This window comes from Strongylocentrotus purpuratus, unplaced genomic scaffold (genome assembly GCF_000002235.5).
Source record: "Strongylocentrotus purpuratus isolate Spur 01 unplaced genomic scaffold, Spur_5.0 spur5_scaffold_2, whole genome shotgun sequence".
Taxonomy (NCBI): domain Eukaryota; kingdom Metazoa; phylum Echinodermata; class Echinoidea; order Camarodonta; family Strongylocentrotidae; genus Strongylocentrotus; species Strongylocentrotus purpuratus.
Window position 1 is genome coordinate 20,543,773 of NW_022145605.1, and position 70,184 is coordinate 20,613,956.

The following is a 70,184-nucleotide window of genomic DNA, read 5'->3' on the forward strand; positions in this document are numbered from 1 at the left end:
GCAAGGCTAGATCAATAGTCGATAAGAAAATACTTTTTTAGCAAGGAGCTGTGGATCGGTCTCCCAGAAAACGTGGCAGCTGGGTCGGTCAACTCATTTAAGAATAGACTTGATAGTCACTGGTCAAAGAATGCAAGCCTTCTGTATGAGCCGGTCTAGACTCTAAAAGCTCCTCTTAAGAGATTAGCACTGGAAATAACCTTTACCGGTATGTTTAATTATGTAATTGTTAGCAGTTTTCTACTCCAATAAATCATTCTGATGTTTCAGACCCTAGTACTGCATACTTGCATAGTCTTACATTTTGTGCTGAGCAAAGAAAAAATCATTTTAATTTTGTTCTTTACATGAAGTGGGTCACTGTTGTGTTGTGTACAAATGATACCCTTCACAGATCATTTTATGTAAGCTTTTAACATAGAAAATTGAAGTCAGTCAGTCACTCCAAAGTGTCTAAATGTTAAGTCTACAAAGTAAAGAGATTTCATTGCTTCATTTTAATTCTAGGTCACTGCTAACTTCTGCATTTCACAGACAGGACATTCATGTACGTATGTGACAATCAAATACTCGTGAATAATTCCTGCAAAATTCTACAGCAGTTATAACCTGCAAAAGGGATACTCTACCATGGCATGGGTACAAGTAGAATCCAGATTGCTAGTTAATAAGGAAAATGCTATAAGACCAGATATAAATGTAGCTTACTGTATTTGATAATTTGAATTGAACTTAACAGGTCTACAGACCCCTGGAAATACTGTCACAGCTAGAGCTTGAAAGTGATGCTGATGAGGATGCCCAGCCTTTTTCTGCCAGTAACTCAGGTATGTGTTATTCCATGAATGGCTCTAAAAAGGAGAGTGAATGCACAATGTACCCCCCTCCCCATTTTGATTGTGTTGCATTAACATACACTAAATGACATCGAGGCCAAGCTGGAATTTTTTTGCAGAAAGTAAATTTGGTGATTTTAAAATAGCAGTAGTGTTATAGAAATTTATATGAAAACATGTTCTGTTAATTTTGAAAAGGAGAAATGAAAGAGTCTGATTGAAGAATATGAAATTTAGATATCTTTGATTACCAGTAGAATATATAAAGGTAAAGCCCCTCTGAAGTGTTGGGAGCCCCAAATATGCCAAAAATTTGATGGCCAAATTTCACTTAAATTGTAACATATTAATGTGAAAGGAGATATTATTATTATTATATCAGCCAAAATTATTCTGTGCACCTTTTATTTAGTCAAAACTGGTGGTGAGACTTTATTGTCTGTTTTCGGTGGAAGATGCTGCTCTTTCGATTGCCTGGTGATAGTGACACGAGCAGATGCAGCTGCAGCCCGCTCAGCCTTCAAGGAGAAATCTTTGTATGATCAGCGGATATAGCTTCTGAAGTACTTCAGGACTCATTCTTCTCAAGCTGAAGATGCGAGCTTTCAGTTCTCATTCAGCATTAGTCTAGAGCCGGTGTGTGCTACAGCCTGGTACCAGGTGATTGGAATTGTGAGATCAAGATTCTACTACTAGCAAAAACGGTTCATAGGTGAGTTTTATTATTACAGGTAGTGATTACAAATCGATAGTAGGATGCCATCCTACGAAAGTACTTTTTTGATATTTTTAATTGTTGACCTACAATTTAGCATCATGGAATTAAGTCTTTGATGTAAAAACACAAGATGTTGCGGTATTTCTATTCCGTTTCATTCCTTCATGCAAATTTTGTTTCCTTTTTTTTCAACACACAATTTTGCTACCATACAAATGATCATGTAGATTGATTTCAGTTCCATCTCTTGTTCTTGTTGTCTCGATCAGTATTTTCTTCGCACCTGCAGACGTGAAGGATCAACCTAAGCAGAAAAATGTGGGTTGGGGAAGGCTAAAGTATTCAAAGGTAGAGCTTAGCGGAAATTGGCGTGGGGCCTACGGCAAAGCCCAAAAATTGTCAAGGGGCAGGATCTCAGGGGTATGGGCATTTAATTATGGTCGATGAGCATATTTTGATACCTTATTCATGACTCTGGCAGGTCACTAATTGGCCTAGGGTCCAGGGGGCAGAGCCCCCAGAAACTGAGAGGGTTTTAGGCTTTAAATTACCACCAAATAGGGCCCCATCAAACTCAGGGATCTTGGGGCATTTTATAATGGTCAGATAAGTATTTACGGGCCCGCATTGGGGCCCCTGGTGGGGACAAGGGAGCAGAGCCCCCGGGCACTCAGGGATTTTAGGGATTTAATTCAGAAGAGCATATTTTGATACCTTATTTGTGACACTGTTAGGACACTAAATAACGTGGGGTCCAGGGGGCGATGCCCTCAGAAACTCAGGGGTTTTAGGCTTTAAATATGACCACCAGATGAGCATCCAGGGGCTCGCCTTAGGGCCCTAGGTGGGGCCAAGGGGGAGCTCATGGGTTTTAGGCATTTAATAACAGTAAGATGAGCTTATTTGATACCTTATTTGTGACACTGGCAGGACACTAATTGGCATGGGGTCCAGAGGGTTAAGCCCCCAGAAGCACGTAGGCCTCTATTCATGCTTTGTTGTGTACTAAGAAATAAAATCTAGGAATTTCAGAGCGGTTCGCATGTTACTGAACCTCTTTATGATGACCACCTGTCCACAAAGGCCACTTTTGCCAGCTTCCTCAGGAAGGTTGTTTGACAAGTTTGACTGTACTGTGAATCCTCAACAATATGTACTGAATATATCCTCAATAGTGCTTTTCTTTTCCCTAATTTATTGTTTCAGCAGCAGTGAGAGACAGAAATACTACAAGCACATTCAAAAAGCGAAGGCAAGCCCAGACAAATATATGAGCATCATCATCGATGGGATATGGATCAACACTGCACAGCAATACCGCAACTACACCCAGCACCCAAAGCCCTAAGCCACACGGACCAACTCAACACACACATCACTGGTGCAATTGTAGATGGAAGTGGTCAACACACTCATATCGACATCAAAGAATACCTTCATGACAGCAACCTCACCATCAACATCATCCTCAACATTCTCATCCACTGCACCGACTCCCTTCCACCAACTTTGTATCTCCGATTAGACAAGACAGCAAGGGAGAACAAGAATCGACACGTCTTTGCCTTTCTCTCTCTCTTAATGGAGCTCATTATCTTCAAAAAGGTGAATAAATCCCTTTAAATAATCTCTATATTCTATAAACCTAGGCTAATTGCAATTTCCTATTTCATGTTACCTATTGAAAAAAATCTTGGCAATAATGGCAATACTTTGACAATGTCATTAAATTGAAAGGAAACCAAAAGCTAGCTGCCTTCTCTTTGTTTTTAAAGCAATAGGGTACTTGAAAAAAGGGTGTTTTTCTTTTCCCGTTCTTTAAGATTTTTTTTTACCAACCTGTGTGTGTGTGTGAATCTCACACACAAAACCAAAATTGAATAATTATACTACTTATTAGCTGGACCTAAAAGATTTCACAAAAGAATCAATATTTTAATGCCTCTGCTACAAAAACTGATTGAGAGATTCCCGCCAAACCTGGGTCATGTTGTGGGGCTAATTATGTATGCCTATAATTAGCATGTGAACGCATTATCATAAGAACTGACAGATGGATTACTATCAAACTCAGGACATGTATTTGTCTTGCAGAGCCATGTATATGAAAAATAGCTTGTAATCACGATATTCTGAGAACCTGTTAATGGATTGCAAACAAACTTGAATTAAAAAAATTCTTCTGGTTTGGTTTGTAAAATCACTCTATGGCGGAGGCTTTGCGCAGTCTTTGTCCCTCCTTTGAACATAAGGAAGACACCAAAATCGCTGCCTCTGCCAGCGGATGCATTTCCATTGGGCGGCAACACAGATTGCGAAATCTCTAGTTGTTGTGTATTTTGTATAATACTCAATTTATTTGCTTAATTTTTATGGATTTATATCTGATATTTGTACACGCACTATATAGTGAACAGAAAACTATGTTATTAAGTTCCTTGAATACAAGATGAGTTCTGTGCACTTCTTTATTCATCTACAGAAGACGATGCAACAGTGAGGTGGCCCATTTGCGACTTAATGCTAGCAGGCACTCAAACAGTGAATGCTCACAGCAGCAAGTGTATGCTGACATCACAGAGGAAAAACCATACAGACAGGTATTTTCTATCATGCAGATCTAAGCAAGGATATTATCACATCAATCATAGACTACCATTATACTATAGAAGTGCTCAACTTCATTATTACATTCTTTCTGATGCAACCTAAAACACATTTCACTTTTGCAACCTCAAATTTTGATTTGTCGCCCCCTGAACCCCTGAAAATGTAAGAAGGAACACATTAGGAACCATACTTATCTTAGTTCCATAAATTACAGTTCCCTAATGTAAATACAGTATGAAAACAAAAACCTCTATATTTGGCACTGTTGAAGGCTTTATGTCATTGTTAACGCAATAACTTCAGACCAGATTAGGAGAGCATACACAAATTTGGCATGTATGGCTATGTCAGGATGATATGATCAAGTTTTGGGGTAGAAAGATCATTGGTCAAAGTTCATGAAACAATTAGATGCTAATACAACCAGAACTGAAAGATATATTTCTATCAAATTGGGTATCTTTAAATGCGATTACTGTTTAAAGGGAACTGGTAGCATTATTGAAGTTTGATGACAAAAAATGCTTAATTTTAATATGAAATGTTACTTATTATATTCCTACTACTGTACAAACCCTCTAAAATGCAAATTTCCTGAAAAAACCCCACAAACCACAACTATAAGCTTTTCTTTGAAAGTGGTATGTGTAAAATCTCCCTGCCAATTTTTGAATTCTCCCAACTGTTTTTCCTTGTAAGTATGACATAAAACATTGCTTTCAAAATCATTAATGACTCAAATGTTTAAAATGGTATAAAGAGTCTATACATGTATACCTTGCTTTGTAACAATTTAAATTAACCTTGAATTCAATTTAATTAATATAATGTAGTTGGGAGAATTTATAAATGAATCAGATCAGTTTTTCCCCATTTTAATTGTTGGTAATGTTCTGTTTTCACTCGAACTTTCAGATTGTCTTTAATTGTACAGCTAGCATTGAAGTCCTATCTTAGCAGTATTTTTATTTATCTAAACAATTTACCAGGTCCCTTTAAAGTTAATAAGTCTGAGGCAATTGTGTCATATGGGAAGCCATATATCTCAACTGTATGCAGTTAATTTTTTCTACAACTTGTAATTAACTTCCAATTATTCAAAGATACATGTATGGATAGTTAATACATGCGCACATATTACACATTAATAATAATAATAATAATAATAATAATAATAATAATAAATTCATATAGTGCAGCTTTTATACATTTCATTTGTTCAATCACCTGGTTTATGCTTGTCTGTTTGCTCAGGTTCATCTTGGACCCAATGCGAGGAAGGCTCAAGAGGACAGAAATACTGGAGGGAGATATGGTGGCCACCTACCGCGAGGCGTATAGCACACAATGACCACAGATAGGACAAGGACAAGATGTGGACAAGGTCAGGGAGGATGTCCTTGTACTAGAATGGTTTACAGGGACATTGACAACAAAATGGAAGAAGATGATGGTTGCTATCACAGGACAGCGGGACTGGAAGCAGGTTTGGGTTGAGACCATTCCAAGGGATAGTGTAATTCTCCTTCCTTTCACTCTGACAGCAAGAGACAAACTGCCACCTCAGTTAGTGATTCGATTGAAGGAGAAATATATGGATTATTTGAAGTAGGTATTCAGGCCTAGTTAAAGCCCTTCTATAGTGTTGGGACCCCCCCCCCCCCAATTTGATGGCAATATTCCACATAGAGTGCGTACTGACATATGGTTTTCGATGAACACACAATTCTGCAAGGATTTTCATGACGCTAGTGATTGAAGACAAATTTTGGTAATAGAAATAAAGGAATTTCAATTTTTCTCTTTTAAGCATACAACTCAATTTTTAAAAAGATTTGTTTTTAAATCATCACTAAGATAACAAATGAACTTTCGAACATTAAGTTTTAAGTAACATGTATATGTGATAAATTGTTCGCCCTGAAACTGCACTGAAATATTTTATTCGGCTCAAGTTCTTATCTAGAAAATATCAGAGGATATCAGAGGAGGAGAGACAGACTAATTCCATGTCAACTGTAAATGTAAAACATTTTTTTCCCGTATGAGTATAAATTTATCTCAAAATTGTTTGCATATGGGATGTAGTCTTAACCCCCTCCCCCCCCCCCCCCCATCCCCCACCCCTGCTTATTCACAGGCTGGCTGAGTCGTTGCGAAATTTTCGGCGCGATTTTCAGATTTTAAAACCCCACCTTGGAAAAAGTCCTGCGTACGCCCCTGTAAGTTGGTATAAAGCTTATACCATTTAGTGCCCTGTTGGTTGGTATAATGCTTATACCATTTAGTGCTCTGTAGATTGGTATAACGCTTATACCATTTAGTGCTCCTTGGATTGGTATAACGCTTATACCATTTAGTGCTCTGTAGTATACAAATAATACGCTGCCTTTGGAAGTTCTGGTTAAACCTATGCGCAAGAGGTGACTCCAATAGTACTATTTGCTGAGGGGTATATTTGTTTTATATCATGCATTAAAAATCTATTTAATTTTTTTTTTTTTAATCGCATTTTTGTGAAAAAAAATTAAATTTAGAATTTAAAAAAAATGTCAATTTTTATCAAATTTAAAAAAAAATATTTTGAGTCGTTGCAAAATTTTTGGCGCGATTTTCAGAATTTAAACCCCCCCCCCCCTTTGGATAAAATCCTGCGTACGCCTCTGTAGGTTGGTATAACACTTATACCATTTAGTGCTCTGTAGATTGGTATAACGCTTATACCAATTACCTAGTGCTCTTTAGATTGGTATAACGCTTATACCATTTAGTGTCTGTAGATTGGTATAACGCTTATACCATTTAGTGTCTGTAGATTGGTATAACGCTTATACCATTTAGTGCCCTGTAGATTGGTATAACGCTTATACCATTTAGTGCTCTTTAGATTGGTATAACGCTTATACCATTTAGTGTCTGTAGATAGGTATAACGCTTATACCATTTAGTGTCTGTAGATTGGTATAACGCTTATACCATTTAGTGTCTGTAGATAGGTATAACGCTTATACCATTTAGTGCTCTGTAGTATACAAATATACACTGTCTAGAGAGGTTCTGGTTAAAACTATCACAAGAGGTGACTCCAATAGTACTATTTGCTGAGGGGTATATTTGTTTTATATCATGCATTAAAAATTAATTAAATTTTTTTTTTTTTTTAATTTTTTGGAAAAAATTAAAATTTAGAATTAAAAAAAAATGTCTAATTTTATCAAAAAAGATTTTTAATATTTTGAGTTGTTGCGAAATTTTTGGCGCGATTTTCAGATTTTAAAACCACCCTTTGAAAAAAATCCTGCGTACGCCTCTGTAGGTTGGTATAACGCTTATACCATTTAGTGCCCTGTAGGTTGGTATAACGCTTATACCATTTAGTGCTCTGTAGATTGGTATAACGCTTATACCATTTAGTGCCCTGTAGATTGGTATAACGCTTATACCATTTAGTGCTCTCTAGATTGGTATAACGCTTATACCATTTAGTGCTCTGTAGATTGGTATAACGCTTATACCATTTAGTGCTCTGTAGTATACAAATATACACTGTCTTGAGAGGTTCTGGTTAAGACTATGCACAAGAGGTGACTCCAATAGTGCTATTTGCTGAGGGATATATTTGTTTGATATCATGCATCAATTTTTTTTTTTTTTTTTTTTTTTTTTTTAAATCCTATTTTTTGGAAAAAAATAAAATTTAGAATTTTAAAAAAATGTCAATTTTTATCAAAAAAGATTTAAAGTATTTTGAGTCGTTGCTAAATTTTCGCCCTGTAGGTTGGTATAACGCTTATACCATTTAGTGCCCTATAGGTTGGTATAACGCTTTTACCATTTAGTGCTCTGTAGATTGGTATAACGCTTATACCATCTAGTGCTCTGTAGATTGGTATAACGCTTATACCATTTAGTGCTCTGTAGATTGGTATAACGCTTATACCATTTAGTGCCCTGTAGATTGGTATAACGCTTATACCATTTAGTGCTCTGTAGATTGGTATAACGCTTATACCATTTAGTGCCCTGTAGGTTGGTATAACGCTTATACCATTTAGTTCTCTGTTGTTTGGTATAACGCTTATACCATTTAGTGCTCAGTTAATAAATGTAGCATTTATCATATCCCATCAATGTTACTGTATTAATAAGTGTCATATATCTTGTAATTTTCTTTTTGTGTTTGTATTTCTGAAATTATCATGTTATTTGTACTAAGCATTTTTTTAAATACTGAATGTCTTGCCTTACAAATAAAAATAAAATTACCAAAACAAATGAATGAGTGGCTGTTTTATTATTTGTGGCTTCTGTAATGCATTAACAACTCATGTGTAATTTATTAATTGATGATTTTATAATTCATGAACTTATTTAAGATTAAGCAGAACCATCATTAAAAGGGTAACAATAATTTGATTCTGGCTACTGGTATCTTTCACATAGCCTTGAAGAAAAGTAAAAGAGAAACCCAGAACCTGAAAATTAAACAATTTTGGTGTAAATCTGGATTTCAGCTGTCCAGATTGAAATAATTTGTTGTTTTTTGTCCATTATTTTTCAGACTATACTCCAGTGTATACTTTAATGTGCTCCATCAAACCTTGTAAAGTGACGTTTTTTTACAAATAAAAAGATAAATTTGTCTAAAATGAACTAGTTTATACCCAATGGAATATCTAAATTTACACAACAATACACAGTCAACTTATCTGTGAACTGTGTCAATTTTTGCGTAATGCAGTATAAACTACACCAGATAACATTTATGCTACTGTATTTTCTCCTCCTTTTTTCCTCCTTTTCTACAACAATAACACTTCTCGGCTATGAGTCCTAAATGATATGTTCTCCAACACTTGGTATATAGTAATTAAAGTGAATTTGGTTAGTTTATTTTGTTCTGTTCTAAAGCAAGCTGTGGATTTATAATTACCGGTAGTCTCAACTATAACATACTTGGTTCTAAAATGGTGTCCCATACAGGCGCGTATGGCAACACGCATGCGGTCATTCCGACCTCTGAGTGGGGGGGGGGGGGTATTGCTCACTATTAAACGGAATTCTTAACTTTAACCCTGGACCAAATACCCTACCCTAACTGGTCATCTTTGACGGAAGAAACCGGGGCAAATGTCGCTGTGGGATAATTTTGTCTGAGAACCCTCTTTCGGTTTATAATGTTTATGTTGGGTTTCAAACAGGGTTGATAGTTTGCTAAACAGCAACAATTGCTCTGCGATTAGGGATGTTCACTACAATTACCTCACCCTAACCCTAACCGGTTATTTTTGACGAGATAAATATCCGGAGCAATTGTCGCATGAGAATATGTTCGGAAAAATAGACGTATGTTTGGAGCCAGAAGGCCCGTCTAGCTCCAAACAAATTAAGGTTAAATGTTAGCTAGAAATACTTTTCAGAGTAGCTTTTACCCCTCCTTCTTTCCCTCCCCCTCCCCCTGTTACTGTCTCTCTCATTTCTTTCTTTCACTTTCTCTCCCTTCCCTTCTCTTTCTCCCTCCCCCTTCTCTCTCTCTCTATCTCTCTCTTCTTAACGTTCTCTATCCCTCTCTCTCCTCCCCTCTTCTCTCTCTCTCTCTCCCTCTCTCTCACTCTCTCTCTCTCTCTCTCCCCTTCTCTCTCTCTCTCTCTCTCTCTCTCATAGGATGAATCACCAGGAAGGAGAAGTGGACGACATCTATATACACGTAATACAGGGCGAAGGAAAAGAGAGCAAATGGTACATGAGAACAAATTAGACCAAATAACTATCGTTTATTGTGGGAAAATTGTAAAGCCCAAATAGTACAAGAAAAATTGACTTAATCTCACTGTAAATCGTATAGATAAATGAAATTTTTAAAAGCACTGCACACATCAGATTCAACACCATACGGCGTCAAAAGAGGGATATGTAATATATATATATATATATATATATATATATATATATGTTTATATATATCTATTCGAGCTGTAACGGGACATTTCAAGATAAATCTGTTTAACGTTTTGCTGCAAATGTGGTCTTCTTCTATACGTGGGAATAAGAGAAACCAGAAATATTACTCCTTGTTATTATTTCAAGTACCAGAAGCCATATACATGTACATAGTGAAAGCACTGTGATATAAATTGATAAAGGCTCTTGACTCTCATGCGAGAGGCCCCGGGTTCGATCCTTCCTCTGGCAAACCGTTTTGCCTACATTTTCCCTATCGAACCACGCGGGCGTTAATGCAATATGTTATGTGTAACGTCAAACAACATGATCTTAAATATTTTCCAAATACCAAACAGTTAGCCAAAAGAAAAATTCGTAATATAATCAAATTTAATGCGCAAATCTTTGTTAAGTGCCATGGTTGCAATATATCTTATTCACCTGTTGCAAATAATTTTATTTCAATAGTCAGAATTCGAATATCAGACATATTGTTCGGTTGGACAAGGCTAGCAAAAATTAATTAATACAATTTGCATCATGACTATTGTATGCGATATACAACATTCAGAGACATGTCTACAAACTAAGCTAATTTAATCAGACACGTTTTGACCCGTTGTGTGTATGGAATTACGGTATATTAAAAGCATGGCAAGAACTGAAAACTGTGCCAAGTTATATGAAATATGAAATAGTATTTATTGAAATGAATTCAGATAGTACAGACAGCGCAAGTAATTTCGTAACCATCGATGTAGGGTCCACAATCCAAGCCCCCACCCGCCAGACACCGGACTTCTGTCAGGTACAACAGCGCACCATCCTGATTCCCCAGGGTACCCGCTTTAGGAACCATCTCTCGGTCCACACACACAAATTCCGATGTCTTGTGTGTGTATTTCTCTGCCATAAGATAACCAGCGTACTCTAAACGCCACTCTTGAGAAGGACATACGTTTCGGGCAGGAATCATAAGTTTGCTGGTGCGACCAGAGGGCGCCCTGCAAACTGCACAGGTCGGAGTGTGGTCATGCATTGGTTGCATGCGTGAAGGAGCAGTATTGACTTGGTATTCAGAGGAGTATAATAGGGCTCGTTCACCGTGTAGGGAAGTTTCTACTTCGTCATAGATAGGCTCGTCTGGCATGCAGAGATGATTTGAGCCGCTACCGGCATGGCTGTAGTGTGAACCTCCAATAGAACCTGAATAAATCACATAGCGATGTAACACAAACAAAGGTCAACCCACTTAAGTTCTAATTCATCAGAATCTAATTTCAGACTGATATGGGACCACTGCAGGCAACTCCGAAACGCAAACCATGTGATCTACTGCCTCATGACATAATCTACGACACGTCTACGACCCATGACGGCATCTGAATTTTGCATTTAATGAGCTAATCTTCATGGGTGGAAATGGGATTACATACTTATATAGATCATTAATTTGTTTAAACAATTAGCACAGCCGGTACGTCACCGGAATGTGGATGACATGGTTTGTGTTTCGAGTCCCTCCATTAGAATGCCTTGGCTATACATTAATCTACATTTGTCACTCTCTACCCAGGTGAAGTAAACGGGTACCTGGTAAGAATTAATTATTTAAACATTCTTAAATGCTTTAAGAGACTTATGGCAGCAAATATAGATGACTTCAGGAAAATTATATTACTTGTAGACTCCTTGAGCATCCCATAGGGTTGATATTTGCGCAATATAATTGTATATATTATTATCTTAGCTGTTATAGCTATTGTAGCTATTGCAATCTTAACATTAGTGATTGTTAATGATCTCTTTGTTATTGCATGACATTCACTTTGCCTTTTTTTTTAAATCTTGCATAAACTGTATAAAGAAAGGTGTCATACATTACAATAACTCAAATAATTTTGCGTACTTTTTGCAATCACTTAATCCCCACCGTTCTTGTGTACTTAAGTTTCCGCCAGTGAGGCTATTAAAGGCATGTGTTTCGTTTGTCGCGATGAAGAAATTTTGTTGCACAAAATAAGATGAATTATAGGTTACATCATACAATTAAACAAGATTGCAAAGACTTTCGAAAAATGAACTCCAGGACATTTCATATCCTATTGTGTATTCAATCATGTTTAAATAATTATGTTAGAGTATTTGCACTATTGAAGTTGCTTGTGCTGGATTTATGGAAAGTCCTTGCAATCATGGTAAAAACATGTTCAGAGTTTTTTTCCCATGTGATATTGCCCATCTGTACCAACCTGAATAGATGAGTTCTGCATCTTCGGGACATACGTCGTTGCCCCAGCGAATATAGATGACACCAGGGAGACTTGTCATGTTACCTACTGGACGCACTACCGTATCACCGTGGGATTTAGTTGGGTTTGTTTCGTCCCTGGGTGAAGTGGGTGTTTCCTCTGCTAAAATATTAAACGTTTAGCAATTTTATACATCGGAATCCATAGACAGAATTCATTTGATAACGGATGTTATCAAATGTGTTAAATTTTGCTAAAAAGCCACAAACATATTTTTGTGTAATTTGCCCGGTTTATCTTCTCACCATTATTGATGACTATGTGCACGTATGCTTTTTTAATCTTTTTTGTTTTAAAGGTACTGGGTCCCTTTTGCAGGCCAAAAAAATGAAAAGGTTAAATTCCAATGGCATTTGAAAGATGATACTAATTTAAAACTCCCATTAAAAAAAATGGGGCTTGAAAATGTCTTTAGGAGGGAAAATAACGACTATTAGTTGTCAAATCGACTTATGAGCTAGAGATCCAATAAGTAATAATCTTGATTTTCAGACCATAGTACCGCATGGTCGTAAGTTTTATGCTGCGCAAAGATTCAATCAGTTTAATTTTGGCCACTACAAGAAGTGGGTTATTGGTGTAGACAAATCCTTTACAGCTCATTTTATGTATGTTATTACCAAAGAAGAAGAAAAAGCCAGCCAGTCACTCAATACTGACAATAATGTCTGACAGTGAAGTCTAGCAAGTAAACGGGTTTCCTTGCATAATTTGAATATAGGGACACTGCTAACGTTTACATTTCACAGATAGGACATACATGACATATTCATAATTCCTGCAAAGTTCTACAGAATTCGAGGTTGGCTGCAAAAAGGACATAGTATCTTTAATAGGCATATCGTAGCTCTTCATTATGTAAATTGCCAAAAACAACACAGGAGTTACAATATCTGAATTGTTTTATAATAACTTGTTTTTTATTTCACTAGCCATGCATTCCCTGGCTTGAATTATTACAATATCACAATTATGAAAGTTCTACAACTTTTACATGTCGTACTATATCGTGTCAGATTGATGTCGTTAATAGACCTACCTTGTGAACTCGTCGGTGCATCTCGTCCGTCTCTGCCGTCCCGTCCGGCGACCCCCTGTTGGCCTGGAGGACCTCTTTGTCCAGGAACACCAGAAGGACACAAGAAACATTGACCTAAAGAAGAAACAGCATATATATTTCATATCCAGGTTATTGATCTATATTTTAAGCTATGCTAAATTCATTGCATTAGATTTGCTAAGAAGAATTTTGTCATAGAATTTAAGCATATGTTATTTAAAGTAAATTTTAATAAACTGGGACCTGGATTGCATACCAGAATACATAGGCCATGAGTATGGTCCGAATGGGTTCTGACCCAGGCTTGGCTGCTCGGCACCAGATGGTGGCAACGATGTCGGGAGAGTCGATGGCGAGTCGAGTTCCCTTCGACGTCGTGTCTTTTCAGGTTCTCCCAGCTCAAACACGGTGTCGAGAGAGTCAGGAACGTTAATCTTGGCCATCATTGATGGATTCTTCGCGACGAGCTCGAGAGTTGAGAAGGAACGGGTGATCTCAGCAACGGATTCCTACATGATTTGGTAGTTGAAAAGTTAAGATACAAGTTATAGAAAGAAAATCACTAATACATACCCTCGATATTATTTTCTTTCATTAAGGCACTGTGGTGAGGGTCTCTTTAAATCTGTTATGAAATTGTATTCTGGTTGTGCCTTCCAACCCTACGATAAGTTGCCAGGAGACTATTAGCCACAAACACGTTAATCAATAGTCCGCCTTCAAGTAGTATTAGTAGATTTTGAAGATTTTAATCATTCATAAAAAGATGGACCAAAAGGTGGTCTAAAAGTGAATTATAAAATTACACTGTTTTAGTATAACATAATATCTAAAATCCGTTAAATTAAATTAATGTGTGCAAGAATAAACAGAAAAAGATATTTGTATAGAAGCCATTTGAAGTTGCGTTACGTAAGGCAAAATTAACAGTTAACATTTTAGCTTATGTGTACTCGACGCAGCCTGTCTCCCCAACAATGACACAACAATAAAATTAGGATGTAATATTTAATTCATGTATGTTTAATGGGCCCTCATCCATTAGAACAATTAAGGTTTTCTTTACGTTATTAGATATACATATATTTATGTTGTCTTGCTGAAGTAAAATATGCTTTCTTGTACAGTAATTTATTTCGAAATAGAAATTGCCATCACGTTATATGTAAGGTGCCATGTCAAAATCAAATAGATATCCGCTCTCAGGTACATTCATCTCATTTGATTTTGTAACTTTAGAGCAGCGGAAAACGTTGATTTTATGAAAACAAATATCAGAAACGGTTAGAGTATTGTAATTACATGAGAAAAGATAATGTTAAAGCTAATAAATGTCTTTCTTCCTCGCTCGCTGACAATATTTTGACAGCAAGGTGCCCGAGTATATATTATATCTTTTATTTCGAAATAACATTGTTAACACACTCATTACATTTAGAAACATGATAAATAAGGGCAACGAGAAGCCCAAATAGCCTCATATCCCCGTATCAAGGTCATGACCGAATATATCTTTTCTATTCATGTACATATGGCGACGAGGTGCCCGCATACAGTACTTTAAATCATTTGTAGTGTTTTGATTACAACGATTTTTTTTTTACCAGTTTGAATTTTTTTTTTCCTTTTTTTCATTCTTGCTCGTTCGCTAAATTACGAAACAAATGTGCCCATACGTGTACAGCCAGAGTTATGTAAAATAAAATAGTCTGTGAAGAATTTGGGATTTGGAGAATCTTTTCATTTCTTAAGAGGGTACCGTGACTAACAAAAAGTTGAAATAACGCTGCTCCAGAAAAATGTATTTCCATGCATTTTGATACGCACTGGACAATTACATATAACTTACATCCTTCGTGGAAAACAGCAACCAGTACTGGTGTTGCGTAATCAAAGAGAAATGGGTAGTAATGAGGCAGATAACGTGCTATAATATTTGAAAAAATGTTGGTTCATGCATGGGATTTTTATGGGCTCGTAGCCATCTCTCAATGTGTCAGATTTGTTTTGGTATTGAATCCTGATTGTCCACGGGGGGGGGGGAGGGTTGTCCTCGGGGGAGTAATTGTCCTCGGGGTAATTGTCTCGGGTTAATTGTCCTCGGGGGTAATTTTCCTCGGGGGTGATGAAGAAAGAATGACAAGAGAAACAGATGATAGATTAGACGAACAATTAGAAAATTTAACTAAGTTAAAAGGTCTTAAATATGCTCATCTGAATTGCTTATCCTTACTTAGGAATTTCGATGAACTTTGTACCATTCAAGAAAGACTGAGCATAGATTTGTTGACATTAAGTGAAACTCATATCGATGATTTGATAGATGATTCAGAATTGAAAATTGATGGGTATGATATCGTGAGAAAGGATAGGAATAGGAGAGGAGGTGGTGCGGCGGCCTACGTCAGATCGAATTTGAAATATAATATTTGAACAGATATAATGAGTGAAGAACTTGAATTAATAGCTATTTAGCTCTCAAAGTATCACACAGGAAACCAATTGTGGTACTTGTATGGTATCGGCCACCTAATGCAAATGTAGACGTATTTCAACAGTTTGAACAGGTCATAAATTCAATTGATGTACATGAATCTGATTTATTGATACTTGGTGACTTGAACTGTGATGTAGCATCATATACAAGGTCATGGCAGACAAAACACCTGTTTGACATTATTGAGAGTTATGATGGAACAAATCATGAATTCACCCACTAGGGTGACACCACGTACCTCATCAACAATAGATGTTATTATAACAAACAGACCCGAAAAAATAACAAATTCTGGAGTTATTCCAATATCACTTAGTGATCATTATATGGTTTTTTGTACTTTAGGATCGAAGCATAATGCATGCAACGAGAACTGTCATAGATATAATATTTCACGCAATATTGTAAAAGTGGATATGGATGATTACGTGCATGATGTAGATCAGATATCATGGGAAGAAGTTGAGACGTTTGAGAATGTATAATACGCATATAATTACTTTGAAAATAAGTTGTTAAAGGTTATAGAAAAACATGCTCCACTCGGAAACTCGAATCTCCTTGGATGACAGAGGAAATCATTGTATTAATTCCTTCCAGAAACTGTCAAAAGGCAAGGGCTATTGTCTCCAAGATTGAAGATGATTGGAATGTCTTTAGACGGCTTAGGAATCAGATTATACAATGAAAATAAGAAAGGCAAAAGCAGCATTCATTACTAAAAGTGTTGTTGAAAGTACTGGAAATTCAGGAAAGGTTTGGAAATCCCTTAAGCGTCTAATGCCTGTTTAGTCTACAGATGAAATTAAGTGTATTGAAAAGGATTCAAAGGAATTGCGTAACAAAAAAGACATAGCAAATGCTTTTAACTCATTCTTTGTTGAAATTGGCCCTTCCTTGCAAGAAAAATCATCTTATGTCGATAAGCAATTTGAAGAGTATATCAGAAAATACGTTGGTACATGTACCTTCGAAGGTATCACAGAAGAGCAGATAGTTGAAGTGCTTAAAAATTTACCCCCTAAGAAAACGTTAGGAAGTGACAATATTCTTTCTCTTCTTTTGAAACCAGTAGCTAATATCATCTCAAAACCCTCAGCGTATATTTTCAATTTAACAATACAAACGGGAAAAATACCGACCCAGCTAAAATGCTCTAGAGTTATACCTCTCCACAAAAATGGGCAGAGGTCAGAAATGGGAAACTATGGGCCAATCTCTATACTATCAGTAATAGCAAAAATACTCGAGAAGCTTATTTGTAATCAATTATATAGTTATTTATCGTCGAATAGTATTATTGACGTGAAGAAATCCGGATTTAGGCCTCAGCACTCAACGGCGACTGCCCTTCTGAATGTCACAGAAGACTGATTGGATAGTTTGGATAAATGTTACATTGCTGGAATGGTCACAATCGACCTTAAAAAGGCTTTCGATACGGTTGGCCATGCTATATCCTCCTTGATAAGCTGAAATTGATTGGACTTGAAAAAAGGGCTTGTGAATGGTTCCTTAACTACCTGACTGATAGAAGACAGTACATGGTTGTAAATGATGTAAGGTCAGACGAACTGAATAACTGAAGCTATTGAAAATGTCATTAATGCTGATCTTATACGTCTTTCAAAATGGTTGAATTCAAACAAAAATTTTCTCTATACTAAGAAATGTGAGATCATGTTAATTGGAACTAGAACCATAGTTCAAAATAGAACGATTAATATTTATATCAATGGTGTAAAACTCAATTAGATACATCATTGCAAATACCTAGGTATATACAGTGCGTCCCAGAAAAAACGAAACCGAGAAGTATCGATGTTCTATCATAACTTAATCACAACTATAATTAATGAATGATACATATTTGGAAAGCTTAGAGTCTCCTCTTTCATGTGATGCTACTCAGATAATGCTTTTTTCACGCATGAGTGATTAAAAGCAATTTGAAGGAAGGAAACCAAAAATACATTTGGCGGGCGGTATCTGAATTTCGAAGAAAAATTCTCATTTCTAGAAAGTTGAGTTTCTGCCCTTTCATATGACACCTCAATCAGAAAAAATGAGCGAGGAATGACAAAGTTCTGTTTGTTTAAAGTAGTGCTTGCATTTCCATAATTTTACTAAACGAATTCGTTTTCACTGGCTGCCTGCCGTATCAATAAACGAAATTAACAAATGACTTAACTCCGTTTCGTTGACAATCAGCCGTAGACGAGAGTGTTCATGCATGGCTGATTGTCAACGAAACGGAGTTAAGTCTTTTGGAGACTCTAAGCTTTCCAAATATGTATCATTCTTTAATTATGGTTGTGATTAAGTTATGATAAAACATCGATACTTCTCGGTTTCGTTTTTTCTGGGACGCACTGTATATAGATCACAAGCTCGATTGGGATGACTATGTACATTTTCTGAGAAAAGATATTATTAAAAAGCTGTAGGCTATCTATTTAAAAGAATAAGGAACTATATATCTCAGAATATTGCACTTATGCTTAAATTATAAAACAATATTACAAAGTAAACTTGACTATTGTGATGTGGTTTGGAGAAATATAAAGACAAAATCTGTTAAGAAGCTTCAGGTCCTCCAGAATAGAGCCCTCCGAATTATATTAAAATTTGATGCCAGATATTCTACAATTTCCCTGTATCAATATTGAGAGTTTTGGGTGGACATCTTGGATTGAATATAGCAATAAATCCTGGACGCATGATGTATTGCGAAATATAACCATGCACTCCTACACTACATTTTTTATAATCATTATAATAATTATAATAATACTAATCATCATCACCATCATCATCATACAAATTTAATCTATCTCCTATCCTCATTAGTCATACTATAATACACGGATTGGCAAACTATTTATAACATGTCACAGTGTCGTAGGTGAATAAGATATTTCATACCGCTGGGCTTGTAACGAGGGTGAGAGAAAATAGAAAACAAATTTGAAAGGAACATTCTGAAAAGAAACGCACTTTGAATGAAATCGTTTGCAATGATGTCAACGCTGGAAGTTTTTACTTTTTTTTAATAATTATTTTCACTGATAGTAACCTAAGGAGCGTACGTGCTTTGAAGCTCAAAGACATATTTGTCAAATAGATTCTTTAGAGTAAAATTACAATGGAAAACTATTTGAAGTTTAAGCATGTCCAAATATGGGTATTACTTCGTTCCGCTTTGATACAAACATTCCACCCTAAATTAATATACGAGAAAACTCAGACAGACATATAACTGATGTGAAAAATGGAAACAGTATTTTAGCTTCTGTTTATGACACTATGAAAAATTGAGGGGGGACATGTCCCCTCCCCCCCCCCCCTCTCCTCCCCCGGAAAATTGGTATAAGTGCCAAACAAAAATGTACAGTAAATACTGACTAAAGACTGCAACATACTTTTAGGCTCATGAGTGCCCAACAGCGCAGAGTTTAGACTTATAAAAATGCAAAAATGTGCTCGCTCCCTCGCATAATCTCCTTCAAAATGTACTTGTTAATTTTGTTGAAAATCTCGAATTTCGTCCGTCCCCCCCCCCCCCCCCCCCCCCCCCCCCCCCCGTGATGAAAAGAAACCGCCGCCCCTGCCTACTACTACGAAATATAATACTACACTACTGTCATTGATGATTTTGCTGCTGATGATGATGATAATAATGATATATTAATAATGATAATGATTATTATCATGATATATTGATCATGATAATGATTATGATAATGAGAGTAATAACAATTATCATCACCATCATCATCATACATATTAAATCTCCGATCCTAATTAGTCATACCATAATAAACGAATTAGAACACTCTTAATAACATGTCGCAGTATCGTGGGTGAATAAGATATCTAATACGGTTGGGCGGGCTTGTAACAAGGGTAAAAAGAAGAAAGAAAACAGATTTGAAAGGAACATTCTGAAAGGAAACGTACCTTGATTGAAAACATTTGAAATGACGCCGGTAGGTTTTACAGATTTAAAAAATATATTTTCACTGATAGTAACCTGGGAGCGTGGGTGTTTTGAAGCTCAAAAACATGTTTGTCGAATAGATTCTTTTAAGTAAAATTACAATGGAAAACTATTAGAAGTGTAAGCATGTCCAAATTTGGGTATTTCATCGTTTCGCTTTAATGCAAACATCCCTCGCTACAATAATATACGAGAAAACTCAGACAGAGATATAATTGAAGTGAAAAATGGAAACAATGTTTTGGCTTCTGTTTATGACACTTTACCTGACGTTGAGGTCCACCGTCCTTAACAAGATTTCAGATATATATATATATATATATATGTATCATAATGTAATTCAAGAAATAAGTGAAAACCCTAAGATGTACATGTAAATACCGAACTACATGTTTATGCATTCAGGTAGGAAATTGGGTACGTTAGGCTGATGTTAAATATATTGGGAAAACCTGAATTTTACCCCAACATTTCTTTTTGGCAGCGTTCTACATTAGTAAAAGAATGTCAGAACTAGAAAATGTGTACCAATGCATATATATCATGTATATTCAAAACAAGTTTAGGTGATCCTGGGGATCGAAATAATGTCATGTGAAAGCTTAGAAAAGGTCACTTTAAAGGTACTATGTCCCTTTTGCAGCCAACCTCAAATTCTGTAGAACTTTGCAGGAATTATGAATATGTCATGTATATCCTATCTGTGAAATTTAAACGTTAGCAGTGTCCTAATATTCAAATTATGCAAGGAAACCCGTTTACTTGCTAGACTTCACTGTCAGACACTATTGAGTGACAGACTAGCCTTTTTCTTCTTTGGTAATAACATACATAAAATGACCTGTAAAGGGTACATGAGCATTTGTCTACACCAATAGCCCACTTCTTGTGATGGCCTAAATTAAACGGATTGAATCTTTGCGTAGCATAAAACGTATGACCATTCGGTACAATGGTCTAAATATCAAAACTATTACTTATTGGCTTTATAGCTCCTAAGTCGATTTTACAAATAATAGTCTTTATTTTCCCACTTAAAGACATTTGCAAGCCCCACCTTTTTAGGGAAGTTCTAAATTAGTATTATCTTTCAAATGGCGTTGGAATTTAACCTTTTCATTTTTTTGGGCCTGCAAATGGGACATAGTACCTTTAAGATCACTTTAAACAATGGACTACTGAAGCACGAAACAGATTTTAGTAATCAAAAGGATTTAAGACCAAAGTAACGCTTGCATGTAGCCTGAACCACATTTCGTGCATCAGAATAATCTTGGTACATACAGATTTTGACGGGACTTATTTAAAACCCTGGTTTTCATTCATCCAAGGCAGAAACATTATGAACAGGAAAGAAGTAACCCTCTACTTTAAAATATATTCATAGTTCACACTAATTATTTCTTATAATTATGAGCTACTTAAGACGTTAAATTGGGTTTAATTTTATTGATACGCACTTTATAACATCGCTTAGCTTCTCGTAGGAAAAGGCATTAAAATATTCTCTCCAAAAATTTGACAACATTTCGACAGAAAGAATGAAGAAAAAATACATTGATTGAAATAATGTGTTATTTTGGTCACGCACACCAGTTTTACACGAAAGAAATCTGTAACGCGAGGGCGATAGGTGCTCAAAAGCAGACTGTATACAGGTACATTACAATGGAAACTGCAGGAGTTAAAAAAAACCCGTGCATGTCTGAATTTGGGCATATTTCTTCATTTAAAAAAAGGCGATATTCAGGCTCGCAAAAACCACTGGAAAAGATACCGGATATCTATAAAAAACAAATTTAAAAAATCGAAAGGAGGGCCTACCACCGTAGGCCAAACACTAAAAGCTTCGTAAGCTTGCACGATCGTGGTCATAAAACAGTTGAAACCAGTTAGATTTTCAACTGGTATCAACTGGTACCAGTTGAATCCAATCGGTGGAACTGGAATATGTGCCAGTTTATTTTACTGGTTTCGACTGGATTCAACTGATACCAGTTGAAACCATTTGACACAACTGGTAAACTTCACAAGTCATGCACCAGTATATCCCAGTTGAACCCATTACCCATCACAGCTCATTTTATGTAGGTTATTACCAAAGAAAAAAAGAAGTCAGTCAGTCACTCAGTTGCGTCTGACAGAAAGTAAACAGGCCTCCTTACATAATTTTAATACTAGGACACTGCTAACGTTTGCATTTAACAGATAGAACATACGTGATATATTCGTAGTTCCTGCAAAGTCCTACTGAATTTGAAGCTGGCTGCAAATGGGACATTACTTCTTTAAAGGTACAATTTCCCATGATAATATTTTGTATCACCATAGGTATATAATCTGATAAGATTTTAGATTATTAAGTATTAACACTGAAGTAAACATTCTCACGATTACTGACGATGTATTATTATACTTATTTGTTCATCGTCTCTACAAGGCTATTTTTCCATGTTAGGCTTTCAGAAATAAAAAATAATTCATTTTACAGATGATTCTACTCGGTTGATTCCATTGTTCGGATGATTTATCAGAGAGGGAACGAAATGAAAAGTGTCAATGTTAACGAAGATGTTACGTTTCCCCTCTCTTACTCCTTTAAATTCTCACCACGAAGTAATTACGTGCTTGTATAAACCTTGACCATAGAGAAATAATCACTCATACCGCTGAAATGATACTTCTTCTATCCCCTTCTTCTTTACCTTCCTCTTCTACTTCTTCTTCTTCTTTTATTACTTCATTATCTTCTTCTTCTTCTTCTTCTGCTACTTCTTTATCTTCTTCTTCTTCTTCATAGTAGTAGTAGAAGTAGCAGTAGTATCATAATTATTATCATTGATGTTGTTACCATTTTATCTTTGTAATTATAATCATTGCTGTTTTTATACGATTGTTAGGAAACAAGGCCTTGGCCTTACTTCAGTCCGATTTTATACAAATTGGTATTAAATGGAACGCAACAATGTATACTTTTAAATACGTGTACATACCTGAAGGAATAGTACTTGTTTTCTAATTTCAGAGATTTTATCCTCGTCTGTCTGGGTCAGTTTGCCTGAATCTAGAATGTTTTCAGGGTCAAAAGCTACGTATGAGAAGAGAGAGAGACAAGGAGATGGATGCGTTTTGATAACAGAAGATCCATATGATGAGATAGAGACAGTGAGAGTGGAGTAGGGATAATTAAGAGAGAGAATGAAAGGTAGAGAAAAGGAATAAGAAAGAGGAAGATAGAGGGTGTGGGGTAGGAGAGGAAGAGGGATGTGCGCGTAGAGATATTGGGAGATACAGACGGTCGGATAGAAGCAGAAAATGAGACAGGGGGAGAGAGATAGAGAGTGTGTGTGTGTGTGTGTGTGAGAGAGAGAGTGAGAGAAAGAATAAACACAATTTCAATTGGTTATCAAAGTGATCAATTATTTCTAACATTTCGATCGAAATCTTGTTTAACTTTGACAAGTTCTTGGTACAATAATATTGTGACCGTTACCTGTAATATCATGAATGTCATATTAGCTGAAACATAATCCTTATAACAGATAAAACAAGGAAGAAAAAGTAACAACGAAAATATAATAAACTATGTTAGTTAACATTTACGTAGAATCAGAGGGAGTCGCTCAATATCAATCATACATAATTATCAGCTAACTTGAATATCCTCCTTGGTGTTCGAAAAGATACACACAAAGACAAGAGATGATAATACTCCGTACACGAAAATAAAGTTTAACAAATTTTAATGGGCCTTTCAAGTAATTTTTTGTTACCATTCTTTTCCCCTCCATATGGATTTTATTGATTTTTATTTCCAGCAAATTAACAAACAAAATGTCAATATTTTCATTTTACATTGAAATATGTTATTGTTATGCATCAATATATTTACATCGTATCCACCTCATATATCTTCCTCTGTCCTATCCTACACATTATTTTTGAAATGTATTATTAGGTCATCTACCCTATTTCGGCAATTGTGTACAAGACATCAATGGTAGAAATTTACAGTGATAAGTAGCATAATTATATAAATGAAATCCGCCCAGAAACCTCACCTTCATCTTGCGGACCTTCCTTTGCAACAGCAACGGCTTGGGTAACTCCAACAAGACACAGACATGAAAATAGAACTAGAGTGATGACAAAGAACGACTTCATCTTGAAAAGTGTGTTGATAGATTTCTGCAATCACTTTGATGAAAAGATGAATGCTAGGTGATTTCAACTGTCCAAGAAGCGGGTTTGCTTCGGTATTTATACCGCTTTAACACGTAAACCCCTCCCACTTTTTTCCAAATTTGGCGACAAGGAGGGGCCAGAGCTAGTTCGGCACAACCAATTGTGTATTAAGCAGAGATTGTATCAAAGTATCTAGAACCATTTCATTGATGTGTATTAAGCTGAGCGCAGAATAGGCTAGCTTGACATTCAAATTGTATGGCAAAATGTGAAAGGGGCAAGGTTATTTCTTATGCAGAAGTACATGTAGACAGTCACCCTTTCAGATGCGATCCTTAATTTTTTTTTTTGTTATGATGGCTCAAGGTGACTTATGATTAATTTCTATGTCTATTTTGTTTGACTCTAGCTGTCCAAACAAGACCAATTTAATAACTAACATAGCCTTGGAAGTAGCAAGGTCGAGTGAAAGATTTGTCAGGAAGTTATCCAATCCAATATTGACCCGCCAATATCCAGCTGCCTACTCAAAGATACTGATGGATGAGACTTAGAAATGACTGACTAATGTCGTCCATGATTCACCGTGAAAGGACTGGGGTTGTGGCTAATTGTGTAATGAATAGATGTGGGTTTTAAAAGTAAATCAGGGATTCTTAGGGAGGGGCCCAAATTTAAAATCAATTTGAAATTTAGTGGTAGTAAGCACTAATTTGTTCTTCTTTTTTTCTTTGCTCCCGAAATTTGGAAATCGCGCCGGCCAATAATTCGCTAAGTAGGGGTGGGGGGATTGTGAGCACTAATTGTTTGTTTTGGCTCTTGAAAATTTGAAAAATGCACCCCCCCCCCCTCCCCTTGGGCGCCAGGGGGGGGGCATCTCCAAAAAAGGGTAAAAATAAAGTGTTTTTACACGCCGCCCCCCCCCCCCCCTGGATCCGCCACTGGGTCACAATGTTCTCCCTGAAAGAGCGAATGTGTTTTACTGACTACACTACAAATGATCGTGTTGTTTTCAGGCAAACTCGTATATAGTTTGGTTTGGCTTGTAGACCATAGGGCGAGCCGATTTTAACGCTTGTCTTGTACTCCACATGTTGTGACTACCTAAAACTTATCTAAGAAATAAGCATTATATTTTTAGGAAATAAATTTGTTATTTCCCACACTGGGGATTGGGGCAGTATTAAATATTTTGATGAAAAAGGGTTAATATTATTGCAATAAAATCGTCCAATCAAATCGCGTAATTAATCCACTTACGTTGCTAAGTCTATAAACTCATCTGATTGGCCTATCAGATCGACAAAATGACAGATTATCGCTAGTCCGCCAATCAGAAAAGTTGTATTAACCGGCTTTGTATGCGAGTCACGTGTACATACAGGCGCTTTGTTTGCCGTAATCATGTCTGTCGATGCAAAATCTTATCGAAATTCGTCAAAAAATAGATGTTTTGCTCATTGCTCTAGTGTTTCCGAAGATCTCAAACCTTTCACGACCACACGGTGGGACGTATTAGTAAGCAGTGTGAATATTTGGAAAGATTTAGTGGGGTATCAGGCTGATATAGCGAGAGCCTTTTTTACGCGAAGTTGGACCTGATGCGCTGGTCGATACTGCTGTAGTAAGCTTACCAGTACTGTAGTAGGCCTACAGAATTTGGTGGATATTACCCGACGTGCTATCGCTATTTCACAGATTCATCAAACCAAGAAAGAGGGAAACTCAACAAAGACAAACAAAAAACAGACGCTGCATCATGTCACACTTTAGGTAAGCCATACATTTAACTTAACTTGTGCGAATTCTTTTCACTCAAAATTTTGTTCACAACTGTGAGTGTGAGTGTGACCATTTTTGACCCGTGACTCCGGCGTGGAGAAACCCACTCTAACACTACCAACACATCAAAATTCATCTAAAACTTCCACAGTTGTTCAAATAACGGTCATGATTTAAAAGTCATTATCTTTCTTATCTGTTTCATGTCAATTTTAAATCTTTTTTTTTAATAGTAGACTATATTTCCTAGGCCCAGGCCTAGGTTAGACCTCTACACTTTTTCACAGTCACTGGTTTGAACAAGAAGACGGTCTAGATTCTAGAGTATTTCCACGCCGGAGTTACGGGTCAAAAATGTTTACAGTTGTAAACAAGCACAGATCTAGGTCTAATATAGTCTTGCACTTAATTTGCAGCTTAAAAAAAAATCGATTCTAGACCTAGGCCTATAACAAAAAGTGTTCAATAGCCTAGACTAAGTTTTCAGCTAAGTATGGGCTCGGCCATTTTTTTTTTTTTTTTTTTTTTTGGGGGGGGGGGGCAGTTTTAACTTACGATTGATTTGTTATTAGTCTATAGCACTGAATACTTTGAACACCTTAACATTTTATTTGTGATTAAATTCAAATGGGATGTTCACATGCAAATGCATTATAATATAATGTCTTAGTTTTCTGACGGCTTTTGTCTAAAAAGCCGTCAGACAGCGAAGCTATGGCCATTTTTTTTTTTTTTTTTTTGGGGGGGGGCAATTTTAACCTTCAATTTAACCTTCGATTGCTTCGTAGCATTACTTCGAACACCTTAACATTTTATTTGTGCTTAAATTTAAATGGGATGTTCAAATACAAGTGATTATAATATAATGTCTTAGTTTTCTGACGGCTTTTGTCTAAAAAGCCGTCAGACAGCGAAGCTATGGCCATTTTTTTTTTTTTTTTTTTTTTTTGGGGGGGGGGGGCAATTTTAACCTTCAATTTAACCTTCGATTGCTTCGTAGCATTACTTCGAACACCTTAACATTTTATTTGTGCTTAAATTTAAATGGGATTTTCAAATACAAGTGATTATAATATAATGTCTTAGTTTTCTGACGGCTTTTGTCTAAAAAGCCGTCAGACAGCGAAGCTATGGCCATTTTTTTTTATTTTTTTTTTTTGGGGGGGGGGGCAATTTTAACCTTCAATTTAACCTTCGATTGCTTCGTAGCATTACTTCGAACACCTTAACATTTTATTTGTGCTTAAATTTAAATGGGATGTTCAAATACAAGTGATTATAATATAATGTCTTAGTTTTCTGACGGCTTTTGTCTAAAAAGCCGTCAGACAGCGAAGCTATGGCCATTTTTTTTTTTTTTTTTTTTTTTGGGGGGGGGGCAATTTTAACCTTCAATTTAACCTTCGATTGCTTCGTAGCATTACTTCGAACACCTTAACATTTTATTTGTGCTTAAATTTAAATGGGATTTTCAAATACAAGTGATTATAATATAATGTCTTAGTTTTCTGACGGCTTTTGTCTAAAAAGCCGTCAGACAGCGAAGCTATGGCCATTTTTTTTTATTTTTTTTTTTTTGGGGGGGGGGGCAATTTTAACCTTCAATTTAACCTTCGATTGCTTCGTAGCATTACTTCGAACACCTTAACATTTTATTTGTGCTTAAATTTAAATGGGATGTTCAAATACAAGTGATTATAATATAATGTCTTAGTTTTCTGACGGCTTTTGTCTAAAAAGCCGTCAGACAGCGAAGCTATGGCCATTTTTTTTTTTTTTTTTTTTTTTTTGGGGGGGGGGGCAATTTTAACCTTTGATTACTTTGAATACATTACAATTTTAATTGTGCTTAAATTTAAATGGGATGTTCACATACAAATGCATTATAAAATAATGTCTTAGTGTTTAATTTCTTTCTCCTTGTGCATAACTGTCCAAAACAGCCTGTTTTTTTTAACTATACGTCAAGTACAGTTTTGAATACAGCTGATGTTTGATAAATCAATAATTCATATTGTTACTGTTATGACTATGAATTTTTATTTAACCTGCTTGCATAATTGTTCAAACATTATTTGAATTGTGAAAATCACCCATCTCTCTCAATTTTCATTTATTTGTACAGAATTGGAGCCTTCTACGTCAAGTGCAGGCGGTCAAGCTCCAGGTCCGTCCTCAGCCTCAGCAATAAGACGCTTACGGTCAAATTCCAGTGTTGCTGGTGCTTCAAAGCAGCCCTCTGTCTCTGCCCACATTCTACCAAAGATTTGCATCAACTGTCGACAAAATAAAACTTATAAGGACTCTGAGGGGAAGAAAAAGAAGGAACCATTAATGCTGTGTCAATAGCCAGATGGTGGAAAAGTAGCAACAGCTGCTAAAGACAAGAAGGACGTCCACATTCTTCTTCAGATCCAGGACCGGGACTGTGTAGCAATAGAGGTCAGGTATCATCGCAGTTGTTTCAGGAGCTATACTGTCTACCAATCAAGGAAAAGTGTTGAGCCCATCAAGGAGCAGAAGTATGGAAAGGCATTCCTTACATTTTGCAGTTATGTTGTAGACAAGAAGATCATACAAGAGAAGCAAATATATAGAATGACAGCACTGAGAAGATTGTTTGTAAAAGCCGTTAAAGATGTTGAGTCTAAAGATGCATCAAATTACAAGACCTACAGCCTAAAACAACGCCTGAAACGAAAGTATCCACAACTCTGCTTTCTGCAGCCTAAGAAGAGGTATGCAAGTGAAATGGTGTATGTCGAGACGTTATCAACTGAAGACCTTGTGCCAGGAGCAGTTGGTTCTGAAGGAGAAGAAACAGACACCACCACTGATACAGACGCCCTATCTATCTATCATTAATGACTCATTATCCAAACCTCATGTTCCACTTGAAGGTGTTCCTCAGGGATCCGTCATCGGCCCTTTATCATTTACTCTGTACACTGCACCACTTGAAGATATTATTGAAGCGCATGGTTTAGGCCGAATGATATATGCAGATGACACCCAAGTTTATGTTGTTTTGAAACGTGATTCCGACCATTCTGTTATTGATAATGATATCAAAGCTTGGTCCACTGCTAATGATTTGAAGTTAAATGAGGATAAAACTGAGGTTATACATGTAACATCTCGATTCAGAAAGTCCTCCCGTTTACCATCTGTCGAAATTGCTAATGTTCCTATACAACCTGTCAAAAGTGCACGTAACCTTGGTGTCATCTTTGAAAATGATCTTAGGATGGATGATTATATACAAAATATTTGTCGCTCAGCTTCATATGCCTTGTACAAGATAGGTCGTATTAGAAATTTTCTTGATCAAAAATCTGCCGAAACGCTTATACATGCATTTATTACGTGCCGTCTTGATCAATGCAATAGCCTTCTTTATGGCCTTCCGGACTCGCACATTGCAAAACTCCAGAGACTCCAAAACTCTGCTGCCAGGCTTGTAACACGCACGCGTTCTTGTGAACACATCACCCCAGTACTTCGTGAATTGCATTGGTTGCCGGTGACGTACCGCATTATGTATAAAATCTTAGTTTTAACTTATAAATGCATTCATGAATTGGCACCAATTTATCTGCAAGAATTAATCGAGGAATACAAACCCTCACGCAATTTACGGTCATCTTCACAATTAAACCTCGTATCTACTTCTGTGTCAACTCTCTCTTATGGTAATCGCTCCTTTCGCAAAGCTTCTGCTGAACTTTGGAACAGATTACCTTTAAATTGTCAAACCGTTAACCTATTCAAAACTAGTCTCAAGACACATTTATTCAAAATTGCGTTCGATGAATAATTAACTCTGTTCACTTTGATGTGTATTCCATATGTATTGTAATTTGTAGGTTTATTTGCATTTTTAGTTTTGTATAAGATGTAATTGTATATCAGTCTATTTTGTGTGTATAGCGCTTAGAGACTTCGGTGGTAAGCGCTTTATAAGTAACGTTTTTATTATTATTATGATTATTATTTTTATTAAATTAAATTCGATTTTCAAATATTTATTTTCTTTTGTATTTTATTGTTTTTTATTTCTTATTATATCTATTGTTTTATTTCCAATGTATTCTTTTGTTCTGGAACACATCAAGTTACTTTGAGAAACATATAAAAGCAATTTGATATCAATTCATAGTATTCACATTTCTGCTTGTACATGAATATATGCAATTATAGCATATTTTTCATGACATGCGCATACTAATTTTTATGTAACACCTTGCAGGTATATCCGATTTCGACAAAAATGGTATCAAAATGTGCGTAAGACTTGAGGGAAAAAAAGTCATGAAACGACAATTCAAAATTCCAAGCGGTTGCGGCGCAATCTCCGAAAATGTCGAGGGGGGGCCTCCCAGCCCTCCCCCCCCCCCCCCCCCCCCCCCCCCCCCCCCCCCCCCCCCCCTCCCGTACAGTAAGGGTTAAGTGAAATGAATGCTGTATGTATTGTTCATCAAACTAAAGAAGCAGCACAAAGCAAAGTAGTTTGTTTTTTACTGTAATATTTATTGTTTGTAAATGAACTTCCTCATTCAGAATAATTGTTAAATTATTACAGGCTTTGTTGCAGAAAAATGTCAAACTTAGGTATTTTGGCTTAAAATGTCATTTTCATGCAAATTTCCTGAACTATACAGTGTTTTGTGAAATATTACATCTTCCCTATAGATATTTTGTACAATAAATATGAAGTTAGACCACCACAGCGGTATCACATTCACTGATTAAAACCAATTACCACCTGTATTAGTGAAAATCACTTGCACCGGATGCAGTCCTTTTATGAAGGAATGCTTGGTTTTAGATCTTTTGTTTTGGCCGCCATTTTTTCGGAAGTGCTCCACTTCTGGACGTGGGAACTATCAGAATATTGATAAGGAACACAATACCCACATTTTAAGCCATAGTTTAGGTAGTCACAAGGAGGAGACTACAAAAATCATTTTAGGAAGCTCTTTTGACCCCATGCCCTATAGTCTATTGGTTTACGGTATAAAAAAAACATATAAGTAATTATGGTAATTATTTTACAATAATACAGATGGATCGTTCTATTCAGAGCCATTAATCTAATGGATTAGAAATTGTTATAATTAAAATAAGCCAGTGAGCTCTGTTAAATTAACCATCTAGATCATTCCCATGTTGTCACTCTGTAGAATGATAAACCGGTAATCAGGATTTAAAGATTTCCCCTTATTTGAGCATGACCACGCATAAATGGAAAGACCGGATATGAATGGACTTAGTAACATAGTTTTTAAAACAATTTCCATAAGCAGATATGATTGCTCTAAAGCAAGTTCCCGTCAAACCTGTTTTCTCACAACCGTTTTCTTCTAGCATCATAGACAACAGTAATTACATCTCAACACCTTTGAAATTATATAGACACTGTCTGTTTAATTCAGGTTGATTAATGTAAACTCTTATAATTGACATAATCATTGAGCGATCAATGAGTTTCGTATCACACTTCTGTGAGATTGAATACAAAGAACTATTCTTTCCTGAAGGAAAAAACAATCTATCATGAAATTCAATATGTATTTACAACATTTAGAGAACCATCGACAAAACAGGCCTAATTTTACATGACACTCTATCCATGCTGTATGTATAAAACTAGGGTTTACATTTTATTACTGGTATGTGTCTGAAACTAAGGTGTACATTTTATCACTGCTATGCGTATAAAACTAAGGTGTACATTTTATCACTATTGTGTGTTTAAAACTAAGGTGTTGTCTTTCTATGAAACTAAGTTTTACACTTTATCACTAGTATGTGTCTGAAACTAAGGTGTACACTGTGTCACTGTTGTGTGTATGAAAATAAAATGTTCTAAAACCATTAAAAGAACTGACGAGTTTGTCAAACTACACGAAATGAAGTGGAATGTAATAGTAGGACTTCAGATAGTACACACAGCGCAAGTAATTTCGTAACCATCGATGTAGGATCCACAATCCAAGCCCCCACCCGCCAGACACCGGACTTCTGTCATATACAACAGCGCACCATTCTCATTCCCCATGGTACCCGCTTTAGGAACCATCTCTCGGTCCACACACACAAATTCCGATCTATTGTGTTCGTATTTCTCTGCCATAAGATAACCAGCGTACTCTAAACGCCACTCTTGAGAAGGACACACGTTGCGGGCAGGAATCATAAGTTTCCTGGTGCGGTTAGAGGGCGCCCTACAGACTGCGCAGGTCGGAGTATGGTCATGCATTGGTTGAATGCGTGAAGGAGCAGTATGGACTTCGTATTCAGAGGTGTATAGTTTGGCTCGGTGTTCATCTTTGGAAGCTGTTACCTCGTCATAGATAGGCTCGTCCGGCATACAGAGATAATTTGAGCCGCTACCAGTCTGAATGTAGTGTGCACCTCCAATAGAACCTGAATAAATCACAAAGCAATGTAACGCAAACAAAGGTAAACCCACTTAAGTTCGAGTTCATTGAAATCTAAATTAAGAATGATGTAAGACTAATGACAGCCACTGAAGGCCACTCCGGAGAACGTTAAATAAATAATTTTCTTCCAGGTACAATTTTAAACCTGGGTGGAGAGTGGCAAATGTAGATACATATCTTGGCAAAGGACATTCGTAGGGGTCTGGGACTCGAACATTGAACCATATGATCTAATGCTTATACGACACCTCTACAGCCCATGACGGCATCTCAATTTTGCACTTGAGCTCATCCTCATGGTTGGTAATGGGATTACATAGCTCATTTGCCAAACAGTTTGTAAAAGGATGTCGTGGTCTAACGGTACGTTACCGGAATGATTATCACATGGTTCGCGGTTCGAGTTCCGCATTTAATGTGCGTTGGCAAAAATGTATCTACATTTCCCACTCTCCACCCAGAAGTAGAAAGTGTGAATCTGGTAAATATTAAATTATTGAATGCCTTTAGTGTTTTAGGGCAGCTGGGATAATGCCATGGTAATTTGTTATATTATTTGTAAGCACTTAGATAATCCGATAGGATTGGTATTTGCGCTATTTAATTGTAGCAATTATTACTACCTTAATATCAGTGAATGTAATGATCTCTTTGGTAGAGATTGAACTTTAGTTTAATACAAATTTTAATCGTGCTTACAATGTATAAATAGGGGTAACATCACAATAACTCAAATAGTCACAAAAAACTTGGCATACGTTTGTGCATTCACGTATTCCTCACCCATTCTTATGCACTTAAGTTTAAGCCAGTGACGCTATTAATGGCTTGTGTTTCGTTTGTGATGATGAAGAATTTTTGCACAACACCAGATTGATTATAGATTACACTAACATTGACTTTCGAATAAAATAACTCGAGGTTATTTCATACTCTATTGTGTATCCAAATACATGTATGTTTGAGATACGTTAAAGTGTTCGCACATTTCAATATGACAGACGGACAAGGATATTGAAATTGCCTGTGGTTGATTCTAAGAAAGTCCTTGCGATCATGTCAAAACCATGTTAAAAGTTTTCTTCCCCATGTAATATTACCCATCTGCACCAACCTGAATAGATGAGTTCTGCATCTTCGGGACATACATCGTTACCCCAGCGAGTATAGATGACACCAGGAAGACTTGTAGGGGTACCTACTGGACGTACTTGATCCTCATCGTCGCTGGGTGAAATGGGTTTTTCAGCTAAAATGTTAAACATTTAGAAATTTTATACATCGGAGTCTATAGGCAGGATTTATTTGATTACGGATATTTTCAAATGCGGTTAAGTTAAGAAAGCCGAAAAATCTATGAACGAACATATTGTTTGTGTAATTTTCCCGGCTTATCAATGACTAATTGCACGTTTGCTTTTTTTTAAGCGGCGGCTGTTTTCACATGAGAATGTGAAAACAAAGCCCCCTTGAGTGACCTCCAACTATCCGTCTCCATATTATATTTATTTTTTTCCACATACTAAGAATCTTGCTCTACGATTGGTCAAAAGTAAATCACGTGATGAAAGATAGTTCGCCCATTATTGATGGGAGAAGCAAAAAGTTCGTTACACTGTGTAGATAGTTCTACTATCTACACAGTGCAACGCACTTTCACTGAAGATTATCCAAAAGCGCACTAAAACAGGCGTATTTAAGCGCGCATTAACAATGAGCGCAATTAAAGCAAACACATGCGCGCACCGTACCCTTAAGGGGCTGGGTTAAACTTTTAACTTTTTTGGTGTAAATTTGGGCCTGGTGTCTTTCATGTAGATGCATACACGTCCTTTTCTGTTTGTAGTTAAATTGTTTTAGATGTGGAATATAAAACAAATAATCACCTTTTGGTTTCAGGCGATGGCAGACTATCACTTCCTCGTTGATCAGAATGTATACGCTATCTTTCCTCAGCTTCGCTTCGGAAAGATAGCTACATCCAGATCGCCTCGGCTAGTTTGTCCCATCATCTTCAACAACGGTAGTTATTTGCTTAATAGTATTTCTTCATTGTGTAAATTGCCAAAGACTACACAGGAGTTACAATATCCGAAGAGTTTTTTCCAATAACTTGAATTTTTATTTCGCTAGCCATGCATTCCGGCTTGAATAATCACAATGTCACAGTTATGAATGTTCTACATCTGCATGTCGTGCCATATCGAGTCAGGTTGATGTTGTTATATGCCTACCTTGAAGACTTGTTGGTGCATCACGTCCGTCTCTCCCGTCCCTTCCGGGAACACCAGCAGGACACAAGAAACATTGACCTAAAGAAGAAACAGCATATATATTTCATATCCAGGTTAATGATCTGCGAGGCTTAAATACTTCTGCTTGCATATATTTCAAGTCAAATAGCTCTTTCTGAAAGTTTTTCTTAACCTGCATGATAATGACCTACTTCATACGTTCCATTGATAATTTCTTTTTTCTTTTAGTTGACTCATAGAGATTTAGTTTCGAATATTGATATCTCCTATTTTTGGACTTTGAAGGGACTCGCGTGGCCAACCAACATGACCTATGACCCTGGAAGTTCGTTTGGGCATTGAGGGCTCTCTTATTTTTCTATTTTCTTCTTGTTTACGCATCTATAAGCTTCAATGATGTCTATACTTTCGAGATGTACAGTTTACCAATACGGCACTGTCTAATACAGTGGTTTCAGATTTGATTTTGGAAATTTCGAGGTCCATTTTTTGATTATTACATGCTGGGTTTTTAGGCGCCTCAAGGCCTGCAATGTGTCGAATACCCAGTGCATACGGTACATTATTTGCTGATGTAGGACTATATACACAAGCAACTTGTGGGGTCTAGCTTTTTTTGGCATGCCTGGTTAGAGTATCATCATTCGAAAGGTAAATGCAACGTAAACATTTGATTTCCTGGTGCACGCACTAATTTTCTTTGTAGGTGGGCCTTCGTGTACGATGGGGATTAGAGAAATCACAAAACTTGTGGTCTCTGTTTCATAAGACTTGTTATGAATTACTAAATTTTAAGCTATGCTAAATTCATTGTATTAGATTCGCTATTTTAATACGACATTTTTATAAACTGGGACCTGGATTGCATACCAGAATACATAGGCCATGAGTATGGTCCGAATGGGTTCTGACCCATGCTTGGCTGCTCGGCACCAGATGGTGGGAACGATGTCGGGAGAGTCGATGACGAGTCGAGTTCCCTTCGACGTCGTGTCTTATCAGGTTCTCCCAGCTCAAACTCGGTCTCGATAGAAGCAGGAATGTGAATCTTTGCCATCATTGATGGATTCTTCGCGACGAGCTCGAGAGTTAAGAAGGAACGGGTGATCTCAGCAACGGATTCCTACATGATTTGGTAGTTGAAAAGTTAAGATACAAGTTATAGAAAAGAAAATCACTAATACATACCCTCGATATTATTTTCTATCATAAAGGCACTGTGGTAAGGGTCTCTTCAAATCTGTTATGGAATTGTATTCTGGTTGTGCCTTCAACCCTACGACAAGTTGCCAGGAGACTATTAACCACAAACACGTTAATCCATAGTCCGCCTTCAAGCAGTATTAGTAGATTTTGAAGATTTTAATCATTCATAAAAAGATGGACCAAAAGGTGGTCTGAAAGTGAATTATAAAATTGCACTGTTTTAGTATAACATAATCTCTAAAAGCCGTTAAAAATGAACTTAATGTGTGCAAGAATAAACAGAAAAAGATATTTGTACCGAAGTTGACGTCGTATGCCTGGTATCGATTAACTGAGAACTCTCAAATCATGTGTAATGAAAATACACGACAGAAAAAAAATGATATAGGTCAAAATGTTCTTTTACAAAACAAAAGAGAGAGTTGTCCTACATGCAGCCTTTTCACACACAGCTAAAATTCATCGTATCCAGAGATGATTTCTATAAACGTGTTTAACTCAACAGTTTTAAACATGTTTATAGAAAATTTTCCCAGTGTGAACATCGTTTATACGATGTTGGGATAGATACGAAGTCGCGAATCATACGCCCCTAAAAGCAGGCTGCAGATACGAAGTTCGTATCTAGAGAGCTTGACATTTTGTGTGTGAAAGGTTATTCGTGTTTAAACGTGTTTCAGACGTGTTTAAACTGGATGGAGCGTGCACTTTGATTGATATGGCATGACCTTCAATGCGCAATGGCACTACTGCGCATTTTACGAGCAGTAGTTAATCACAAAACGATTAACGATCGCACCGAAATTTCTGTGTGTGAAAGGCTCGTGATTAGTTTAAACACGTTTCAAACACGTTTATACTAATCATGTTTATAGAATTTTAGCTGTGTGTGAAAAGGCTGATAGACCACACTGTATAAAGTGAACCATCCATCAAGGCAACTAGCTTCTTTACTCGTTGAGTCGTGAAATGAGAATGAGAGATGATGATTCCTTGATGATATTGATTTTCCTTTTCCATTTTGGTTTCTGAAATATTTGAAAGATTGACGCTTGGTGTTCGGTACATAATGAGTGGACTAAAACTCGACCCACTTATGCGCATAACAAACAACGCATCGCGTACACGACGCAGTCGACTGGCGTGGTATTTCTCAATACTAAAAAAAGTGGGGCTTTTTTTATTTGGAACTAGAACCAAAGTTAAAAATCGAACGATTAACCTTTATATTAATGATGTAAGACTCAATCAATACATCATTGCAAATACCTGGGTATGTTTATAGATCATAATCTCGATTGGGATGAATATGTTAATTTTCATGAGAAAAGATATTATTAAAAAGCTGTATCTATTTAAAAGAATGAGGAACTATATATCTCAGAATATTGCACTTATGTTTTATAAAACAATATTTCAAAGTAAACTTGACTATTGTGATGTGGTTTGGAGAAATTTAAAGGAAAAATATTTTAAGAACCTTCAGGTCCTCCAGAATAGAGCCTCAGACTTATATTAAAAGTTGATGCCAGATATTGTACAATTTCCCTGTATCAGCAGTTAAAGCTTGATTTTTTAGAAAAAGAAGACATAAACATGCTCTTTACATGATGTATAAAATTGCTAATCATAATTGTCCTAATTACTTGCTAGATTTATTTGAACTATAAAAATGTAATTGTAATATGAGAAATTCAATTAATAATTTGTTACTACCTAAATTAAAAACATGTTTTTAAAAAAAGAGTTTCAGCTATTTCGGTGCGAAATGCTGGAACTCAATCTCACCAGAACTTAAACGTGAGTTATCTATTATGAATTTCAAACGTAATCTAAATAAGAATATTAGTGCAGCGGCTTAGCAAGAAAATTGTGCACTTTTTGATAAAAGCATGAAACTTCTAGCATAGTTTGCTTTCACCATAAGATTTATTTTCAGATGTGGAGGGAAGTCAGATTTGACCTCTGATGACCCTGAGAGGTCAAATCCAAAATGGCCGCCAGGCCGCATCGTCTAATGTACAAATATGCTTAAGTTTTGAACCAAATAGTCCAGAGAAACGTTTAAGGTGTCATTTCCAACTAACTTGGGGATGCCAATTCATTTGGTAATACTTTTGAGATCGCCTGAACTCAGGGTGTGGCATTTAGGTCAAGGTCAAGGTCAAAATTGACTAAAAATAGCAAGTTTTGAATGGTTACAAATGGATCTCATTTATTTGTCATTTGTTCTCAAATTTCTTTAGGAATGGTTCCCCTGCATAGTCCTCCATTTTAATCCTTTTCAGGTAGTCTATTTCAGTTTGATTTGACCTCTGATGAAACTGAGAGGTCAAATCCAAAATGGCTGCCAGTCCGCAAGGGCTAATGTATAAACGCAGTAACTTTTGAACCAAATAATCCAGAAAAACATTGAAGGTGTCATTTCCAACTAAATTGGGGATGCCAGTTCATCTGGTAGTACATTTGAGATCGCCAGAACTCAGGGTGTGGCATTTATGTCAAGGTCGAGGTCAAAATTGACTAAAAATAGCAAATTGTGAATGGTTACAGAAGGTTAAATCCCCATTATTTGTCATTTGTTCTCCCTAGCTATGTTCTCAAATTTATTAAGGAATGGTTCCCCTGCAGAGTTCTCCACCTTAATCCTTTTCAGTTAGTTTATTTAACAGTTTGATGTGACCTCTGATGACTCTAAGAGGTCAAATCCAAAATGGCCGCCAGTCCGCATGGTCTAATGTACAAGCTTAACGTGGTAACTTTTGAACCAAAAAGTGTAGAAAAACGTTTGAGGTGTCATTTCCAACTAACTTGGGGATGCCAATTCATTACGTAATACATTGAGATCGCCAGAACTCAGGGATTTGCAATAAGGTCAAGTTAAAGGTCATATTAGGCCAAAAAAGTGCTGTTTTCTTTTTTAAAATAAACTTTGCCTTTATTTTGACACTTAAGGTTTCATTATTTTAAAAATTAATAAAAAGACCCGTGTACCACCACTTTGACTATCCAGGGCCAAATTTCATAGAGCTGCTTATCGGCTGGTTCTGTGCTTACGTATTAATTTCTACTTCAAAGCACTGCTAACCGTAAGCACACGAAAATGCATTAACCTTACGCTGCTTACTGGACGAAAATGAATTTTGTAACAATGCAATCCATTGTGAACGTACAAGGTGGACGCCTTGTTTTCTTGCTAACCAAATTTGTCTGCTACAGTTATAGCACGAAAATTTGCTTACCGGTTAGCAGCTTTATGAAATTGGGCCCAGAAGACAAAAAAAGCTATTCCAAATACGACCTAAAACCTGTTCATAACCACAGCTATAGATATTTACATGAATTTAGCACTGTCCACAACTTATGTATATCCTAATGATGGTAACGATCAAAATCTAACAGTCTCCAGAACAAGATCACAGTTCAGTGCATCCTTTCTTGCAGCGACAGTGGATTATTCATGCCACAATTTTTATGCTTCCGGGAGAGTGGTCCAAAGAGGCTTCCACCCAGTTGACACCCGGTGAACATGAAAGATTGGAAGAGTCATACATTGTGCCAGACTCATGGTGGCAACTATCATGATTTTATGAAAAGCCTTGTACCGAAAGCTTGATCTGACACCAAAAGCGATCCCCAGCATCAGGAGCTGTCTTGCTAAATGAAGCCACGGCCAGTTCAACCGCATCAGTACCAACAATACGTATGGATACCCTTTTACACCCATTGGACAAGGCCTGCCAAGTGTGACTCAGCAGCAGAGCAGACTACTCCACTTCAATCTGTTGCATATTATACAGTTCCTTGCCCTGTGGTAGAGGAAGGTAAACGGCTTCGCATGACATGAAATCAAACAATTCGGTTTTGTTCTCATTGAATCGAAGGAAGTCCTTCCAGCTTTCTGGCAGCAAAATAGAAGGAGCCACCCTTTTCCTGGTGCCCTTTCCCTTTTCCTGCCCTATTGAGGCTTTCAGGCTAGCAGGTAAGTATACACCATAGCCAAGGTCGATGCGGATGCTTTTCTCGAGTTGAGCAAAGATGTATGGGGCAAACACTTTTTCTCCATACTCTTGAAATGTTCCAGGGTTGAGCATTTGAACCACAGCTTCACCATCAATAATTATTGCTTGGGCCACAGGTGCACTATTGTTTTCGAGCAGATTTGATTCCAGGCAGCGAAGTAGATCTGCTTTAACTCCAAACCGCATTTACCTCCAGTTAACAAAGCTGGCGGGACTGCCTGGTTTTCATGAGAGAAGAAATTGTCCATATCTCCATCCCTTGTCTGACACGAGATGTAAATCCTCAAAAAGAGACCACAGTCACTCTTAAGTGCTGCAAGCTGTGCCTTCTGTTTTAACATATAACCTTCGACGGCTGCCGACTGAAAAATGGCAACTTGTTCGTATGAAGTGTTTGTGTGACAGCTAGGTGTCGTACACTGCTCTAGCCTTTCTGTCACAAACTTTGTGTACTGCTCACCTAGGGTCTCAATCCTTCTCCCCGTTTCAGCCAATTGGATGTCCATGATATGTCGCTTGTGCCAATGACTAGTATGTCTTGACTTTGTTCTAGAGATGGATTCCCCATCTCTTTCAGTACTGTCAGAAGTTCCCATCCCTCAAGAATGCTGCCTGCACTCCAGGTTGCTGGTCAAGGTGATGTTTGTATAGTGTTAGCAGAAACGTTAATTTGCTTTATGGCATGTTCCTCAAACTCTGTAGCGATTATTTAAATTACTTAAACCAAATAAAACACAAAGTAACTTAAAGAACATCTTACCAGTATTATTGAGCAGTAACGGAAAGGAGCAGTTTCCCTGACTTGAATTGAGGTTTGTACCGTATACTGCCTAGCTGCCCACTGACCATGCTATATGCATATGGTCAGTTACAAGACAACTACTGGTTTGGTGCTATAATTACTGAAATAAACTAACTGACAGGGATTACGATGGAGACTATGCAGGGGAACCACTCCTAAAGAAATGTGAGAACATAGGGGGACAAATAAATGGGAAAACTTTTTGTAAACATTCAAAACTTGCTATTTTTTTAGTCAATTTTGACCTTGACCTTGACTTCATGCAAAGCCCAGAGTTCTGGCGTACCCAAAAGTATTACCAAATGAATTGGCATCCCCAACTTAGTTGGAAATGACACATTAAACGTTTTTCTGGACTATTTAGTTCAAGAGTTAAGCGTGTTTGGACAATTATTAGATGCGGCGGACTGGCAGCCATTTTTGATTTGACCTCTCAGGGTCATCAGAGGTCAAATCTGATTTCGCTCTACATCTGAAAATGAATCTCATGGTCTGCAGGGGAACCACTCTTAAAGAAATTTGAGAACATAGGAGCGAACAAATGACAAATAAATGGGATTTGTTTCGTTGTAAACATTGAAAACTTGCTATTTTTAGTCAATTTTGACCTTAACCTTGACCTAAATGCCAAAGCCCGAAATCTGGCGATCTCAAAAGTATTACCAAATGCATTGGCATCCTCAATTTAGTTGGAAACGACACCTTAAATGTTTTTCTGGACTATTTGGTTCAAAAGTTAAGCGTGTTTGTACATTAGACCATGCGGACTGGCGGCCATTTTGAATTTGACCTCTCAGGGTCATCAGAGGTCAAATCTGACTTCCCTCCACATCTAAAAATGAATCTTATGGTCTAAACTAACTATGCTAGAAGTTTCATGCTTTTATCAAAAAGTGCACAATTCTCGTTATATGGGGAGCTAATCCGCTGTACTATATGGAATCAAGAGCCTTTAATGAGTAATCCCCGTCCCCTTTAAATGTTTAATATGTATTTTAGTGTATGATATATTTGTTTTGTATGTATTTATGTTATCATTATTATGTTGAATTTTGTTGTATATATGTTAATTTGCTATTGTATATTTTTATGTATATGCACGGCACTACGGAAGAACAGTCCGCGGGCTGAGATAGGCCTCCGTGCTTAAATAAATAAATGAAATGAAATGAAATGAAGTTCTCCTCGGGGGAATGATCCTCGGGGGGTAATTTTCCTCGGAGGTTAGTTGTCCCCGTGGGTAATTCTCCGGGGGGGTAATTTTCCGGGGGTAATTGTCCTTGGGGTAGTTTTCCGGGGGTAATTTTCCGGGGGTGATAGCCCAGGGGTAATTGTCTTAGAACCTCTTTGCCCCACCTTTTGTCTACTTCGGGCAGGGTGTTATATTTTGACTTTATTTTGTTCTTGTACTCTTTTATCTCTTTTATTTTTATCTTCCCTTTCTTCTCCCTCTTCTACTTCTCCTTCTTTTCCCTCATCTTTTTTTCTTCTGTTTCTTCTTTTTCATCTTCTTTTTCTCCATCGTCTTCTTTTTCTTTTTTCTTCGTTTTTCCATTTTCGCTCCCTATTGCTTGTGTCTATACCTTCCCCCAGTCAGCCTTTACTCTTCCTCTTGAAATCTTTCCCACTCTTAATTTTGATAATTTACTTCGTATTTGCAAAGTTTTCTACTCTCTACTTTCTACTCTCGATATTTCCCGCCACGTACACTTGCTTCGTTTACCGTTCACTGCTTACTTAAGTCCTTTTTCTTTCACATGACTTCAGTAAACGCTATTTTATGCTTATTCTGATTTCTGTTTAATTTATGCTTCCAATTATTGTATTAAGTTATATTTCTCTCATTTATACTTCTTTATTTTTCAGATTCAATGTATTATGTTTTGTTTTGTTGTATATTACATTATACGTTATTAATTTGGTTTGTAAACTTTAGTAATTCTGCTAAACGCCGCGATAACAGTTTTATTCAAAATGAATAATTATGAAGGAAAGAATGAATGAATAGTGGACTGTGCAAATTCGTGTATCGCTGAACCTTCATTTGAAATATAAAAATGGGAAAATCAACCATTATAGACTTATCTAAACTGATACCTTCCACTTTATAGTCTACTTTATTATTCTATTCTATTTTTTATCTTGTATTCTACCTTGATACGTTTTGTTATATATTCTACTTTATGTTCTATTTCTATATTTTATATTCTGCTTTATTCTCTATTTTATCCTTCTGTATATCTTACTTTTATTTCAAAATCTTTATTCCGATGTTTCTTCTTTTCTCTTGATATTGTCTTGAAACTGTCACAAAACAATAAAAGTTTAATGACAGATTATTCAATTACTTTAAACTGGTTAATTGTTTTATGTTAATCATCCAGTACCACATAAACAAGCAAAACTCGAGCCAGATGCAAATAAGGGTAAGTTTAAAGACAATAATTCATGACGTATTGTCTATTGTCATGATTGTATTCTTTACTTATTTCTTCTTTATATTTTACTTCATTTTCATATATGTATTAAAACATTTCTCTCCCTCTTGATAATATTTCAGCAACGAATTGGTTTTTGAGGTAGATATTTTGGATGTAGTATAGCAATAAATCTTGGCAATGACGTATTACAAAGGATAATTGTGATTATAATAATAAGAAGAATAATAATGATCACTATAAGAATAACACCAATAATATTGTGGTACTGCTGACATTACTACTTCTTCTTCTAATTTACCATGACACATAAAACGTGATAGAGCTATGATCGACAAAAATGATATTGTCTTGAAAACAGTCAAAAAACATAAAAACTAGAACGAATAAGACATAATGCAATCATGTAAACAAATTTGTTTGTCCATGTTCATCCGCTGGTATCAAATTACTGAGCAAATCTTGAGCAAGATGCACATTAAGATAAACTTAAATACAATACTTTATGACATATTGTCTATTGGCATGATTTTATTCTTTACTTATTCTTCCCTAATATTCTACTTTTTGTTTAATAATATTCTGATGTTTCTTCATTTCTCTTAATAATATTTTAGCAACGAATTGAGAGTTTTGAGTGGACATCTTGGATGAAATACAGCAACTGAAAAAATCCTGGGCGCATGATGTATTGCGAAATATAACCAGGATAATAAGGAGCGGAATGATACCACTACTACTAGGGCTACTCCTACATGCACTACTACACTACGGCCATTGATGATTATGCTGATGATACTGAAGATACCAATGATATATCAATTATGATAGTGATTATAATAATGATAATAATACTAATAATCATCATCACCATCATCATCATACAAATTTAATCTATCTCCTATCCTCATTAGTTATACCATAATACACGGATTGGCATACTTTGTATAACATGTCACAGTGTCGTAGGTGAATAAGATATTTCATACGGCTGGGCTTGTAACTAGGGTAAAAGAAGAAAGAAAAACACATTTGAAAGGAACATTCTGAAAAGAAACGCACCTTGAATGAAATTGTTTGCAAGAATGTCAACGCTGGAATGTTTTACTTTTTTTTAAATATCTATTTTCACTGATAGTTACCTAAAGAGCGTGGGTGCTTTGAAGCTCAAAGATGTATTTGTCGAATAGATTCTTTAGAGTAAAATGACAATGGAAAACTATTTGAAGTTTAAGCATGTCCAAATATGGGTATTACTTCGTTCCGCTTTGATACAAACATTCCACCCTAAATCAATATACGAGAAAACTCAGACAGATAACTGATGAGAAAATGGAAACAGTATTTTAGCTTCTGTTTATGACACTTTGAAGAAAGAGCGTGGGTGTTTTGAAGCTTGAAAACATGTTTGTCGAATAGATTCTTTAGGGTGAAATTATAATGGAAAACTATTTGTAGTGTAAGTGTTTGTAACTGAAGTGAAAAACGGAAACAGTATTTTGGCTTCTGTTTATGACACTCCGGAGAATTGAGGGGGCATGTCCCCCCCCCCCCCTGAATTATTTGTAAAAGTGCCTGACAAAAATGTATAGCAAATACTGACTCAAAATTGCAACATACTTTTAAGCTCTGGGGGGGGGGGCAAGAGTGCAAGGTTTAGACTAATATAAAAAGCAAAAATGTTCTTGCTCGCTCGCTACATCTCCTCGTATAAACTCCTTCAAGATGTACTAGTAATTATTGTTGGAAAACTCACATTACGTCGCCCCCCCCCACCACACACACACACACACACACACGCTCGCACCCACAAAAAAAAACATTCAAAAACACACTCGCAAAATCATACATAAATACCGTTTAAACCCTTTTTTATTTTAAGCTTTACCTTCAATTATTTTGTTTGAGCCCGCCATCCTATACTCAAGCGTCGCTTACGATTGTGGTCTCCTGCACTTTTTCAACAGATAGTTTGGATAATAATTTCAATTGATGATAATATGTTATAGAAATATTAAGTTTTGTTACTTGATGTACATACGTAAACAAAACATGTTGAAATTAAGTCATTATTATATGTATATTTTGTATTATACCTTACGATAATATGTTCTTCGTTATTCAGTTCATATATTTGGTAAAAGGCAGAATTAAAACAAAATCAAAATCAATTGTTTTTAAAGATGAAATCACTACACCTGCCTACTACTACATGTACTACTACACTACTGCCTTTGATGATTTTGTTGATAATGCTGATGGAAATAATGATATGTTAATAATGATAATGATTATAATAATGATGATAATACAAATAATCATCATCACCATCATCATCATGCAAATTGAATATATCTCCTATCCTCATTAGTCATACCATAATACACGGATTGGCAAACTATTTATAACATGTCACAGTGTCGTAGGTGAAAAAGATATTGCATACGGCTGGGCTTGTAACTAGGGTAAAAGAAGAAAGAAAAACACATTTGAAAGGAACATTCTGAAAAGAAACGCACCTTGAATGAAATCGTTTGCAAGAATGTCAACGCTGGAATGTTTTACTTTTTTTAAATAACTATTTTCACTGATAGTTACCTAAAGAGCGTGGGTGCTTTGAAGCTCAAAGATGTATTTGTCGAATAGATTCTTTAGAGTAAAATTACAATGGAAAACTATTTGAAGTGTAAGCATGTCCAAATATGGGTATTACTTCGTTCCGCTTTGATACAAACATTCCACCCTAAATCAATATACGAGAAAACTCAGACAGACATATAACTGATGTGAAAATGGAAACAGTATTTTGGCTTCTGTTTATGACACTATGAAAAATTGAGGGGGACATGTTCCCTCCCCCCCCCCCCCCTTCCTCGGAAAATTTGTAAAAGTGCCAAACAAAAATGTACAGTAAATACTGACTAAAGACTGCAACATACTCTTAAGCTTTTGAGTGCCCAACAGTGCAGCGTTTAGACTTATAAAAATGCAAAAATGTGCTCGATCCCTCGCATAATCTCCCTCAAAAAGTACTTGTAAATTTTGTTGAAAATCTCAAATTTCGCATGATATATTAATAATGACAAAGATTATAATAATGATATATTAATAATGATAATGATTATAATAATGATAGTAATAACAATTATCATCACCATCATCATCATACATATTAAATCTATCTCCGATCCTAATTAGTCATACCATAATAAACGAACTAGAACACTCTTTATAACACGTCGCAGTATCGTGGGTGAATAAGATGTTTCATAATGTTGGGTGGGCTTGTAACAAGGGTAAAAAGAAGAAAGAAAAACACATTTGAAAGGAACATTTGAAAAGAAACGTACCTTGATTGAAATCATTTGAAATGATGTCCACGCTGGTAGGTTTTACAGATTTAAAAAAATATTATTTTCACTGATAGTAACCTGGGGAGCGTGGGTGTTTTGAAGCTCAAAAACATGTTTGTCGAATAGATTCTTTAGAGTAGAATTACAATGGAAAACTATTTGAAGTGTAAGCATGTCCAAATTGGGGTATTTCATCGTTTCGCTTTAACACAAATAATCCTCGCTACAATAATATACGAGGAAACTCAGACAGTGATATAACTGAAGTGAAAACTTGAAACAATGTTTTGGCTTCTGTTTATGACACTTTACCTGCGTTGAGGTCCACCGTCCATAATAAGATTTCAGATATATATATATATATATATATATATGTATCATAATGTAATTCAAGAAATAAGTGCAAACCATAAGATGTAAATACCGAACTACATTTTTATGCATTCAGGTAGGATTTGGGTACGTTAGGCTGATGTTAAATATATTGGGAAAACCTGAATTTTACCCCAACATTTCTTTTTGGCAGCGTTCTACATTAGTAAAAGAATGTCAGAACTAGAAAATGTATATCAATGCATATATATCACGTATATTCAAAACAGGTTTAGGTGATCCTGTGGATCGAAATAATGTCATGTGAAAGCTTGGAAACAGTCACTTTGAGATCACTTTAAACAATGGAGCACTGAAGCACGAAACAGATTTTAGTATTCAAAAGGATTTAAGACCAAAGTAACGCTTGCATATAGCCTGAACCACATTCCGTGCATCAGAATAAACTTGGTACATACAGATTTTTACGGGACTTATTTAAAACCCTGGTTTTCATTCATCCAAGGCAGAAACATTATGAACAGGAAAGAAGTAACCCTCTACTTTAAAATATATTTATAGTTCGCACTAATTATTTCTTATAAGTTTGAGCTACTTACGACGTTAAATTGGGTTCAATTTTATTGATACGCACTTTATAACATCGCTTAGCTTCTCGTAGGAAAAGGCATTAAAATATTCTCTCCAAAAAATTGACAACATTTCAAAAGAAAGAAAAAAGAAAAAATACATTGATTGAAATAATGTGTTATTTTGGTCACGCACACCAGTTTTACACGAAAGAAATCTGTAACGCAAGGGCGATTGGTGCTCATATTAATTAAGTATTAACACTGAAGTAAACATTCTCAAGATTACTGACGATGTATTATTATACTTATTTTTTCATCGTCTCTACAAGGCTATTTTACATGTTAGGCTTTCAGGAATAAAAATAATTCATTTTACAGATGATTCTACTCGGTTGATTCCATTGTTCGGATGATTTATCAGAGAGGGAAAGTAGTGAAAAGTCTCAAGGTTAACAAATATGTTACGTTTCCCCTCTCTTACTCCCTTAAATTCTTACCACGAAGTAAGTATGTGCATGTATAAACCTTGACCATAGAGAAATAATCACTCATACCGCTGAAATGATTCTTCTTCTATCCCCTTCTTCTTTATCTTCCTCTTCTTCTTCTTCTTCTTCTTCTTCTTCTTCTTCTTCTGCTACTTCTGCTACTTCTTTATCTTCTTCTTCTTCTTCTTCTTCTTCATAGTAGTAGTAGAAGTAGCAGTAGTATCATAATTATTATCATTGATGTTGTTACCATTTTATCTTTGTAATTATAATCATTGCTGTTTTTATACGATTGTTAGGAAACAAGGCCTTGGCCTTAGTTCAGTCCGATTTTATACAAATTGGTATTAAATGGAACGCAACAATGTATACTTTTAAATACGTGTACATACCTGAAGGAATAGTACTTGTTTTCTAATTTCAGAGATTTTATCCTCGTCTGTCTGGGTCAGTTTGCCTGAATCTAGAATGTTTTCAGGGTCAAAAGCTACGTGTGAGAAGAGAAAGACAAGGAGATGGATGCGTTTGATAACAGAAGATTCATATGATGAGATAGAGACAGAGAGAGTGGAGCAGAGATAATTAAGAGAGAGAATGGAAGGTAGAGAAAAGGAATAAGAAAGAGGAAGATAGAGGGTGTGGGTTAGGAGAGGAAGAGGGATGTGCTCGTAGGGATAGTGGGAGATACAGACAGTCGGATAGAAGCAGAAAATGAGACAGGGGGGAGAGATAGAGATCGTGTGTGTGTGTGTGTGTGTGAGAGAGAGAGAGAGAAAGAATAAACACAATTTCAATTGGTTATCAAAGTGCTCAATTATTTCTAACATTTCGATCAAAATCTTGTTTAACTTTGACAAGTTCTTGGTACAATATTATTGTGACCGTTACCTGTAATATCATTAATGTCATATTAGCTGAAACATAATCCTTATTACAGATAAAACAAGGAAGAAAAAGTATCAACGAAAATATAATAAACTATGTTAGTTAACATTTATGTAGAATCAGAGGGAGTCGCTCAATATCAATCATACATAATTATCAGCTAACTTGAATATATATATATTAGAAAGTCTAAATTTCTCCTTGGTGTTCGAAAAGATACACACAAAGACAAGAGATGATAATACTCCGTACACGAAAATAAAGTTTAACAACTTTTAATGGTCCTTTCAAGTAATTTTTTGTTACCATTCTCTTCCCCTCCATATGGATTTTATTGATTTTTATTTCCAGCAAATTAACAAACAAAATGTCAATATTTTCATTTTACATTGAAATATGTTATTGTTATGCATCAATATATTCACATCGTATCCACCTCCTATATCTTCCTCTGTCCTATCCTACACATTATTTTTGAAATGTATTATTAGGTCATCTACCCCATTGCGGCAATTGTGTACAAGACATCAATGGTAGAAATTTACAGTGATAAGTAGCATAATTGTATAAATGAAATCTGCCCAGAAACCTCACCTTCATCTTGCGGACCTTCCTTTGCAACAGAAACGGCTTGGGTGACTCCAACAAGACACAGACATGAAAATAGAACTAGAGTGATAACAAAAAACGACTTCATCTTGAAGAGTGTTTTGATAGATTTCTGCAATCACTTTGGTGAGAAGATGAATGCTTGGTGATTTCAACTGTCCAAGAAGCTGGTTTGCTTCGGTATTTGTACCACTGTAACACTTAAGCCCCTCCCAGTCTTTTCCAAATTTGGTGACAGGGAGGGGCCAGAGCTAGTTCGGCACAACCAATTGTGTATTAAGCAGAGATTGTGTGAAATACGCCGATTAAAAAAAAATCAAAGTATCTAGAACCATTTCATTAATGTGTATTAACCTGAGCGCAGAATAGGCTAGCTTGACATTCAAATTGTATGGCAAAATGTGAAAGGGGCAAGGTTATTTCTTATGCAGAAGTACATGTAGACAGTCACCCTTTCACATGCGATCCTTAATTTTTTTTGTTATGATGGCTCAAGGTGACTTATGATTAATTTCTATGTATATTTTGTTTGACTCTAGCTGTCCAAACAGGACCAATTAATAACTAACAACGCCTTGGAAGTAGCAAGGTCGAGTGAAAGATTTGTCAGGAAGTTATCCAATCCAATATGGACCCGCCAATATCCAGCTGCCTACTCAAAGGTACTGATAGATGAGACTTAGAAATGACTGACTAATTTCGTCCATGATTCACCTTGAAAGAACTGGGGTTGCGGCTAATTGTGTATGAAATGGATGTGGGTTTTAAAAGTATAGCAGGTCACAACAGGCGCGGATCAAGGATTTCTTAGGGAGGGGCCCAAATTTGAAATCAATTTGAAATTTAGTGGTAGTGAGCACTAATTTGTTCTTCTTTTTTTCTTTGCTCCCGAAATTTGGAAATCGCGCCGGCCGATAATTCGCTAAGTGGGGGTGGGGGGATAGTGAGCACTAATTTTTTGTTTTGGCTCTTGAAAATTCGAAAAATGCACCCCTCCCCCCCCCCCCTTGGGCGCCAGGGGGGGGGCATCTCCAAAAAAGGGTAAAATTAAAGTGTGTTTACGCGCCGCCCCCCCCCCCCTGGATCCGCTACTGGGTCACTATGTTCTCCTTGAAACAGCGAATGTGCTTTACTGACTACACTGAAAATAATCATGTTGTTTTCAGGCAAACTCGTATATAGTTTGGTTTTGCTTGGTTTACGGTATAAAAAAAAACATATATACATTAATAATTATGATAATTGTTTTATAATAATACAGATGGATCGCTCTATTCAGAGCCATTAATATAATGGATTAGAAATTGTTGTAATTAAAATACGCCAGTGAGCTCTGTTAAATTAACCATCTAGATCATTCCCAAGTTGTAACTCTGTAGAATGATAAACAGGTATTCAGGATTTAAAGATTTCTCTTTACTATATATTTTAGCATGACCACGCATAAATGGAAAGACCTGATATGAATGGACTTAGTAACATAGTTTTTTAAAAATCTCCATAAGCAGATATGATTGCTCTAAAGCAAGTTCCCGTCAAACCTGTTCTCTCACAACCGTTTTCTTATAGCATCATAGACAACATTAATTACACCTAAAGACCTTTGAAATTATGTAGACACTGTCTGTTTAATTCAGATTGTTTAATGAAAACTCTTATATATTGACATAATCATTGAGCGATCAATGAGTTTCGTATCACACTTCTTTGAGAATGAATACAATTTTGTATCAGAAAGTTCAGAGTAGCAAAAGAACTATTCTTTCCTGAAGGAAAAAACAATCTATCATGAAATTCAATATACATTTACAACATTTAGAGAACCATCGACAAAACAGGCCTAATTTTACATGACACTTTATCCATGTTGTATGTATTAAACTAGGGTTTACATTTTATAACTGGTATGTGTCTGAAACTAAGGTGTACATTTTATCACTGCTATGCGTATAAAACTAAGGTGTACATTTTATCACTATTGTGTGTTTGAAACTAAGGTGTTGTCTTTCTATGAAACTAAGTTTTACACTTTATCACTAGTATGTGTCTGAAACTAAGGTGTACATTGTATCACTGTTGTGTGTATGAAAATAAAATGTTCTAAAAGCATTAAAAGAACTGACAAGTGTGTCAAACTACACGAAATGAAGTGGAATGTAATAGTAGGACTTCAGATAGTATAGACGGCGCAAGTAGTTTCGTAACCATCGATGTAGGGTCCACAATCCAAGCCATCACCCACCTGACACCGAACTTCTGTCAGGTGCAACAGCACACCATTCTGATTCCCCAGGGTACCCGCTTTAGGAACCATCTCTCGGTCCACACACACGAATTCCGTTCTCTTCTGGTTGTATCTCTGTGCCATAATATAACCAGCGTACTCTAAACGCCACTCTTGAGAAGGACACACGTTGCGGGCAGGAATCATAAGTTTGCTGGTGCGGCCAGAGGGCGCCCTGCAGACTGCACAGGTCGGAGTCTGGTCAAGACTGGATTGCATGCGTGACGGACCGCCGCTCACTTGTTATTCAGAGGAGTATAGGCGGGCTCGTTCATTATGTAAGGAAGTTTCTACTTCGTCATAGATAGGCGTGTCCGGCATGCAGAGATAATTTGAGCCGCTACCAGAATGAGTGTAGTGTGCACCTCCAATAGTACCTGAATAAATCACAAAGCAATGTAAGACAAACAAAGGTAATTCAACTTAAGTTCAAAATCATCAGAATCTAAATTAAGAATGATGAAGGACCAATGGCAATAAATTGAAGGCAACTCCGGAGAACGTTCAAGGAATAGTTTCCTACCAGGTACCCATCTAAACCTGAGTGGAGAGTGGTATACATGTGGATTAATGTCTTGGTGAAGGACATTAGCACGGGAGTGGGACTCGAACAACGAATCAATTAGGATCTACTGTCTGATGACATAATCTACGACACCTCTTCGGCACGTGATGACATCTGAATTTTGCACTTGGGCTAATCATCATGGTTGATAATGGGATTAAATCATACTTCACTTTTCCAAACAATGTGTAGCGCTACGTCACCGGAATGTTGAGCACATGGTTCACGGTTCAAGTTCCGCACTTAAGGTGCTTTTGCAATAATTTATCTACATTTTCCACTCTCCACCCAAAAGTAGTAAAGGTAAATCTGGTAAATATTAATTCATTGAATGTCCTTAGCGTCTTTGTTTTTTAGGGCAGGTGGGCTAAAAACAGGGTAATTATAGTAATTGGTAATAGGCCCCTTGATCATCCCATTGGATTGATATTTGCGAAATATAATTGAAGCTATTATTAATACCTAAACATTAGTGAATGCTAATGATCGCTTTGTTATAGCATGACATTCTGTTTAATAATATTATCATCTTTAATACTGTAATAAATGAGGGTCAGCATTACAAAAACTCAAAGAAACTGGGCATACTTGTGTGCATTCACTTAACCCTCACCATTATTGTGCACTTAAGTTTCAGCCAGTGAGGCTACTGAAGGCACGTGTTTCGTTTGTGGCGATAAAGACATTTTTGTTGCACAACATCAGTTTGATAATAAATTACACTAACATTGAAACAAGTTAGCAAAGACTCTCAAAAAGTTAACTCGCAGATATTTCATTCCCTACCATATTTGAAATACGTCAAAGTATTCGCACATTTTAATATGACAGACGGACAAGGCTATTTAAATTGACTGTGGTCGATTTAAAGAAAGTCCTTGCAATCATGTCAAAATCATGTTCAAATTTTCCCCTTTTTTAATATTACTCATCTATACCAACCTGAATAGATGAGTTCTGCATCTTCAGGACATACATCGTTACCCCAGCGGATATAGATGACACCGTCGCTGGGTGGAGTGGGTGTTTCTTGAGCTAAAATGTGAAACATTCAGAAGTTTTATCGGAATCCATTTAGACAAAATTCAACTGTATTCCAGACGTTTGGCATCTATATTTGTGGTATAAGGAATGCCATCATTAGTTGTAAATTGAATCGAGTTTATAGAAAGTGGATTCAGTTCAATTTGTTTGGCCGTTGTGTGAAATGGGTGTTTCCTCAGCTAAAATGTTAACAATTTAGGAATTGTATACATCGGAGTCCACAGACAGAATTTATTTGATAACGGATAGTATAAAACGTGGTAAATTCAATGAAGCCTAAAAAGTTACAAACATATTTTTGTGTAATTTGTCCGGCTTATGTTCTCACCATATCAACGACTAACTGCCCGTATGCTTTTTTAAGCAGCGGCCGTTATTACATGAGCATATGAAAACAAAGCAACCTCGAGTGACCCACAACTATCCGTCTCCATATTGTCTTTGTTAATATAGGCCTGTAGTATCACGTATTGTGTAAATTGCCAAAGACAACACATGAGTTATAATGTCCGAAGTGTTTTCAAATAACTTGAGCTTTTATTTCGCTAGACATGCATTCTCCGGCTTCAATGATTACAATGTCAAAATTATGAATCTTCTACAACCTCTGCATGTCGTGCTATATCGAGTCAGATAGATGTTGTTATAGGCCTACCTTGTGGACCTGTCGGTGCATCCCGTCCGTCTCTCCCGTCCCTACCGGCAACCCCTTGTGGGCCTTGACAACCTTTTTCTCCAGGAACACCAGCAGGACACAAGAAACATTGACCTAAATAAGAACAACATATTTTTTTCATATCAAGTTTAATGATCTGCGAGGTTTAAACATTCCTGCCTGCTAACATTATATTTCAAGCATAATAGCTCTGTCTGAAGGTTATTCTCAATCTGGATGATCATGGCCTATGTCGTACGTTCCATTGATCTTTTCTTATCAATTTTTTCCGATGGTACAATCATAGACCTTTTAGTCTCGAATATTGATATCTCCTTATGTTCGGACTTTAAATGGTCTAACGTGGCCAACCAATATTACTTACGGCTCTGGAAGTTAGTTTTGGCATTTAGAGCTCTCTTATTTTTCTCTTTTCTTCTAGCTAACGCATCTGTTAGCTTCAATGATGTTTCTACTTTCATGACGTACAGTCAACCAGTACTGCCCTGTCTATTGCAGTGGTTTCCGATCTGATTTTGGAAATCTGAATGTCTTGATTGTTACATGCTGGCTTTCAGGCGCCTCAACGCCTGCAAGGCGTCCAATGCCCATTGCAGACGATACATTATTGGATGATGAATAATTGTATATAGGACTATATACGCAAGAGACTTGCGGAGTGGACTTCCTATTTACTTGCCTGGTGAGAGTAGCATCACTCAAAAGGTAAATGCAACAGAAACGCTTGATTTCCAGGCGCACGAACTAATTTTTTTCATAGGTGAGCCTTCGTGTGCGATGGGCAATAGAGAAATCAAGAAACTTCTGGTCTCTCTTTCAAAAGACTTGTTATCAATAACTAGTTACAAAAAATATTTTAAGCTATACTGAAATTTGTCAGACAAATTTAGCAACTGTTATTGATAATAAATTTTAAGAAACTGTGACCTGGTTTTCATACCAGAATACATAGGCCATGAGTATGGTCCGAATGGGTTCTGTCCCAGGCTTGGCTGCTCGGCACCAGATGGTGGGACCGATGTTGGGAGAGTCGATGGCGAGTCGACTTGCCTTCGACGTCGTGTCTTTACAGATTCTCTCAGCTCAAAGTCGGTCTCGAGAGAGTCAGGAAGTTGAATCTTAGACATCATTGATGGATTCTTCGCGATGAGCTCAAGAGTTGAGAAGGAACGAGTGATCTCAGCAACAGATTCCTACATGATTTGTAGTTGAAAAGTTAGGATACAAATTTAAAAATAAAATCACTAATATGTACCCTCGATATTATTTTCTGTGATTAAGGCGGTGGAACATACTTATCAAAACGTTTGGAGCTAAATGAACCCTATTGGAATTGAAGAAAATGCATCAGTCATGCTCTGTGCACACAATAGATTACGTATCCCGTATCTCTGTTCAGCCGGTATCGTTCCACCACTGTGGATTGTATTAAGTGCGTGGACCGTGACAGAGACTACTGTATAGGCGACAGAGTTCTCAAACTGAATCATCTCACCAAAAACTTTCGCTCGGCAAAGATGTGATGGTCTTACATCTAGGAGACGCGGGGTAACATTGATCAATCAAAAAAGAGTCTCATATGGTTGGAAAGATAAAATTAGATAGAAAAAGATTTTCTCAAACTAAAAAATAGACGCGGGCGGTTTCCCACATTGTTACATGGTAATAGGACTCTGTCGCCAGACCCGTTGATTTTACACAGAAAACAAGCTAAAAATAACAGTAGATTGACTACTTTAACAAATAAAATACATTAGTAAATCATAATGAAATGGTAATTTGTTTGTTTTACCCGAAAGAACATAGTCTTTGTCGTTTTATACTAGTCTATCTAGGCTAAATTGATACTTTTAGCAGAATGGAGATGGATGTAAACAAAAAGGCGTGTTTTTCACGTCCTTCTCCAGAAAACACTTTTTGTTAATAAAAAAAACAAGCACTGTTCAGTAACCCAAACGTTTTGATATGTGAAGGTACTCTTCAAATCTGATATGGAATTTTTTTTTTCTGGTGAAACATGCCTTCCAACCCTACGACAAGTTGCTGGTAGCTAAAAGCATTGGCCAAAAACATCCACCCCGGATAACCACCGCCAGTCAACTACCCCCTAGGACAACTACCCCCTAGGAAAACTACCCCCTAGGGCAACCACCCTCTAGGATATCTATCCGCGGGACAACTACCCCGGGACAACTAACACTCAGATAACTACCCCCTAGGACAACTGCCCCTAGGACAACTACCCCCGGACAACTAACCCCTACGACAACCTTCCTCTAGGACACCCGCCCCCGGACAACTATCCTTAGGAGTAAATGTCCGGGGGTAATTGTCCGGGGAAGTTGTCCTAGGGGGTAGTTGTCCGGTGGTAGTTGTCTCAGGGGGTAGTCGTCCTACAGGGTGGTTGCTCTAGGGGGTAGTTGTCCTAGTGGTTAGTTGTCCTGGGGGTAGTTGACTGGGGGTGGTTATCCGGGGTGGATGTCCAGGGGGTAGGGTAGGTGTTGGGAATTGGAGACCCTTAAGCACATTTGCATAATTTACATAAACATGAAAAATGTTACGCATACAGAAAGTTTTGTATTCTCTTCAGTAACTTCTTCTCTTTATTTGGTAACAAAATTGTGGTCATGATGTAACTGATCAATGAGATAACAATGATTAATGACTTCATCACCAAAGGGTAATAAAGGACAGTTACAAATCAATACATTTTAAATACAATTTGAATGAAAATGGGATTGTTATAGTTAGTTCAAACACTTTTTGCAAGAGAAACATACAGCCAATGAACTTACTGTAATTTTGAAACGATTTTAAAACAATGTGGTCGAAAATATTTCTGTAGTTTTTTTTAAAAACTTTAATAAAGGTGCTTTAAATTATGTTTAAATACTTTCAGAATAATGTTCTGGTAATGTGACTTTTACATTGATCAAACTCACAGCAAAGAAACAACTTCTTAAAATGAAGTGCATTCAAATTAGAATGGTGACACGACAACCAAATATGTTTCATGATAGTGCCTTTCAACGTGAAATGAACTACTGGGGGTAAGTAGGCCCCCTTCTTGGACCTGGTGTCCCCCTTGCCTACACACATTTCTGATCAGACACCATTCATAATGTGAATTGCAACACCCATTCACAACACACAATGGCCATAAGTTTTATGTGATGGTTGGCATACTTCATAAACTTCCTTTTAAAACTACTTTTTAAGAGCCACCCCTAAATACCTGCATACACCACAACATTCAGTGGAAATGGTGTTTTTTATATCAGAGCAAAATTTTACGAACAAAATTGCTTATCTTGGTCAATTTTGCCAATTTTCTCGGAGAAAGAACGCATGGTAGTCTTCGAAATGAATTGGATTGTGCATTAGTGTTGTTAAAGGCTACATAGTACAGCGCTATTATATAGCAATATTGGAGCCAACACGGACAGACAGTGATGGGTTCAAGCTTGGTGGTCTCCGATTCCCTACACCTACAACTCATGGCATGTGCCAAACGATTTTGGTAAAGAGGGGCTAAGTCATATGGCTCCGCTTGTCTCATTTCTGCTCACTGGAACTTTGCCAGCACAAACCACTGACCTCTACCTCCTGGACGGATCATCGCCCATTCCCATTCAATATACGTTACGTACTAAAAGACTATATTGTCTGACCGTTCATGAAAATTCATGTTTTTGCAAACCTCGGCAAAATGTTTAGCTTTTACTAAATGGAAAAATTACGGTGGGGGTTGGATGAAATGGACTAAATGAACCAAGCAGAAGTGATCTATGATAATTCATGCTTCTTATTCTTCATGTGCTTGACTTATAATCTTAAAATCGCTTGGCAAACTGAGTCCAAAGTTCGACTTGTTTCACATGTGTACCATAGGCAATGACGAGCTTGCAACCTATTTTGATCAAAGTACGGTGGGTGAACTTTCAAAAGTCAATTAGACATGAGGGTTCCAATGAAAGAGCTAGTGATAACGTACGTCGTGGTGGATGTGCTTTTCGTTTAAACAAAAAACGAATTTTTAACGATTGTTTGGGGGTAACATTCCATAGGCTAACATGTTAGGCTGCTGACTCTGACGCCATGGAATCTTTTTCTAGAGCTAATGTTTGGCTGGTCTATTACAGCGGAATCCGCATTGTGGCACTCGTTCAAATGCGATTAACTCGAACTTTTTCTGTGTGAACATAAACTATACCGTATTCGGTCAAAGGTCATCTGCGCAAAATGTACTGCATGCCTGAAACGTATTGCGTATTGTTATGTAATCCGTAGGAAATTCATCATTCTAGGTGATAAATTTGCGATGACTTCATCACATTTTACCAAACTTGGCAGACGGTTAAAAAGCAAATGTCCGCTTAGTAGAGGTGTCGTGGACGAGTGGATATGTCACCGGACTGTGGATCACAAGGTTCGCGGTTCAAGTCCCACCGCGGCACTAATGTCCTTTGGCAAGACATTGATCTACATTTGCCACTCTCCACCCAGGTGTTAAATGGGTACCCGGTAGGATGCGAAAGCTAATGTGGTTAGATTAGCAAGTGTGCGCTTGTAAAAAGACGCCTGGCTGGAATGCTCCCCAGGGAGTGGAGAATGTGCATACATTGTGTGCGGGTAAGCCTGAATCCTATGACCGGGGTAATATAATACATCTGTAAAGCGCTTTGAGAGGGCCTCCGGTCCTGAAAAGCGCTATATAAGAACTAGCTATTATTATTATTATTAGTTTTATTGACCTGGGAAGTGAGCCGTGCATTGCCCAAGGATCGCGATTTTAGGGCAAGTTGAAGTTATTTCGAAATTTTCCCGAAAATCATGATTTTCAACAGCAATTTCGCAAAGTCGGTCACTGGAAGGTAGTATATCTTTACAAAAAAGGCACAGGTTTGGCTAGTCACGATTCTATACAAATTGGTGCTAATTAGAATGCAAAAATGTATGCTTTTAAATACGCGTACATACCTGAAGGAACAGTACTTGTTTTCTAATTTCAGAGATTTTGTCCTCTTCTGCTTGGGTCAGTTTGCCTAAATCTAGAATTTTGTTAGGGTCAAAAGCTAAATGCGAGAAGAGAGAGATAGAAAGTGGTGGACACGTTGTGATAAAAGGAGATCCATAAGATTAGATAGAGGCAGAGAGAGGGGGAGTATGGGTAATTAAGAGACAGAAGGGAAGGTAGAGGAAAGGAATAAGAGAAAGAAAATTTGAGGATTTGGGGTACGAGAGGGAAGGAGATGGGCGCATAGAAATAGGGGGAAATATAGACAGTTGGATAGAAGCCAAAAATGAGAAAGAGAGAGAGAGAGAGAGAGAGAAAGAGAAAGATTAAACACCTTTTTAAGTGGTTCTAACTTATTAACATTTTAGGGAGAAAGTGATCATTTTTTTTTATAACATTTTGATCAAAATCTGTTTTCACTTGGACATGTTCTTGGTTCAATGTTGTGACTCTTACCTTCAATATCATGAATGTGTTATTAGCTCAAACGTATTCCTTATAACAGATAAAACAAGCAAGAAAAGTATCAACGAATATCAGCTTATATTTATGTAGAATATCTTAATATAAACTTGATCAATAATGCCTAATTATCAGCAAACTTGAATATATTTTGAGAAAGTCTAGATCGCTGCTTGGTGTCGAAAAAAAATACACAAAAATACAAAAGATAATGATGCTCCGTACACGAAAATTTTGTTAACAAATTTAATAGGGCTTTGTCAAGTAATGATTTCATTGACTTTGAAAAATGTTATTGGTAAGCATCCAAATATTCGTATCTTATCCACCTCTTATCTTCCTCTGTCCTATCCTATACATTATTTTTAAAAGATAGTAGCTTGCAAATCCTATCCCTGGCTTAAACAAGAAACTTGCAATTGGCCAATCCCAATTAATACCTTTAGTGTAAATCATACACCAGACAATGCCTTTGCGGATCAAAGTTATCGATTAGATAAATTGTAATATTTCTTGCCAAAATGTTGGTTGCGAAAAACACCTCTTACACTCTACTCAAAATACCTTAATTATGTTTTAGGGAGGACATCTACCCCCGTTTCGGTACTGTAAGAGACATCGATGGAAGAAATCTACAGTGATAGGTAGCATAATGATAAATAAAACCTGCCCAAAAACCTCACCTTCATCTTGCGAACCTTCCTTTGAAACAGCGACGGCTTGGTTGACTCCAACAAGACACAGACATGAAAATAGAACTAGAGTGATGACAAACAACGACTTCATCTTGAAAACAGTGTTGATAGAAGCTGAGAGAATCGTTAAAAAAATTACTTCGAAAGTGAAGGTATTATAGGAGTATTTCTGCAACCGGGCACTTTGATGAGAACATGAGTGCGTGGTGATGTTGACTGTCAAAGGAACGGCAAGGCTTCAGTATTTATACCACTTAAGCCCAGGGGTGGATCTAAGGGGATGTTTTTTTGGACGACCAAGTGATAAAAGGGGGAGAGGGAAAATGAAGGAAAACAGTTAATTCGGCGCGATTTTTGGAAAATCCTGGATCCGCCACTGTGTCAAACCCCCCCCCCCCCCCCCCTCCTTTGGCAAAAAGCTAGATCCACCCCTGAAGCCCCTCCTACTATTTGCCAAATTTGGTGACAAGGAGGAGCCCGAGCTAGTTCGGCACAACGATTTGTCTATTAATCAGAGTTTTTCTGTATTAATTGATTTGATTTTTTTTTAATTATATAATTTGTTAGACGTGACTTAGACAGGGCTTAGACAACTGTTTAGTTAAACAGGAGTTATACACGACTTCAGAATACGGGCCAAAGTCTCTAGAACCGTTTTCATTTGCTCTTCACCACTCTTACACATTACATGCAGGCCCCACGGAACGTTTTTCAAAGTGGAGTATTAACGGTCAGGTAGAGCGTAAATTGGCGTGGGGTCCTGGGCCTATGCCCCGGCAGGGGGTCAGGAGCTGAGCTCCCGGAAGCTCAGGGTTTTTAGGCATTAAATTACGGTTAGATGAGCATCTAGGGCCCTCTTTAAGGCCGTTGATGTGGTCCAGGAGGCAGAGCCGCCTGAAGCTCAGAGGTTTTTTAGTTATTTAATTACGGTCAGATGAGCATCCAGGGGCCCGCCTATAAGGGCCCTTGTTTGGGTCCAGGGGCAGAGCCCCCGGAAGCTCAGGGGGTTTAGGTATTTAATTTCGGTCAGATGAGCATCCAGGGGACCGCCTTAGGGCCCTTGGTAGGGTCCGGGGGCGGAGCCCCCGTGAACTCTGGGGTTTTAGGGGTTTTATGTATTTAATTACGGTCAGATAAGCATATTATGACACCTCATAAATTTAATGACATTGGCAGGTTACTTATTTTTTTCTCTCTCTTTCTTTATTTTTCTCTGTAACATACTCTTTCAAAAATTGAGGGGGGCTCGAGCCCCCGAACCCAGCCGTTCTGCAGGCCCTGACATGGAGGCTTCTTAATAAGGCTTCTAAGTTTGTTGCCCGACTGTAAATTTGGGAATTTCTAACTTTCCAACAAACGCATAAAAAGGTATGACTTACAAAAAATGGAGAAAAAATACCGGAAAATCATGTCATTTCAGCAACATTTCTAAATCACTGGTATCGAATAAGAATTAACCCCCCCCCCCCCCCTCATTAGTACGCCAGCGTTCAGGGGATCATGTCTTCTCACCCATGGCAACAAAAATGCGCGTATCGCTATTATAAAAACTTCCATTGATAGATATAGGTGGCATGAGGAATGTTTAGAAAATTTAATTCCTGTAAACTTTCCTTTTCTTTGATTGTGATTTCATTCAGGTTTTATTATTGTTATGTTCTTTTGCGTTAAAAATACAAACCATCTTTACTCCTTTACTGCTTTTTTTTTTTGGAGGGGGGGGGGCGTTTTTTTTTTTTGGGGGGGGGGGCGAAAATGCGTTTTCAAACAGGATAGGCCACCTTGTTATCTTCACTGTATGTTTACTTAAAATTTTAATAAATCTCTAAGGAACCCTACATCCGCCGCTATGTCAATTTCTAGATGTATTACTGAACAACGCAGGTCGGTAATTGGCATGCATTGTAGTTCTAGAAATATCAGCTACGTAGAAAAAACATCTTTGTTGATAGTTTATACACACACACCAAAAAAGGTAGAGGGTAGTTATTGAGTCTCGCAGTATATGTATGGCGAGTGCAGTGCGTGTACGTAGACTCTGTTCAAGTTGTTTCTTCTGCCGGGTCAGTCTATCGATACAATATATAATGTCAATGGGGGGCTACCTATTTTTGTTAATGCGCCTCCGGGTCATAGTAGGATATAACGTCCCCTTGAACCTATACAAACGGCTAGTCCTCTCATACCAGTAAATGTGTTTATACTAATTAATGTTACTCTTTTTATTAGGGGTAGGCATAGTCCTAGTATTAGCAGCAGCAGTACTTTTGGCAGTAGTCAGTAGTAGTAGTAGTATAACAAATTTTATTATGACCATGCATAATAGCTTGTTGTGTATCTCTCAAAGAGTATACTTGCTTCTCAAAATGCTATAGAAATGGATACTTTATTAGGGACGTGAACCCAATCAAATGATGAAGAATATGTTATAACAGAAAAGAGAGAGAAAAGAACGAAAGAAAAGGGCGAAGAGGCCATAGGTCACGTGAAGTATGAACCTTCCATGAACGCACGCCTTATACTCGATATAATTATATACTCGTTTTGTCATTGTTCGTCCATCCATTCTTGACCGGTAACCACACCCTTCCTCTTTGAAACCAGCACACCCCCCCCCCCCCCCACCCCCTCCTCATGGCTAAAACCACACTACGCCATGGTGACTGCCAAATTTATCTTTCTTCAGTGCTAGCCTGAATTATATAACAAATCAAAGAAGCGATGTTTTACGCATCGTCATGAGCAAACCATTATTTAATGAAATGAAAACTTTCGTCATCTATCATAATAGGGAGAAACAAACTAGAACGCGACACGATGTACCAACACAAATTAATTCATACAACACGAAATCGACAGTTGATTATATTGCAGTTAAACTGAGGGTGACGACGAAATATTATTTTGACAAACTTCAAGTAAAATCAAGAAGCGTGGGGAAGAACACTCCTTATTTCTTAAATAAGACCTTGATCTTGTGTTTATACTTCTGGTAGAGGGAAGTATAAGAATTAAAAACATAAAATGTTTTAAAAAACTTTTTTTCACTAAAAAGAATCATATTGTGCTGGCATTATTATTGTGAAGCGAAATATCATTGGCGGAAGACCGGGGGGAAACCCCATGCAAGGCAGTCATTGTAAACTCGACATTCGCATGCATTTAAAATAACGACATGCCTCACTCTTTGCACGCGACTATTATTTTGTTAGGAACCAATAACCAATAGCATTTCCATGGTGTGGTTGCTCTATATAACTAGAAAGGAGTCAGCCATTTTCGTGATCTTGAAATAGAGGGTCACCCTCAAAGTCTTTTTAGAATACAGGCCTTTATTAATAACTTATTTTCCAAAAGAATATTTTACCTGGCACCTTAAAAAACTCGATATACTCGTTCTCTCATATTTCTTCTATCTATCCTTGACCGGTTACCCCACCCTTCCTCTGTGAAACCGGCATCCCCCCCCCCCCCCCCTCTCTCTCATGGCTAGAACCATACTACGCCATGGTGCCTGCAAAATTAATCTTTCTTGTCAGTCTGTAGGTCTATGGGAACAAAGGTTTGAAAATGTTTTTGTGTTCCCTGATGAATACCGAACAATTTTGACTTGGGCTGCCCCCTTGAAAATCCCGGGCATTTCCATGAGGGGCCAACAAAGGTCAAACAGGGGTCGAAATTCAAATATATTCAAATCGTGTCGATATGCATATCAAATTACTTGTCTGGTCATGAGGATTCCAAAAATGTATAGTTTGTTATACCTCCGACCTAAAATGAGGGTGATATGGTCAAAAACGTTGAAAGGTCAACGAAATTCACCAACACAGTTAAACTTATCAAATTGCATATCAAATTACTCGTCTGGTCATGAGGATTCCAAAAATGTATAGTTTGTTATACCTCCGACCTTAAATGAGGGCGCTATGGTCAAAAGGGTCAATGCACTTTAGACTGGTGGTCAAATTCACCAACACGTCCGATTCTCATGATGTTAGTGTCTAATAATATGTTTTCTGACATGTCAAATTCAGCTACCGTATACAACTTTCAAAAGTAAAAGTGCTTACATTGACCATGAACATTCAAAATGGCTGCCGTTTCGGTGACAAACATTTACCAACTTCTTATCCATGGGTTTGGGGGAAATTTCAAGGTAATGGCAACCACTTTTGATTTTAAAAGTTGCTTAGTTGAATTTTTGGAATCCTCATGACCAGACAAGTAATTTGATATGCATATCGACACGATTTGAATATATTTGAATTTCGACCCCTGTTTGACCTTTGTTGGTCCCTCACGAAAATGCCCGGGATTTGCAAGGGGGCAGCCCAAGCAAAAATTGTTCGGTATTCATCAGGGAACACAAAAACACTTTCAAACCTTTGTTCCCAGAGATTGGTCACGGGACCTACAAGCTGGTCTCCTACTAATAACAAATTAAAGAAGCGATCGGTTTTACGTATTGTCATGAGCAAACCAAAAACTTTCGTCGTCTATCGGGAGAAACAAACTATATAGAACACGACACGATGTACCAACACAAATTAATTCAAACAACACGAAATCGATAGTTGATTATATTGCAGTTTAACTGAGGGGGACGACGAAAAATACTTATTTTGACAAACTAGCTTGAACTAAAATCAAGAAGCGTGGGAAAGAGCGATCCTTATTAAATAAGACCTTGATCTTGTGTGTACATTTCTGGTTGAGGGAAGCAGATGAATTAAAACATAAAATTTGAAGACATCAAACTTTTTTTCACTAAAAATAACCACATTGTACTGGTAGTATTATTGTGAAGCAAAATATCTTTGCGGAAAACCTGGAGAAACCCCATGCAAGGCAGTCATTGTAAACTCGACATTCACATGCATTTAAAATCACGACATGCCTTACTCTTCGCACGCGACTATTATTTTGTTAGGGAACCAGTAACCTAACCGATAGCATTTCGCTGGTGTGATTGCTCTATATTAACTAGAAAGGAATCAGCCATTGTTGTGCACTTTAAGGGAGTAACCATGAAAACGCTTTATAGAATACAGGCCTTTTTTCATAACTTATTTTCCAAAAGAACATTTTACCTGGCACTTTAAAAACTCGATGTACTCGTTCTCTCATATTTCGTCCATCCATTCTTGACCGGTATCCCCACCTTTCCTCTGTGAAACCAGCACCCGGCGCCCCCTCCCCATGGCTAGAACCACACTACGCCATGGTGACTGCCAATCTTGTTACTTGATCTTTCTTGTTATAGCCTGAACTATATATCAAATTAAAGAAGTGGTGTTTTACGTATCGTCATGAGCAAACCATTATTTAATGGAATAAACATTTCGTCATCTATCATAATATATAGGGAGAAACAAACTAGAACGCGACACGATGTACCAACACAAATTAATTCAAACAACACCAAATTAACAGTTGATTGTATTGCAGTTAAATTGAGGGTAATGACTTATTTTGACAAACTAGCTTGAACTAAAATCAAGAAGCGTGGAAAAGAGCGATCCTTATTAAATAAGACCTTGATCTTGTGTTTACATTTCTGGTTGAGGGAAGCAGATGAATTAAAACATAAAATATGAACACATAAAAATTTGTTCACTAAAAAGAACCATATTGTGCTGGCATTATTATTGTGAAGCAAAATATAATTTGCGGAAAACCGGGGGGGGGACCCCATGCAGGGCAGTCATTGTAAACATTCACATGCATTTAAAATCACGACATGCTTCACTCTTTGCACGCGACTATTATTGTGTTAGGGAACCAGTAACCAATAGAATTTCACTGGTGTGATTGTTTCTTTTAATATTTTGAAAGGGGTCAGTCATGAACTTAAAATAGAGGGTAACCCTCAAACCCTTTTTATAATACAGGCCTTTTTTCATAACTTATTTTCCAAAAGGATATTTTACTGACCTGGCACTTTAAAAACTCGATATACTCGTTCTCTCATATTTCGTCCATCTATCCTTGACCGGTTTCCCCACCCTTTCTCTGTGAAACCAGCACACCCCCCCCCCCCCCCTTATGGCTAGAACCACACTACGCCATGGTGACTGCCAAATTAATCTTTCTTCTTAGCCTGAACTATATATCAAATTAAAGAAGTGATGTTTTACGTATCGTCATGAGCAAACCATTATTTAATGAAATGAAAACTTTCGTCATCTATCATAATAGGGAGAAACAAACTAGAACGCGACACGATGTACTAACACATATGTATTCAAACAACACGAAATCGACAGTGGATTATATAGCAGTTAAAGTGAGGGTAGTGACGAAATATACTTATTTTGACAAACTAGCTCGAACTAAAATCAAGAAGCGTGGGAAAGAGCGATCCTTCTTTCATAAATAAGACCTTGATCTTGTATTTACATTTCTGATTGAGGGAAGCAGAAGAATTAAAACATAAAATGTGAACACATACAACTTTTTTTCACTAAAAAGAACCATATTGTGCTGGAATTATTATTGTGAAGCAAAATATAATTTGCGGAAAACGGGGGAAACCCCATGCAAGGCAGTCATTGTAAACTCGACCTTAGCATGCATTTAAAATCACGACATGCCTTACTCTTTGCACGCGACTATTATTTTGTTAGGGAACCAGTAACCAATAGCATTTCACTGGTGTGATTGTTTCTTTTAATATTTTGAAAGGGGTCAGTCATTTTGTGAACTTGAAATAGAGGGTAACCCTCAAACCCTTTTTATAATACAGGCCTTTATTCATAACTTCTTTTCCCAAAAAATATTTTACCTGGCACTTAAAATAATGTACACTCTTATCTCACAAATCCGATAGAACCAAACTCAGGTTATAGTCTTATCGTTGATATAAAGCAGACAAACTGAAAACTGAAAGAGTGGAAATGTTTTTTTGTTCTTTTTTTAAGGTGGAGACTGCACGAATGTTTAAATCTAAATCGATACCAGTGTTTTACAAATGTTGCTGAAATGACATAATTTTCCGGGATTTGTCCTCACTGTTTACTAAATTATATACATTTTTTTGCTTTTTTTGGACAATTACAAACTCCCAAATTTACAGTCAGGCCGAACATAATTATGTTTATTTAGAAGCCTTCATGTCAGGGCCTGCAGAACAGCGGGGCTTGGGGGCCCCTCACTTTTTTGAAAAAGTATGTTAAAGAGAAAAAGAAGGACACCTGAGCTTCTGGGGCTTCGCCCCTTGAACCCCGCCGGGGTAAAGCTCCTGGACTCTACGCTAATTTATGCTCCATTGTACACTGTACCCGATCGTTAATACTCTACTTTGAAAAACGTCCCGCGGTCTTTGTATCGTTTTATTCAAGTAGTTGCAATGACATTAATTTGTTATCAAATCTCATATCTGAATAATTTGAAAGCACTGATATCGTAAACATAGAGAGAGAGAGAGAGAGAGAGAGACAGATAGTAGGGGTAGTGACCACTTATTTTCCTTTCCTTTTTTTTGCCCTCGGAAATTTGAAATTCGCGCCGGTCGATATTTTGCTCAGTGGGGGGGTGCAAAAAAAAAGGTAAATTTCTGGTCACAATTTCTTCTTTTTTTTATACTTTTTATGTTGCCATTGTTTTTTGGGGGGCAAGGCTGAGGTCCAAGACCCGCTCCCCCCCCCCCCCCCTGGATCCGCGCCTGCCTACATTCTCTTTTATATTTTCTTGTCCCTCTTCTTTTTTCCCTTTCTCCCTTTCTCCCTCTCTCCCTCTCTCCCCTCTCTCTCTCTCTCTCTCTCTCTCACTCTCGGGGGTAAGAGGACACTTATTTTTGGGACTCGGAATTTGCAAATTTGACATTTTGCTCCGTTGGGGGGGGGGGGGTAAGGTCAACTTTTTTCTTTTTTTTAATAAAAAAAAAAAATAAATAACAAAGGTTTTTTTTCCCAAAAAATACACAAATACCAAAGGGGGGGTTTAACCCCCTAACCCACCCCCCCCCCCCCCTGCGTACGCGCCTGGTAAAATGAGAGCTTCAAGATCAAGAAATATAAGTTTTAAAATCAATTTTCATTATTTTCGCTGCCCGTAGACTAAAGTAAAATTGCCTGGAGATGGCGTTTTAAAAAGATATGACAGGTTTGCATGTCACGCTCGTCTTGGCAAAGACAGTTTTGTGAAACACTTTTATATATCCCGCCACTGGCGTACTGGTGGGGGGGCTTGGGGGGCGCCAGCCCCCCCAAATAAAATTGAACCATGACCAAGTAAAGAAAGAGAAGAGAAGAAAGAAGGAGAAAAAAAGAAGAAGGAGAGGAAAGAAAGGAAAAGAAAGAAAAGAAAGAAAAGGAGAAAGAAAAAAAAAGGAGAAAGAAAAAAAAGGAGCAAAAGGAAACATAAGAAAGCAAACAAAACAAAACAAGACAAACGAAAGAGAGGAGAGAGAGAGAGAGAGAGAGAGAGAGGGTGGTATTAAGAGCCTAAGAGAAGATGGGTGGGAGTAAGAGAGCAAAGGGAATGTTCGGTGGAGTCGCCACGTCGAAGGGGCAAGAAAGATACGCATAGATAATTATGTTGCTGTGTCGGGTCCGCTGTGTCGGTATTCTTGCTCTATCTAGCTCGTGTACTATATCAATTTAGAAGTTTGAAGTCGGTGAGATGTTTAATGTCGGTCGGCCGGCAATTTTTTTTCTCCCTACAAACTGTGACTTTTTATCGGACAAAGAAAAGAAAAAATTAATTCAGACAATTTCTCTGATAATTTAATGAAACGTCAAAGCTTCCGCGCATCGCGCGGGAGGGAGGGAAACTGAATTCAGACAAAGTGAGTAGAAATCAGTACAACGAATCGTCTTCTTTCTCTCATAATTTAATTAAACTTCAAAGCTCTCGCGCTTGGCGCGGGAGGGCGAAAACTGAATTCAGACAAGGATTAAGTGTCGAAAACAATACAACGAATCGTCTTCTTTCCTTAATAATTTAATGACACTACAAAGCTTCCCCGCTACGCGCGGGAGGGGGAAACTCTATTCAGACAAGGATTAAAAGTAAAAATTTAAGGAAACGCATCGTATTTTTTCCAAATAATTTAATGAAATGTGAAAGCAAGGATTAAGAGTAGAAATCAGTTCCACAAATCGTCTTCATTCTTTTATAATTTAATGAAACACCGAAAGCTTCCGCGCTTCGCGCGGGAGAGGGGGGGGGGGTGGGGGAAACTGAATTCAGACAAAGATTAAGAGTAAAAAAATCATTTAAAGAATCGTCTTCTTTCTCTAATAATCTAATGAAATGTCAAAGCTTCCGCGCTTTGCGCGAGAGGGAGGACACTGAATTCGCGAAAACAGTACAACGAATCGACCTCTTTCTCTAATAAATAAATGAAACGTCATAGCTTCCGCGCTTCGCGCGGGAGGGGCGAAACAAGAATAAAAAGTCTAGAACGGTACAACGGATCGTATTCTTTTTCTAATAATTTAATGAAGTATCAAACCTTCCGCGCGCGGGAGGGGGAAAACTGAAAAAATAACTTAGTTCCTGGCCCCGGGTTTACAGGGTTAAATTTATAGACATTGGGACATTGGCATTAATATATTTGTCGGTAATTGGTGGCTCGTTTTGAAGGTAATCGGTGGCCTCTCCCCCCCCCCCCCCTCCCCCACTGAAAAAGATCTAGCAACGCCCCTCATAACAACACAGTTTATACACTCGATATAATTTTTAGTACAACTGGTACCGGACCACCGTCTTTGTGCATTGTGCGGCAACGAACCTAATACAACGTCTCATTTCCAGGAAGTGGCGATGGACTATTATTGCGCAAAATGTGGTTCTCACATTGTAAAAGATTCCTACTCTTGGAGGGGGTAGGAGAAAGCAATTTTATGTCATATTACTCCAGGAAGTGCCTGAAAAGGCGTCTAATGTGGTTCTAAAATTACAAATGCTTCCTACTCTGGGAGGGGGTTTACCGTTTTGACCCCCGCTTGGTCGTTCCCCTCGCCGCTAAAGCCTCGCTCTGTCGCTTCATCAGGTTTTACATATATTTCACCCCATGCCACCCCCCCCCCCGTAAGAAACTCCTGGATCCACCACTGGTGCCCATACCCATTGAGCTTCGGGGGC

The 70,184-nt window shown here is 37.2% G+C and overlaps 2 protein-coding genes and 1 long non-coding RNA gene across 4 annotated transcripts in view; 1 reads left to right on the plus strand and 2 right to left on the minus strand.

The window, feature by feature from the left end:
* Positions 1 to 6,465, plus strand: part of LOC115926728 — a 9,461-nt gene extending 2,996 nt beyond the window's left edge. The window contains exons 2-6 of one of the 2 annotated variants that reach the window (XR_004065239.1): positions 740 to 827; positions 1,249 to 1,548; positions 2,761 to 3,159; positions 4,037 to 4,154; positions 5,419 to 6,465. This is a non-coding gene — a long non-coding RNA (uncharacterized LOC115926728). The remainder of the gene's footprint in view (positions 1 to 739; positions 828 to 1,248; positions 1,549 to 2,760; positions 3,160 to 4,036; positions 4,155 to 5,418) is intronic. The other variant, XR_004065238.1, reaches the window with a different exon arrangement.
* Positions 6,466 to 31,861: 25,396 nt separating this feature from the next.
* LOC752064 (short-chain collagen C4) lies at positions 31,862 to 49,506 on the minus strand. The gene is made up of 6 exons (XM_030991936.1): positions 49,338 to 49,506; positions 48,251 to 48,345; positions 35,515 to 35,767; positions 34,624 to 34,701; positions 33,504 to 33,638; positions 31,862 to 32,372 (listed from the first exon to the last, which is right to left on the minus strand). The coding sequence occupies exons 1-6, from the start codon at positions 49,438 to 49,440 to the stop codon at positions 31,882 to 31,884; spliced, it is 1,155 nt and encodes a 384-aa protein (XP_030847796.1). The 5' UTR covers positions 49,441 to 49,506; the 3' UTR covers positions 31,862 to 31,881.
* A 2,373-nt stretch (positions 49,507 to 51,879) lies between these two features.
* Positions 51,880 to 60,186, minus strand: LOC105442867. The gene is made up of 6 exons (XM_030991111.1): positions 60,084 to 60,186; positions 55,454 to 55,455; positions 54,862 to 55,114; positions 53,901 to 54,014; positions 53,144 to 53,236; positions 51,880 to 52,013 (listed from the first exon to the last, which is right to left on the minus strand). The coding sequence occupies exons 1-6, from the start codon at positions 60,184 to 60,186 to the stop codon at positions 51,880 to 51,882; spliced, it is 699 nt and encodes a 232-aa protein (XP_030846971.1).
* Positions 60,187 to 70,184: the final 9,998 nt, after the last annotated feature.

Coding starts and splice junctions, on each gene's coding strand:
- LOC752064 (XM_030991936.1), bottom strand. CDS start 49,440: ATGAAGTCGTTTTTTGTTATCACTCTAGTTCTATTTTCATGTCTGTGT. Junction 48,346..49,337: donor GGAAGGTCCGCAAGATGAAG/GTGAGGTTTCTG, acceptor TCTCACACGTAG/CTTTTGACCCTGAAAACATT. Junction 33,639..34,623: donor TGCACCAACAAGTCTTCAAG/GTAGGCATATAA, acceptor TTAACATTTTAG/CTGAAAAACCCATTTCACCC.
- LOC105442867 (XM_030991111.1), bottom strand. CDS start 60,186: ATGAAGTCGTTGTTTGTCATCACTCTAGTTCTATTTTCATGTCTGTGT. Junction 54,015..54,861: donor CTCATGGCCTATGTATTCTG/GTATGAAAACCA, acceptor GTTCTTATTTAG/GTCAATGTTTCTTGTGTCCT. Junction 52,014..53,143: donor TGCAGAACTCATCTATTCAG/GTTGGTATAGAT, acceptor TGATTTATTCAG/GTACTATTGGAGGTGCACAC.